At 33.1% G+C, this 68,310-nt stretch overlaps 3 protein-coding genes, 2 long non-coding RNA genes and 1 pseudogene across 16 annotated transcripts; 4 read left to right on the forward strand and 2 right to left on the reverse strand.

Moving 5' to 3' along the window:
* The first annotated feature begins 6,031 nt into the window (after nucleotides 1-6,031).
* Nucleotides 6,032-10,414, forward strand: LOC114384231. Of its 11 annotated transcripts, none has more exons than XR_003660622.1 (8): nucleotides 6,032-6,366; nucleotides 7,314-7,386; nucleotides 7,460-8,080; nucleotides 8,304-8,392; nucleotides 8,840-9,702; nucleotides 9,770-9,838; nucleotides 9,928-10,001; nucleotides 10,122-10,414. It is a non-coding gene; the product is annotated as an uncharacterized LOC114384231 (long non-coding RNA). The 11 variants fall into 11 exon arrangements; XR_003660619.1 differs by having other exon boundaries at nucleotides 9,770-9,811; XR_003660621.1 differs by having other exon boundaries at nucleotides 7,460-7,780; nucleotides 8,003-8,080; nucleotides 8,840-9,811.
* Nucleotides 10,415-15,077: 4,663 nt separating this feature from the next.
* LOC114383686 (7-deoxyloganetin glucosyltransferase-like) lies at nucleotides 15,078-17,805 on the reverse strand. Its single transcript, XM_028343410.1, has 2 exons — nucleotides 17,207-17,805; nucleotides 15,078-16,116 (listed from the first exon to the last, which is right to left on the reverse strand). Exons 1-2 carry the CDS (start codon nucleotides 17,715-17,717, stop codon nucleotides 15,188-15,190), a joined length of 1,440 nt encoding a protein of 479 aa, XP_028199211.1. The 5' UTR covers nucleotides 17,718-17,805; the 3' UTR covers nucleotides 15,078-15,187.
* A 9,666-nt stretch (nucleotides 17,806-27,471) lies between these two features.
* LOC114384133 lies at nucleotides 27,472-28,485 on the forward strand. The gene is made up of 3 exons (XM_028343797.1): nucleotides 27,472-27,842; nucleotides 27,936-28,023; nucleotides 28,294-28,485. Exons 1-3 carry the CDS (start codon nucleotides 27,472-27,474, stop codon nucleotides 28,483-28,485), a joined length of 651 nt encoding a protein of 216 aa, XP_028199598.1.
* A 225-nt stretch (nucleotides 28,486-28,710) lies between these two features.
* Nucleotides 28,711-29,595, forward strand: LOC114384134. The gene has a single exon (XM_028343798.1). The coding sequence runs from the start codon at nucleotides 28,711-28,713 to the stop codon at nucleotides 29,593-29,595; it is 885 nt and encodes a 294-aa protein (XP_028199599.1).
* Nucleotides 29,596-37,536: 7,941 nt separating this feature from the next.
* On the forward strand, nucleotides 37,537-42,002 carry LOC114384135 (annotated as a pseudogene).
* Nucleotides 42,003-48,165: 6,163 nt separating this feature from the next.
* On the reverse strand, nucleotides 48,166-50,508 carry LOC114383077. 2 transcript variants are annotated; one of them, XR_003660395.1, is made up of 4 exons: nucleotides 50,328-50,508; nucleotides 49,901-50,009; nucleotides 49,443-49,575; nucleotides 48,166-48,660 (listed from the first exon to the last, which is right to left on the reverse strand). It is a non-coding gene; the product is annotated as an uncharacterized LOC114383077 (long non-coding RNA). The 2 variants fall into 2 exon arrangements; XR_003660396.1 differs by lacking the exon at nucleotides 49,443-49,575 and having other exon boundaries at nucleotides 50,328-50,502.
* Between the last annotated feature and the right edge of the window lie 17,802 nt (nucleotides 50,509-68,310).

Here is a 68,310-nt window from a genome sequence, read left to right on the forward strand (position 1 = left end):
TTGGGAGGATATTGTTAATCCTTATATGTTTTAATTACATAATCTACTTATGCACATCAATTATCAATGATCCGGATTTCTTCTTAAAGATCCACTTGCACCCCACTACTCGTATGCTTGTAGGTACATAAACTAAATCCAAAGTTTGGTTCTTCTGAAGGGATTCCATCTCTTTATTTATAGCCATCATCCACTATTCAACTTCATAACAAGAAATTGCTTACTAATAAGTGGTTGGTTCGAATGAATTGATTTATTTTGCTACCTAAAATGCATAAGACACTATATCAAAGCCATATCTTTCAAGAGCTTTGATTTTCTTTTGTGACTTTCTGGATGTTGTGGTTTTAGGCTGCTTCGGATGATTTTGACTTGTCTAGTTAGTCCCCTTAATTGGTGTTGAATTCTAATGTTAAGGGTGCATTTGAAGATCATTATTAGTCTCGTTAGGTGCTTTAAACTGCTTCTGATCACTAATGTTTTTTATTGTAGAGCTCTCAATCTCCACATGCTTAGTAACATCCTTAGCCTTCCCCAAATTTTCATTAGATTTAGAATGCAGCATAGACCAACCACTTTCCACGTTGTTGGCCTCTAGCATATCTCATTTGTCTATATATTTGCGCCAACAGCCTTCTCCATCTGATCCCATTCTTAATAGCCATGACCAATTATGGCATTGTTGGCCATTGATGACAACAACACCAACCAAATCATCACCACTTGACACCATCAACAACCTAAAGAAGGACTTCAACCAAAATGTTAGTGTGTCTCTCTCACTCTATTAACACGATTAGGTTTTGAGGTATCTTAATTAGTGCTAGAGCAAGACTTCCTCATTTAGGTTTTGAATCTTCAAGAGGTATGGAAGGAGTCTCTTTGCCCTTGTTATGGTCTAATCTTGTTTTTCCTCTCTTTTAAATTTTGTACACCGTTGTTGCAACAAATAGTGGTTTGTTGTGACTTTAATGTGTTGAAATGTTGATTTTTTTTTATGTTTGTCCTTTATTTCTATAAGCTTCGAGCTTGTTTTGAACACTCAAGATATGTTTTTCTGGTATTGTGTTGTTACCCAAGAATACGGTTAACCAAGAAATGAAAAGCATAGTGGAATCATAAGCTTTTTTATTTTCCTAAAACATTTGTTTCCTCGCATGTTTATAACTCTAAAATCTATAATGCAATTCACATGATTATTTGTTTATGTTAGAGATATGGATGGATATTAGAGGATGGAAGGTTTAGGTCAGCAAATAGAAAAAAGCCTATATGGATTTTTCCCAGGTAAGTAGTTTACAAATTGAAAATCAATTAAAAATTATAATAGTTACTTAAATAAATTTGATATTCACACTACTATAAAAAAAAGCTTTCTACATCGGTTCTTTAACACTTTTCACAATGGTTTTCAACCGTCTTTGAAACTGTTGTCATGGAAAATATTGACTTTCCATGACGATTTTTAAATCGTCTTAAAATTTCTTTTTCTTGTTTTACAAATTAAAAAAAATAAAGATTCTAAGATGGTTCTTTGGAAAAATTGTATTCTTGGAAAGTGTTATTTTTTTGTTAAAAATATGACAATTTAAAGACGATTGAGAAGTTGTCTTTCAACCTTCCCTCAAATTTACAGGCAATATGCCTTAATTCTTCTCCATCTCAACCAAATAAACTAACAAATATCAACAACTAAGTCACTAACTTTCTCACTACCTAACATTAACAACTAAGAAAACTAACATAGTCCTAGCTTTGAAATTCATTTAATTTGAGCAGTTAACAATTAGATATTAGGAATTGAAAACTAAGAAGCTTATCAATATGCACATATGAAGCTAATGGATAAGTCACTGGAAATGAAATGACCAAATATCAGTCTTAAAAATATAAGAGACATACCCTTTTAATTGCATGTTGCTCCGCTGGCGTCACATTGATGGAATGAGGCATATCTTGCTCAGGTTGATCAAATATATCACAAGTAAAAGAAAGAGGGTTATGTTTCTAAATAAAAATTTCTCTAAGATAAGGCATCAAGTTGATAGTCAAAAGGTTATTTTCATGTTACAACCATGGCCAAAGACTAAAAACCAATTGAAATAGCAAATGATGAAACAGATACATGATCAATGTTAGTAAAACACAATGATATAATAAAATTGTCTAGCATATAACATATATGGCAAGCAGTACACTCACCCTTCAGAACCTTCAACAGGTTCGTTAGTCAACTAAAGAAATTCAACATGATGCTCTGAAATAAGTCTTAAGAGACTAAGATTTTGCTTTCCAAGTTCCAAAAGTACGGGCTGCAATAGAAATGTCCACAAGACATTGACAAGTTGCCATATGTCAGGTATTGGGTGATCAAGAATATTAAAGCAGTTAAAAATAGTTACTTAAAAACTATTAAAGTTTGAAGCAAGAGAAGAATAAAAAATCAATTGCATTACTAAATTGTCAATTGTTTTATGTGCTAACCTTGCAGTATATTGACTAGGCAAAGCAAATTCATCATACATTTCTAAATAGCTCAAAACAGTCATATAAACCATAAATTAATTGTAAGAGATGAGAATGCACTAACAAAAAATATTTTTTCTTTATATCTTGGCATTTCTTATAAGCTAAAATGAAGAAATAAAATAGAAAAATAACATTAAAATTATTGTTTACTTTCAGAAATTTCATTCTACTTCATATTTTCTTTTCAACATATTATGATGATATTACCAATTGGGGATAGGGGATAAGCTCACCTGATGGTCCAAATTTATATTTCAATATTCACTTGACTTATTATTCATGGTGTAAACAAATTGCCAATAACCTATAAAATTCAATGGTAGATGAGAACCACATCTCAGGTTTTATTAATATAAAAAGTGCAAGATACTAAAATTGTTTCTTGTAACAAGGATATGAAAAACACGAATGCTTTCTAACATTGAGAGCATAGAAATTTATGGAACAAAAACCCACCTGGAGATTATTTCTAAGAAAGTCAAGCAATCCAATTCCAGCTCCAACACCACAAATTATTTCCTGAAAGAGTTTCAAATTGAAATAAAGCTAAAAAAACTAATAGCAAAAAGTTGTAAATGACAAGGTACAAAAACTTTTGATGATCCATTTGAACTATAAGTATTACCTTTGGAAACATATTCAAGGGAGATGAGTTATGGACCCCAAAAACAGCCCTGGCAGTGGCCCCACCTATTTTTGTCGTCTGATTGATTGGGTAAGGACCAATTGACATAAAAATTTCTACTACTTCAGGAATTCCCTACAAAAAAAATTACATAAATAATTGATAAATTGCAAAAGATACAGTTGAAAATTTAAGCAGTTAGATTCTACAATGAGCACTTAAGGCTTATAGAATACAAGTAATCTACAACATGCTCTGGGTTATTCTAAGCTGCTCGAAGAGCATGACTAACTGTATCTCTGTCCCAACTACCACCACCCATGTCCATAATTTGTTGAATAGTCTTCTCAAGATTACTACCAACAACTAATTTGAAGCAGTCAGACCATAAGTATTTGTAGTCACACTGCAAAAATGATACCAAAATGGCAAACAACTAAGGAATCCAAGAGGTTTCTTTACCTCATGCACCCTTAATTCACTAATTATTTCTCAATATAATTTTTCTAATGAATCTTATTCATGAATTTATTTCACCTCCATTTTTAAGAGGATACCAAACTAAATTATGAGGTGACATTCCATCGCAGGAAGATATTGAGTGTTGAATCCTTTCAAAAACTTGTTTTTCATATCTATCATGTTCTTGTATAATGTTACCTTGTCTCTTCCATTTAATGATTGACTAATTGTAATAAAATAATACAATTCTAGATAATTGGGCGTTGAAACCAAAAAAGCATAGACTGGCTCAAATTCTCTCATCTGAAAAGGTTTGCAATTCCAAAAACTGAACCAACCGCTAATTTAATAAAGGAACATGCAAAGTCATATACCATCTCCGAGAATCAAATTAAACTGATTGCCATTAGTAAAAAGATCACAAAAAAAAACCAGAGCTTGATGAAAGAAACAAAGGCATGCATGAGAAGTTGACTTCATTTATAAGACAAGAAAAGCAAATTTCAATCGAATCTTATTCAACAAAGAATTACAATACACCTTTGACCTTTTGTTTTTTGGCATCTATGTATCGCTTCACACCTGGGACCAATTTGAGAATCGAAACAAGGATCACAAATTAATTAAGAAATGATACTGAAAAGAGCAATTGGCATATAATAACATTGCATGGAGTGATGTGTTGTACTTGACGAAGTTAATGAGAAACCCTAGGAGCATGGCTTTCAGTCCGTTCTCGGAGAGGAGGTGGAAGAAGAAGCGGAGAGCATGGGCGAAGACGAGAGATAAGAGAGGAGTGAGAAGCAGCAGGAGAGGTTCGTCTTGGGATAGGAACGAATTTGCGGAGGCTGTGAAGTGAGAGACCGAAGATTCCATTGGAAGGAATGAAGGAAGAGAATAACAACAATGGAGATCTGAGAAGAAGGAATAAGGATAGTACAATGTCTATATGGCCATAATGACGGCGACGACGGAGAGCAAAAACGACAACAATGAAGACTGAAAATGGAAATGGCGAGGGAGAGCAAAGAAAGAGAGCCAAAGGAAAAAGGTTCAAGAGTGAGAGGGAAGAAGGAGCGGACTTGGTTAAAAAATGAGGAACCTTTCCATGATGGTTTTATGAAAAATCATTGTAGATTCCAAGATGGTTTTTTAGATATTCGTCATAAAAACACTTCCAAGATAGTTTCTTTAAAAGATGATGTGAATTTCATGATAGTTTTTAAGAAAACCATCATTGAAACTCATATTCAACGATGGTTTTTACAAAACTGATGTTGATTTGTGCAACATATTTTCAAAATTGTCACTACGTGATCTTTGACATCGATTTTTATTTAAAACTTACGTGAATTAAGCACCATGGAAAGTTTTTGTGTAGTAGTGTCATTTGTAGTGTGAAACGCAACTTGAGAGTTATGAGTGTAGATATTATGTCAAGACACATATGCTCAAAATCATCAATATGGTTGCTTCATGGAAATATGTAATTAATGAACTTCTCAACAAATTAAGTAATTATGTTCTTGGTTTTAGTTCATGAAATAATATTTTATCATATGTTTTTGAAATTGTAGATCATCGACAATTCGGGTCCAATGCATGATGAGGATATTGCTAATATTGGACAATTTTTAGACTTATTTCTTAGGAATTTTTTGTATGTTACACACTCTTTTAATATTACACCCAAGTATTCATTTGAATATTTTGTACAAAATATAGTATTAATATAAGTTTTAAAAAAAATAGTTCAAAATTCAAACTTTATTCTTTTTTAATTTATTATATTTTTATATCTTATTATTATCTTTTAAAATGTAATATATAAGATTAAATTTTATTTTTACATAAATTAGAATATGTATACTTATATAAGTTTTATTTTTATTTTTATATTATATATTTATAATCTTATATATTTTTTCATCACATTATTCAAAACTTATTTTATACAGTAAAAATATAATATAAATTTTATCTTTAATGTGTATTTTTATATAAATTATAATTTCATAAAATGATGGTATTTTTTATCTTTTAAAATATTTATGTATGTGATTTAATGACAATATTTTTTTACCTATATTAAGATATTTTTGTTATCTATTATAATAGTATTTTTATTTATATTTAAATTTATTTAATTAGGTATGTAATTAAATAAAATGACAATAATTTCTATTTTTAAAAATATTTATGTGTGTGATTTATTGCCCGTATTTGTTTATCTATATTACAATAGATAACATCACTACTACAAAGTCATTTATTACAACACACCAACAAGGACGATCAGCAGACCCTCTTAGAATATATAATACGGTGATAAAATTGTAATTAAGTTCATTAATAGCGAAATAACCGTCTTAAAATTGTAGGTTCAAGGAAGTTTATTTAAAAACCCATCTTTGAATTGTTATGCTTTTTTCTCTCTCTTATCTTCTTAGATATTACACTGACCCTTCATTTCTCTCTCATTGTTGCCTTCTGCATCTCCCTTTCTCTTTGTCGCTTTCCTCTCTCTAGCGGATGGGTGGATGTGGACGCCCTCAACGGGGTCGACGAGGAGGAAGGCAGTGGCGACCCTTCAGTGGTGCCTTCTCGGTCCACGGTCGTAGCATCGCAGGTGGTGTGAAGGGTGGGAACAGCGGCTCATGGATGGCGGTCGGCTTCACCTTCGACGTCTTAGAGTAGCTGAACTGGAACTCGAATGGCGCTATGGAAGAGGAAGAAGTGTGGCAGCCATGGTAGAAATTTTTTGTAAGAATTTTTTATTTAAGTTAAAATACTTCTAATCCCTAAATCCTAGTACTATGCTTCTTAATAAATTTTTTCTTATAAAATAGGTCTACACCAATAGAAGAACAACATATTTGAGATCTGCACTTTGTTTCAGTTCAGGAACCTCTCTCATTTTACATCTTCATTGGACTCTACAATTTTTTAACTTCATCTTTCTTCTATTTATTATATGATATCCTATCTCACACTGTCACTCATTCTTTTTTCTCTGGAATTCGCTCTTTTATCCTCTTGAGTTACCTCTTCAATTTCTTATCTTTTTTTTTTTCATTTGGTTGTAACTTCAACTTTGGCTAAAAGTCTTGTTCCAACGATTAAACCACTTGAATATGAATTTTCGTGTGTCAATTCTATGTGCAAATGCAAAGGGGGAAATTATTTCACTGTGTTTGTTTTTCCGAAACGTGATTTACTTTCATTTACGAGGTACCCATATAGAATTAATGCAGAGGTGATATACAACTAGGATTATTAGGGACTTGAATGGATTTTTAGCATAAAACTTTTTCTTTTTTACCTCTATTTCCTTATTATGTTCACGGAAAATTTGTCTTGCAAAAGCCTATTGTTCTTTTCCACTTTATATTTCTTTAAAAGAAGGAATAATTATGTTGTATTACATAATTATTGAGACTCTTCCCTTTTCGCTATCAAATTTGGTAGTGCTAATTATGAAATTTTATAAATAATAAAAAATAAAATGATGACATTTAATAATATCACCCGATGCCATTGGATTTTTGTTAGAAAATTAAATTGTTTTGGTCTGTGAGGTTTTAGATCTTCAAAGTTTCCTTCGTTGTTGTGAAGAAAGCTCTCAGCCCTGACTCAAAGGAGAAGAAAGAACAGGTTTTTGTGTTGTTTCTTATAGTTTTATCATTTGTTTTTGCAGAAATCAAGTCAATCTAAGAAGAAATGGTTTGGGAAGCAAAAATTGGAGACCTCAGTCTCATGCTCAGAAGCTGGTAAAGCACCACCACCACCATGACCTATTCCTCCACCAGAATAGATTAAATTAACTGATATTTTCATTGGTAGACGATGTAACAGGGGAGAAAGTGAAGGATATATAATGTAAGGAAGAGAAGTTGCTTGGTCAGGTATTATTGTTCTGATTCTAGCTGGTGTGCTCTCCATTATCGGGTAGTATGAAGTTTCATGCATTGGAGTTATTTAATATTTTATCCTCATTGGTATAAATATATATCATAACCATTGCAGTGAATACTACATGAAGGTGAAATAGTTGTTGGGAAATGGATACTACATGAAGGTGAAATAATTGTTGGGAAATCTAACCCACATAGTAGCAACAATTGTGGAGCTATATGTATGCATTTACATGCAGTTTTTCAGCAAGTAATGTATCATTGATGTTGGTTAACATGTTGTGATTGTTTATTTAGTATTTAATGTAGCTTGTACATTTAATCCTTAGTAACCAATTTGTGGATATTTATTTTTTCTTATCAGAGAGTTTGTAAGTGGTTGGGTATCCTTTATACCCATTGCTTATTAATAATATTTCTTTTTTTTTTCTCTTTTTTTGTTGAGAGGCTTTCAGTTCTTTGTCTGATGCAGATAGGTTATTTTCGACCGATGTGGCGACTTAGAGAACATATGGCATTCTTGGTCAGAAATCTCCAATTTTATAGTCAGGTTGTCATTTCATTCATATCTTGTCTTTGATTTTAAATTTATTATACTGTTATTATAAATTATCATCATCAATATTTTTAGCAAAAAAAATAATTCAATTTGAGTTTGGTTTGAGCAAAAGCACAATAATGGTATCCTAATTACAATTTTTTGGTGTGTACTGTACCTTTTCATGATGAATAAAATTCATGTTTAACATTTAAAATTGTGCTTTCCTTTGCAGATTTATGTGATAGAGTTTCAATGGAATATTTTGCAATCTCATATTCAAGAGTCTCATGATTTTACAGAACTTGTGGGCTTTAATCAAGAGTAATAATTTCTCTATTGCATGTTTAGTTTTTACATTTTATAGTGGCGTAAAATTGTTTTTCTTGCTAAACTATTTCACATGCATACTATCAATACCAGCATGATCATATTTATCCAAATTAAATTCAGCTCTTAGTGACCAGTGACTCAATAGGCCAACTTTTATCCTATTGCTATCACCTACAAGTATCCTATTTTTACTTTTGTGGTCAATAACTTAGTTTTTCACTTTTTTGTTATTGAGTATGGATAGTAACAGTAAATCAAGAAGTAGCAGTTTAATGAGAAATAGGGAAGCATTTGTCAGGTGCCACATTGTTTAAACTGTTTATTGCTTAGTGAATTAAAAACTAGTTAGTGTGGTTTGTTGTATGCCTTTTGGTGGCTATTTTACCTAAATATTGCTAATTAGTACACCATACTATTTGACTTTAATGTCTCCTACAGGTATCAGTCAGCCTTGATTTCACAAACTTTCTTGGACATTGGTTCTGTGTCGAGGATACTGGAAAGTATCATGAAGCTTTGCTTGCAATTTTGCTGGAATATTGAGAACCAAGATAATTTTTCAAATACTTATGAACTGAAGCATATAGTTGACGTGATATGCATTGTTGGTTTTGTTTGCCAAATTATTGTACACGAATAAGTATCTCAATAAAGCCAATATTTTCCTCATACAACTTCATATATTAAAATTAGTCTAGTAGTAGTCAGAAAAAAGTACAATATAGTTGCTTCTTTATGGTTTTGTTTCCCACAAGCCTCCTTTTTTAGTGGAAGTTGGCATAAATTTATATGGAAATATATGCTTGAGAGTTTCTATTTCCCTTCAAGTATCAAAAGTAGTACCTCCTTTGACTCAATGAACAAGAAATGAAAAAAAATACAAGTTATGTCATTTATTCTTAAATCTATATTGCCAAAAGTTGAACTTTCTCTCTTCACTTTAGATGTATTCATAGAAATTAACTTTACCTGGGGCAAATTTATATTTAAATGCAATATGTGTGTCTAATGAATAAAGGCACGTATTTTTTCCTCTTTGTCTCACCTGATTGGACCTTTTCAAATTACTCGTTACATCTCTATATTTTAGATTTAGATAAGATCTTTGTCCTTTACTGAAATCTCTTGTTTTGACTTTTCATTTATTATGTTTGTTTTCTCTAACCAAGCATCTATAGGAATTCAACAAGAAATCAAATTTCTTGTCCACTATACTGCGTAGTAGTAGGCTTGCTGGAAGTCAGCGGGCACCCTTTTTGAGACGTTTTCTCTTGCGGTTAAATCTGAATTCCTTCTTTGAGGTAATGTGTATATGTGTTGTTTATATTGTCTTCCAATTGGGTGAAGTTTGATTGAATAGCAATGCAGAAGGATACCAGTACCACTGCCCCATCAACTACAAGTGGTCAGGTTAGGCACCAAAAACACTTAAATGAGGTTATTTTTTAAAAGGTTAATTTATCGGTTGATCATCTTTTGCTCTTGTCTATTAAAAGAAAAATAGTAATAGTCATAATTTCATGTAGGAATTGATCTTGAAATTTGAAGAGAACATGAAAAAACTATCAAAACTATCGGACAACAGATAATTGGAAGCATGGTTAAATTCTATTTTTTCCTTTTCTTTTTTAATCTAAGATTGTCTTTTTATTTTTATTACTATTAGGTTCCTTCTTGATGCTCGTGTCTTCATAAATGAATTTGACATATATCATTTCAGGCCTTTTTTCTTCACGACAATGTCATTTGTTTATGGATGGATTTTGATTCAACGCCTAGTTAACACAATAACTTCAGACATGGTTTTATATCGGCTAGTGAGCAATCTTATTAAGTATCATATGGTTATCTGCTACTCCCTGTACATTGTAGGTAACTTGTGCTTATCTATTTTGTCCTTATAATGTTCATTAGCCAGTGTTTGTTAAGGGTGTTATTTTAATTCTTCTCAATAAAAAAAATTGTATCATATGTATATTTGCTTTCATAGAATCATTTTGTTCATATATTTAATTTAATGGTCACATAACAATGCTTGAAAAACTACAATTTCTCTCATTTATTCATTATTTATGCTTCCCTTTTTACACTAGAATGTTTTTACATAGAGGCCCCCACATAAATTTTAAAAATTTCCCCAATACTTATTCGCTATCAAAATGGCGAAATTAATGATGTTTAAAAAAATACATATTTCTTTAAAAGGTAATATTATTTAAAAAATATATATTTATTTAAAAATAATATTTATATTAATGATGTTTCCAATTTGAACCTCTTGTTATTTTGTTTATTGTCTGATGTAGGAGTAGTTGTTTTTTTTTGTAATTATTGATTTAGAAAAATAAAATTGTTATTTCTATATATACTAGCTTGTTTTAATTTATTTAGTTATTTTTAATTTGTGCTTAAGCTTGAAATGGAATGGTTCTTTCGTGCCTTAAGCCTGATTAATTGATTGTGTTAATCTTATTAGTGGTTTCGTTTTTTTGTTGTTAGCATATATTTATGCCTGATTAATTGATTGTGTTAACCTTATTAGTGGTTCCACTTTTTTGTTGTTAGCCTATGTTTATGCGCGATTTGGTGCATTAATTAACCTTTAATTAGGCTTTAAGGTCTTTGCTGGTGTTATGAATAAAAGTAAGATGCTCAATTTTTTAATGATAATATTTTTATTATTTTAAATTTTTATTTTTAAAAAAATACATTTCAAGACGGTTCTTAGAAAAATCATCTTAGAATGATACCCTTCTAAAACGGTTTTTGAGAAAATTGTTTTAGAATCTTCAAATGTTTTATTTTTTAAAAAAAAAAGACATTCTTAGGAAGTTTTCTAAGATGGTTTTACAGAGAACCATCTTAGAATTCTCACTAATTTTTAAATTTATTTTTTTTAAAAAAATAATTTTAAAACGGCTGTTTTAAAACCGTCTTAGAAATAAGAATATTCTTCTAAGACGATTTTTCTAAGAACCATCTTAGAAAGTCAAGACTTTCAACGACGTTGGCTTCAAAGACGGTTCAAAATCGTCTTTGAATGTATGTTACAACCGTCGTAAAAGACCTTTTTCAGTAGTGCATGAATATCTTAATATAGATAAAAAAAAAATGTTGTCACAAATTCACAAGCATTATTGTAAAAGATAAATTTAATATATAAAAAATGAAACTTATATGAATATACATATTCTAATTTATGTGAAAATAGAATTTAATCTTATATATTATATTTTAAAAAATAATGTATGAGATTATAAAAATATAATAAATTAAAAAAGAATAAAATTTGAATTTTGAACTATTTTCGCATAACATTAAACTTATATTAATACTATATTTTTCACCAAATATTCAAATGAGCATTTGGGTGTAGTGGTAAATGATTGTGTTCCTCACTCCAAGGATTATGGTTCTAGTACTTCTTCAAACATTCTTAAAGTTCTTATTTTTTAAGAACATGTTAGTTAACTTTTTAGTTTAGTCAAAGTAGGGAGATGAATTTACAATTTAAGTCCTTTTTATTTTAATATGTTAAGACATATATAAGGTTGTGATGAACTTAGTTGTGTTGTTTATATTATATAAGGTTCAATGAGTAGTACATTTTTAAAATATTTAACTATAATTTGTTTAGAATGTATTTAATGTTTTTATTGTTAAGAAAATACATTATAATTTATAACTTGTGATCAACTTGTTTGTTTGTGTTGTGGTATATATACATGTGGTCGTCAGGATTATTTACAGGAGAAAATAAATAAAAATGTAGCTCATATAAGAGAATACTTTTAAGATTGGTTATGATTATAACAGATATAAAAAGTTTACTTTTGTGCAAAGACCGATTTAAAAAAAAACTTTTTACATTAGTTAATGTAATTGCCGATGAAAAAAGTAAACATTTTACATTTGTTATAAGATAAACTTGATCTAAAAGGTGTGACTTTAAAATTGATCTTGACTTTTTAAATCAATTTTTAGGTTGGTTGTATGCAAACGTATCTTAAAAGCTCATTTTAAAATACTTTTTCTTAAAAAATAGTTTTTTGATTTTTTAATAAACAAATCATATTAATTGCTTCTTAAAAATACTTTTTGATAAACACTTCCTTCTTAATTTTAAACAAATTTACGTTCAATCAACAAATGTATTAAAAAAATGTGTTAAACAACACTAATTGAAAGTTGGGATGCAATAATTCACTCAAATTGGCATTATTTAATTTAGTAACAAATCATTAGGCACTTACCCTGTGTTTGGATGGGGCAATTTAGCAGGGGAATTTATTTTTTCAAGAAATTTAAAATGATTTATAATAAAATAGCTTGTTTGGATAGAGTATTTGAAAGAAGATTAAATTTTTGGTATTTTTATGAATCATTTTGATTGACTAAAATAGTGGGATTTTAAATTCTCTCAAAAAATATAGAATTTGAAATTCTTTTTTCGGAAATGCTCACTCTAACTCACGTTCTTGCTCGCGACTCTTTTTCGCTCAACACTCACAACTACGGATGACCAAAGTTTTTACGGCCGATATCGACATAAGTTGTTTTTTATTGACGTTAGTCGAGGTTTTTTCGGTCATAATTTTTTTGTAGGATGTCAACCAAAGCTATTTTTTTGGTTAGGATTATTTTCTCACTGACGTCACTCATGGGAAATTTTTACAAATGTCGGCCAAGGATTTTTTTTTGCCTTTGTCATCCAGGTTTTTTTAGTTGATGTTGACCAATGATTTTTTTTGTCAACGTTGGCTAGATTTTTTCTACTGACATCGGTCATGACTAACTTTTGAGTAAACACTTGTTAGGATTTTTTAGCTGACGTCAGCTAGATTTTCCAGCCAACATCAACCAAAGCTATTTTTAGCCAATATCGGTTAAAGTTATTTTTTAGCCGATGTTAGCCAGGGTGTTTTGGCTGATGTCAACTAAATTTTCTTACCTGACGTCGGTTAGGATTTTTTTGCTGACATCGACTACGGTTTTCTGCCTGACATCAGCCAAAGCTATTTTTTAACCACATTAGCTAGGTTTTTTGGTTGATGTTGGCTAGGGTTTTTTCTGCTAACACTAGCTAAGTATTTTTGACCATCATCGGACATGACTATTTATAGTCGACATCAACTAGGTTCTTACAGTCGACATCCACTAGAGTTTTTTCGGTCGACATCGATCAGAGCTATTTTTTAGTCAACATCAACCAAGGCTATTTTATATCCGATGTTGGGTAGGTTTTTTGTCCGACATTGGTCAGGGCTATTTTTTTAGCCAACTTAGACTAGGGATTTTTCGGCCGACATAGGATAGGTTCTATTGGTCAGCATCGACCAAGCTATTTTTTAGCCGATATTGGATAGATTTTTTTGTCAACACCTACTAGGATTTTTTAGGCCAACGTTGGCTAAAAATAACCTTGGTCAATGTCGTTCGAAAAGACCCTAGCCAGTGTCGACAAAAAAAATCCTAGTCGACGTTGGTAAAAAAATCTAGCCAACATCGACTGAAAAATAGACTCAACCAATGTTAACCAAAAAATAGCTCCGGTTGACGTCAACTAACAAATATTCCCGGCATACTTTGACAAAAAAAAATCTTATTTGATATCGACCAAAAAATAGTATTGGTTGATGTCGATTTAAAAATATCACCGGTTGTGGTCAGGAAAAACAACTCTAGTTAAAATTATCAATATTTTGTATTTATATATTATTAAAAATTGAAAATATTTTTTGATTAATATTTCAAAATTAGATTGTGTTTATTTTCTATAAAGTTTAATATTAAAATTTCATCTATTTAAAATATAAAATTGAAATTTTGCATATGGAGAAAATTGAATTGTCCTATCCAAACAAAGAATTTAAAATGAAAAAAATTTAAATTGATTTATCCAAACAAAGCATTTGAAAAATAAAGGAAATTAAAATCAAAGCAATTCAAATTCCTTAAAATTTTAAAATTCGAAATCCATACATAAAGTATCTGCAAAATTACTAAAATGTATCTCCAATGAGAAATTGGTTAACAAATATCGCCAATTTCTAAATGTTGATATGAGTTGCGTGGACAAAGTTGATTTCTTTAATTATGGACAGATTTGATGTCTGTAATCTTGGACAGTATGATCTTTGGAAAATCTTAGAAGAATATTAAGAAAGATGTTCTTTAAGTGGGGAAATTACCTTAATTTGTCAATAGCCGGAAATAGGTGGTTTTACATGTATATATTTCTCTACTCTCGCTGTAAAACATATGCTCAAAAATAAATAAAAAAATTATATTCTACCATGCCAATTTTACACTAAACACTAATTTTAGTACATTATTTTATTTTTTTGATATACAAGGTTTATTTGCTTATAAAAAATATATCATCCATTTTTAAACATTAATCCTAACAAGTTTGCTCATTAGAGCATTTTTAATGAAAAAAATTTAAGTTTTTTAAATTATTTTTTGTGATGTCTATAATATTTTTTGTAATCTGCATAATGTCATGTTATGACAAAAAATTCATATATAATTTTACTTCAATGATAAAAAACTTTAAAAAAATTTTAAGAAACTTACATTTTTATATTTTTTTATTTTTACTTAATTATAGTCCTGTTATGTGTCACATAAATATTATTTTATATTGTTAAGAAACAGTTTCTTACCAAAGATATAAATTTTATTTTTAAGAAATTTTTCTTTATCACATAGATATGTTTCAATGGGAAAAAAAAACCTAAAAAGAAACATTTTTTTTCTTAAGAAATCCTTGGAAAAACCCGTTCAAAATGCTATAAGAACTTCACGAATCATTTTCTCAAATTGAACCAACGAGTACCCACTTGGACTAGAAGCTGCCACTTTTGCCAATCTTTTCCACTCCAAAGCTTTCTTTTTCATCTCTTTACCCTTTTCACCATCCATCAACTCCCTCACAAGGCTCTCTATTTTGCCCCTCTCAATATCCTCAATCTCCAACCCAATCCCCCACTCCTTGCAACAGAACCGACAATTGGTATGTTGCTCTGCAAAAAAAGGCCAACATATCATTGGAACACCTCCACACACACTTTCCAACGTTGAATTCCAGCCGTTGTGTGTCAAAAACCCCCCAATTGCTGGATGAGCCAACACTTGCTCTTGGGGACACCAACTAGACAATAGGCCTCTATTTTTCGTTTGTGCCACAAACTCTTTAGGTAAAATAGCGTTTTCACCAATCACAAGATCTGGTCTTATAACCCACATGAAGGTTTTGTTGCTGGCGGCAAGTCCCCATGCAAACTCAATCAATTGGTCATTTGTCATAACCGTGACGCTTCCAAAGTTCACATAAACCACTGTGTTGACTTCTTTTGTGTCGAGCCATTCCAAACACCCTGGCTCCTCCTTCCATAAGTTGGACCCGATTGCATTCAAGTCCTTATCCTTGACCTCATTCAAGAGAAAATTTAAAGGGCCGATGGAATACACAGGTGGCAAAATGGTTGAGAAAGCTTCCAAGATATCGTGCTCTAAGGCATCAAATGTGTTCAAAATTATTGCAGAAGCTTTCTGAGCTCTTATGCACTCGCCACGTGCGAAATTAAGCATGATATCATCTGGATCTGTGGTTCTAATGAAGGTAGGGATATCCTTCAGTCGAATTTCCTTGATGCCGGGTATCCAATCAATGCTAGTCTCCAAATACCCATTTGTGAGATAACTAGCATCTGCATGTCAAACACAACAATCAATTAACTAAGAAAACTTTCATAAATTCCGCTCTAAGTGAACGATCCTTATATATGAATCTAAGAATAATCTAATTAGTTATATAATTATTATCATATGATACAAAAAAAAAAAAAAAAACTGATCATCATCATGGTACGTTCATTTTCTTTGTCTTATTTATTTTTCTTCCCATTTTTTATGTTATTATTTATTTTTCTCTCTGTTCCCTAGACCCAAATCTTCTTCGGCTAGCACTCTCTAGTCGCAATAGCTCCCTCTATTCTCTTTACTTTTTATTTATTTTTCTCTCTCCACTATATTTGTTTATTGTTTTAGATTAGAGATTGAGAAAGTATCTAGTTTGCTATCTCTCTCTTTTTTTTTATTCTAGAATACCCAAAAATCCAAAGTTAAGTGTACGGTTATTTTTTATAAAACTAGTTAAAAAATTAACTAGAAATCCAAAAGTTAATTAAAAGTTAAAAAATTAATTGGTAATTGAAAAGTTAGTTTATTAAATTATAAATGTTCCGTAAATTAATTATTGAAATAATTGGAAAGTGTAAAATGATAAAAAAAAATAAAACCATAATTTATTTTAAAATGACAACTAGTAAATTGAATAAATATATTAAAAATAAGAAAGACTATGTTGAGTAAGGCATTCCGACTAACTTTTAATTTTTTTTACTAGTTAAAAAGCTTGTTTCACGGTTTGTTAAATAAAATTTTTTAGAACCACATATCCAGATTTTGAAACGTACACTACTTTTGAAGTAATATTTTTAAAATCATCAGCTAGTTTTATGTAATACTTTTAATAAGTTAGATTTTCAGTTTTTTTTAAAAAAAATACTTAAACAGAACAAACACCGTGATTTTCTGTGAGTATTTTTTTTTAAAGTTATTAATTGACCAATCAAGTATGATAATAGACGTGATGAAAAAAATTAAAAGATAAAAAAGTGAAAATAATCACATTACATATAAAAAAAATATTCGTCAATAATTACTCTCAAATGTAAAAAACTACATTGTAAAATAATATTAACCTCCTATACATTGTAAAAGAAAATAATCACTAACCTTTGAGCGGTGTAAGGTCCCTTTCAACAAGTTGCTGGTATTGTACGTAGCACATGAATCCACAAGCACTGGTGGTCCAAAACAAGACGTTTGGTACGCCAAGTTCTTGGGCAGCATCCAAAGTGAAGCTCATGATGCCATCAGAAACAACACAACTCACAGAAGGGACATCCGGGGAATCATTGAGCTTGGAAAGGAGGTTCCTGAAGTGCGGCAAGCAAGTTCTTTTGGTGTAGTCACAGAGCGAAGGCACGTGCTGTGTGCCTTCAATGTCAGGCTGGGGAAGCCCGTCGGCGAGGGTCTCAAAACGAAATGAAGAGAGACCATTAAGGGAATCAGGGCCTCTCGCTTTGAGAAGGCGTTTGTGGTTGTACTCAGTGTTGACAAAGGTTATGTGAAAGCCTTTGAAGTGAAGGAGTTTTGCTAGTTTCAGCATTGGGTTTATATGGCCTTGTGCAGGGAATGGAACGCACACGGCATGGGGCTTCTTGATTGCTTCCAGAGAACCCATTTCCTTTTTCTTTCTCAAGGGTGTGGAAGGAATTGATAGGTGTGGTTGATGGTGCTATCTTCTTCCTGACACCATAATTTATAAGGGACTTGAGAGAGAGGACAAACCTTTATTTTCATTCAACATTTAATATATTTTTTTGGTGAAAAATGTCTATCTCTTAGTCGGGGAGCGAAACTATTTGTATAAATTTTTCCACACTTATAACATGAATCGAACCCTGTTTAAGTAACAATATTTGTTATAGAAACATTGTTGGGACTTTATTTTTTGTATGATATTTTTAGAAATTTAATATTACAATGTAAATACCTATCGATTATTTTGAAATTTCAAAAGATTTTTCCTAATTTGTGTTTGGTGGTAAAGAAATAGGAGAGGAAAAGATAAATTTTTAAACTATTTATGGATTCCACACCTTTATTATATTATTTTAATTTAAATATTTTGGTAAATTATATATAAATGTTTTTAAAATAATTTTGTCATTATCTATGTCATCTTATATATAATAATTGTTAAATTAATATTATTAAATATATACCATGTTATTTCTAAGCAATAATATAAATTATGTTAAGAAAATTAAAATTTGAAAATTAAAGTAAAAAATATTTTATAAAACCAAAAAAATACATGAAGATATATTTATAAGAACTAAAAATATTTAAACTTAATAAAATAAGTGGGGGTCTTTGATTAAGATTATTATAAAACCTTAATTAACAAGAATTCAAATATAATACTTATTATAAAACATTGGGTCTAACTTAATTTCATGATTTATTAAATAAATTATATTAATATATTTTTAAAATCTATTTAATTTAATTTTTATGTAAAAATGATTATGGATAAGATTTAGTATAATATTGCATAACTCATTTTAAATAGAATAAATAAAGTATCATTTTTTAAAATAGAATAAATAAAATATGTCATAATTAGTTGGGTTCATATTATATTTTAGGCTTTTTACCTTCATAAAATTGGAATTGCACGCTTTTCATCCATGCAAATTGTTTGGTTTTCATTATTATTAGGATAATTTTATACTTCAAAACTTTGTTAATATTTTAATTCAAACAATTAACCCTTTTTTTATGAATATCTTTTTGGCACCCTTTACAGTTTGCTGGCCACTTCTACACTATTAGAAAATACACTTTCAACATCGGTTATTTAGAACATTCTACATCAGTTCTAAAACTGATGTTGAAAGTGCCGATGTTGAATATATATATGTTAACATCGGTTTTACAAAACCGATGTTAACATATATATGACAACATCGGTTCTCTGAATATCCGATGTTAAACACAATGAACAACAGTAAAAAAAGTGTAGGCATGATGAACGTTGACATCGGTTTTGTAGTACAATCGATGTTAATATGTTATATTAACATCGATTTTCTAGAAAAACCGATGTCAATGTAATATATTAACATCGGTTTCCTACGATAACCGATGTTAATATTCAAATGTTCACATCGGTTATTTATAAATAACCGATGTTAATATACAAGAGTTGACATCGGTTATCTACAGATGACCGATGTTAAAATACAAACGCTGACATCGGTTATATACAAATAACCGATGTTAATATACAAACGTTAACATCAGTTGTCTATTACAACCGATGTTAAGGTTCATGTCGACATCGGTTTTTGTAAATAGCCGATGTTGTTTATCATATTAACATCGGTTTTTGTTAATAACTGATGTTATTTTCAAGTATTTTTTTTATATATACTTTTTGTTTTTACAGTAAACCCAAAATTGTACCTGCCAAATGCAATTTCAAGGCCAATTCACAACAAATAAACATTTTATTCTGCTTTCAAGCAGTTTTAATGATAATAAACATCAAATAATTGATTTATCATAAAGAACAATCATCAAATGAATTAAATGTTCATATTACATAGAAAATGTCAAGAATGTTAAACCAAAGTAAACTAAGGAAAAAACCAATGTCCCTAAATCCTAGGTCTGATCTCTAACTCAGAGATAAAACTGTACCCACTGGATCCGCAATGCCTTTAATCTCTCTGGCTCCAATGGTCTACGATAGTTAAAATACTGCATGATGAAATAAATCATAATAAATTAATAATGTAATACAAATTATAAATAAATCGATTTTTTTTGAAATAAACTTATCGCTTCCCAATTATTCCTAAAAGTTTCTAAAATGATGGTGGACATTCAGTGCATCACATAGTAGCCGCACTCAATACTTCCTTTTTGTCTATTACGCTAAATACATAATGAAATTTGGATATTAATTAAACAACTAGTGTACAGACACATAAAGAAATATATCAATATATATATATATATATATATATATATATATATATACGTGGAAGTTTTATGTAAATAACGTACCTTGACGACAATCCACCTAGTAGAAGTCTTTGATTTAGGCTGTGGAGCATCATCAAGACCTTTTAAAGCACTGTTCTAGATGAGTAACAATTAACAACTGGTGTTATACGTTGAGGTATTACAATGCAAATGTATTGAAAAGAACACTAACCTATTAATAATCCCCTTAAGGTAGTTCTCTGGCCTATTATGCAATGAACAAAACCAGACAACTAGGTGTTCCTTGGGCAGGATGACCACCATCTGCTAGTGTCCGCTGCAGTGGAACCTAAAATGGGTTAGTACATTAGTAAACATTAATTAAATTTAGTTATTTTGTGACTTACCCATTTAGGTAGGCTCCAAAATAGACATCGCGTTGTGAACTCTACATCCAACTCTTTATGTAACTTTCAGACTCAAATTGCGATTGCCCAGACCTCTGAATGGACTGTGGCTCGCATACATGTTTCAGTGAGATGCCTGTTTATGTTAATTCAAAGTTAAATATTTATGAATTGAAAGCAATAACTTAGGTAATTAAAAGTAATATAAAATGACTTACAGAATCTACAACTGTAACATTGATATGCTGAGACATTGACCACCGTGTGCGATTTCGGAGAGGTCTTCGTGCTTTATGTAGAGGGGGAAATCTAGATTAAAGACCCCGAACACGGTGGCATCCCATCTAACCTGATAAGGCCTCAAGAAAAGCTCTGGGATGGTCAATGTCATTAGATAAAACGGATCATCGACCTCCGGATCGGGCTTTGGAGGTGGTTTTGCCAGAGACACAGCTACCTGTTCATGAAACAAAGTTAAATAGCCTAATTTGAGGCACGCTTAATGAATTAATTTAAAAAGAAGAAACATATAGTAAGGACAATAAGTACCTGCTGTGATAAAGACTTGATCAGATGTGTCGACCAAGCAAGGAAGGTGTGAAGTGTTTGCCCCACTAAGGAAACCTCATCACTGGGTACAGGAATAGGAGCATCTGTATCTGTAACCTCCTCCACACTCACCTTTACTTGACTAGGCAACAAATGAGTGTTATGAACAACAATGGATCCCTCATAAACTCTCCCCATGGAAACCAAGCGGGCAGGATCAGCTTCTATGTACAAGCCGCACCTGTCAAAGTCACCCGTCTCAGGATCGTTTCTTGAGGGATCAACACAACTCCCCTTTGTGCTCACTCGAGGACCGGAGGGACCAACCAGAGGGTCAGGAGGCACTGCAATTCCCTGAAATTGCATCTGTGACTGAAGCTGAGACTGCATGTGGCTGAAGGATACCATGACCTGCCGCGTCACTTTCTCTGTGATGGACTCCTCTAGCTTGTCCCTAATTTGCTGCGTCAGCTGCTGCAATTCGTCAAGAGGCAGGGAATAAGCATTGCGGGATGTCTGTGGAGCCGATCCAAAGTATTGCTTGATGGTGACACCGGCTCTAGCAGCACGGACACATCCAGGGTGCTCTGGACATCCAATAGCAGCGGCGAGAACATCCTGACGTACATGGGGGACGAAGGATCCCTGTGTGGCCTGGTCCTCAAAGGAATCCTGCACAGAAAACACACAGTGGTACATGGCATTCACAAAATATTGAAATATAATTGTAATGGTTAGTTGAAAATGACTTACAATCTTCTCAGTGATTTCCTTTGCGGCCTCAGTCGTCATCTCCCCTGTTTTCTTCGTGCGGGCCATCTTCCACTTCACATGGCGTCTGACCGGGGATGGAGGGTCGATGACGCCATCAACGCTTCCTGACTGTGCAGCTTCCTCCATCTTCTTCTTCATCTTCTTAGCCAGGAGCTTCTGCTCCAAATAATCATAACCCCCACGAGACAAAACGTGGGGGGCAGTATTCTGCTTCTGGATGGTCTGTGCCTTCTTGCACATATCCTGAAAAATTAAACAATAATGTTTGAAATTGGTAAAATGAAGTATAACAACATCATGTTTTTTTAAAAACAACTTAAATGACAAGGAACATACCTCCCAAGAAGGGTCTCTACGAGATTGGCAAAACTGGGCCCACTTTTCCTTGCTGATGCCATATTTCTCACAGACAGTGTCCTCGACACCGTCCTGATCGGCTGCAAGGGCGCATTTCCTCGTGAGGTCTGATTTAAACTGCCTCCATCTCTTCCCCACGGTCTGCGGTAACTTCCTTTTCGTCCTACTGTCAAAAGCCTCTGGGATATCAAATTTCGCCTGACAACATGAAATAAAGTTTATTTGTTACAATAATGTATTTTTTGGCTATAAATTAAACAAAATCAAATAAGCAAAGAAAAATACCTGAATATCCTCCCAAATCAGGTCCTTCTAAGCAGTAGGGACCTCCTTCCAGTACTTGTAGGTGACGTCCATCTTATCACGCGCCACAATCCCCAAATATGTTCTTAATTTCTTCCTGTGGGGACTGTCGGCCTTCCCGGTAGCAGGATCAACATGCACCACTGGTCTCTCAGCACCAGGTGGTCTAGTGGAAAGGAAAGATATTGAGTTGGTAGACGAGGAAGAAGCACAGATTGGTGCTGATCGTTCTAGTGCAACCTCTAATAAATCTGAGATTTATAAGGAGGAAGCACAGAATGCAGCACAGAAGCATAAACCAAAGAGGGTGGAGAGTGTCAATGCTGATGCAGAAGCCTTTGGTGTTCACTGGAAAATTTAGATTGCTTTATGCATTCTGAAGTTGAAGCACTAGAACATACGAAGAAAAGAGATACAGGACATCAAAGTGTGTCATTGGAGAATAAGACAGGAGATTCAACTGTGCTGAAGATAGGAGATTCGGCTCAAGTTGTGATAAAACAAGACATGAAGGGAAGAAAGCATAAATATGGGTTTAACAACAATAAACGTGAGAAGACAGAGAAGAAAAGGGTGGTGGATGATGAAACTGGCGACAAACATGAGCTGTACGAAGTCCTAAGGATACCATCTAAAACAAAATATCGATGCCTCAATCAGAGAAAAATGTAGTTGTCACTTACTTGCTTTGGTGGCCTCTGTCTCTGCAGAAAATTACATTAGACGATGTTAATCAATTCTCCTTCATCATGATCATTTCGATTAGCATGAACGTCGTCAGCTTCTTCTTCTCCGACAACGTTAGGAGTGATTTGAGTGGTCAAAGGACTAACATAGGTGTCCATGTATGAATCATCATCTTCTACATTAACACCAATTGTTTTGCCCTGCAGAACCACGCACCAACTTTCATCAGAAGTGTCTTGCACGTAAAATACTTGTCTAGCTTGTTCTGCCATGATGAAAGGGTCATTGTGGTAACCAAGTTTCTTTAAGTCTACCAACGTAAATCCTATATCATCGGTGCGCACACCGGTGTTGCTGTCAACCCATTTACATTTGAAAACACATATCGTAAATTTCACATAGTTAAGCTCCCAAATTTCATCAATGAACCCAAAGTAAGGGATGGAAGCTACACAGGGATTGGCGTCATTGACACTTGCAAAGTGTTGAGATTCAGCCCTTAGGGTGACCCCGCTGTTCTGCATTGTACTTTTGTCATCTTGTGCTTTTGTGTAAAATGAATACCTGTTTATGTCGTATCCTTGCCAGGTTATAACATTTCTTTTAGGCCCATCTGCTAGCTTTCTTAATGTTTCTGAAGCATTCTCATCTGCAAAGATTGTATCTTTAAACCAATCACAAAAAGTCTTGTTATGCTTTTTCAACACCCAATTCTTTGACATTTTCGGATTATTCTGTTTTACTAAAGCTTCATGCTTAACTATGTATGGAAAAACTTCATTACTGTTGTTCTAGACATACAAGTGAACATGTAACAAATCTTCTACACTTGGAGTAATCACATGCAGTCCTCTTGAACCCTTACCACCCACTCTGTCATCATGCCGACACTCAGGAAGCCCAACAGGTTTAGCCTTCTCTAAGTATTCTAAACAAAATTCAATGGCTTCTTCTGCAATGTACCTCTCAACAATAGATGCTTCTGGATGATATAGATTCTTTGTATACCCTTTTAAGATCTTCATGTATCGCTCAACCGGGTACATCCACCGTAGATAAACAGGACCACATCATTTGATTTCTCTAACCAGATGCACAATCAAGTGAATCATGATGTCAAAGAAAGCAGGGGGAAAATACATCTCCAACTGGCACAGTATAATTGCGGCCTCATTTTTCAACTCATCAAATTTGACTAGATCAATGACTTTGCTACATATAACATGGAAGAAAAAGCACAGGCGAGTTATCGCTAACCTGACTTTGTTTGGCAAGATGTCTCGTATAGTCACGGCTAACAATTGTTGCAAGAGCACGTGACAATCGTGAGACTTTAACCCTACAAGCTTAAGCTCCTTCAACTGCACAAGGCTCTTAATATTTGAAGAGTATCCTTGTGGAACCTTCACCCGACGAAGACACTGACAAAAACTTATCTTCTCCTTCTTGGACAAAGTATGACAGGCTGGGGGCAAGTAAATTTTCTTCCCATCAGACCTTGGATGCAACTGTGATCGTATACCCATATCAGCTAGATCTTGACGGGTATTCAAGCCATCTTTCGTCTTGCCTTGAATGTTAAGGAGCGTCTCAATCACACTGTCACAAACATTTTTCTCCACATGCATAACATCAATACAATGTCTAACGTCAAGATCACACCAGTACGGAAGATCAAAGAAAATGGACCTCTTATTCCATATGCAACTCTGACTTTTATCCTTCATTTGGGTCTTCCCAAATACAGTATTCAAGTGTTGAATCCGCTGATATACCTGCTCACCAGTCAACGGTATCGTCGCAATATCATGCTCTTGACTTCTATTAAAAGCTTTTTTCAATCGTCTGTAAGGATGATTGGGTGTTAGAAAGCGGTGTTGCCTACTGTAGACAGTTTTTCTCCCATGTTTAAGTTGTATGTAACTTGTATCTTCTTCATAGATGGGGCATGCATGATGACCCTTAACATTGTAACCGCTGAGATTCCCATATGCTGGAAAGTCATTAATGGTACAAAAAAGCATTGCACGCATTTCAAAGGTCTCCTTGCGAAATGCATCAAACACTACAACCCCCTCGTCCCACAACTTTCTCAGATCTTCAACCAACGAACTTAGATAAACATCAATGTCATTTCCTGGCTGTCTTGGGCCCGATATCATCATAGACAACATCATGTATTTTCGCTTCATGCACAACCAAGGAGGCAAATTGTAAATTACTAGCAGAACTGGCCATGAACTGTGTTGAGTGCTTAAGGTGCCATATGGATCCATTCCATCACTAGCTAGTCCAAGTCTAAGATTTCTGGGCTCTTTCCTGAAATCCGAATACAAACCATCAATCTTCTTCCACTGTGAGCAATCAACCGGATGACGGACCAGTCCATAAAAAATCCTTCCATTTGCATGCCATGTAAGGTCTTTTGCGTCGTCCTCGTTAGCAAAAAAATGCTTAAACCTTGGAATGATTGGAAGATACCACAAAACCTTTGCTGGCGGGCCCTTCTTTGACTTTTCATCATAATTGTTTTCCTCTTCATCCTTCACTTTGTACCATGAAGTCCCACACATAGGGCATTTGGACATTTCTTAGAATTCATGCCTGTAGAGTATGCAATCATTGGGGCAAGCATGAATCTTCTGATACTCCATACCCATGGGACACAGTATCTTCTTTGCCTTATAGTAACTTTTAGGCAGCATGTTGTCCTCTGGAAGCAGATTGTGCACTACCTCTAGCAGTGAGGTGCAACTTTTGTCACTCCACCCATACCTGGCCTTCACATTAACCAAACTTAACACCACAGACAACAGGGTTAAGGAATTCTTGCACCCTGTATACAAAGGCTTCTTTGAATCACTCTGCAATCCTTCATACACAGGGGCGTGTGCTTCCTGAAAAGACTCTTGTCCAAGGTCACAAATCATGTCCTCCAAGCGATCCCTCATTTCTACATCAAACGGTTCAGATTGGGACCCACTCTGCATGTCAGTCACTTCACCATGCCATATCCACGTCGTGTAATTCTTCTTCATCCCATCACACAATAGATGGTCCCGTATGTCGTCAAGTAGTTGTCGTCTTCCATTCAAACAGTTGATGCAAGGACAATAATATTTTCCTTCTTCATTCGGTCGACCTCTTTCTAAAGAAAATTGCAAGAACTGCTCCACACCATCCTCATATTCTGGGCTCATGCGACTTTGATTGATCCAACTTTGATCCATCCAAGCAAATCCATGCATGCAAATCTCACATTTTTATTTATAGGTGTGGCCCTATCCCATTTAGGAAGACTGTCTTTTATGTTAGCCTCAAACGTCATGCTTAGCATTATTTTGAACAATTTGAGTAAATTTCGGCAGCATTTCGCATTGGTCTCCAAGTACACGACATGACATCGGTGAAATGAATTTCACGATAATCAAGTATGCACTTAGAGAACAACTTGAAATGCATTCAACCGAAATTTCATCAAATTAATCAAAATAATAATAACCTGAACGAATGAGTCTAACATAAAAATACCAGTCTCCCCAAACTGTCCAAACGGACAATTCAAGACTAAATACAATGACTAATGCAAACTATCCGCAAGAATCATTGCATTTAGTCTCAAACGGGAATCTACGGTTCACTCAGAATGAACAACATTTATTTATATAGCAAATTACATTCAGCACGTATAACAACATTCATGACATACAAGAACATTCATGGCGTACAAGAACATACAAGGACATCAACAGTTGTGTGTGTGTGTGTGTGTGTGTGTGTGTGTGTGTGTGTGTGTGTGTGTTTGTGTTTGTCTCTTTATCTGTGTGTGTGTGTGTGTGTGTGTGTGTGTGTGTGTGTGTGTGTGTTTGTCTATGTGTGTGAGTATGTTTGTGTATGTGTGTGTCTGTGACTCAGTGTGTGTGTGTCTTTGTGTGTGTGTCTGTGGCTCAGTGTGTTTGTCTGTGTCTTTATGTGTGTGTGACTCTGTGTGTGTGTGTGTGTGTGTGTTTGTGTTTGTCTCTTTATCTGTGTGTGTGTGTGTTTGTCTCTTTATGTGTGTGTGTGTGTGTCTGTCTGTCTATGTGTGTGAGTGTGTTTGTGTATGTGTGTGTCTGTGACTCAGTGTGTGTGTCTTTGTGTGTGTGTCCGTGGCTCAGTGTGTTTGTGTGTTTGTCTGTCTCTTTATGTGTGTGTGACTCTGTGTGTGTGTGTGTGTGTGTCTGTATCTTTATGTGTGTGTGTGTGTTTGTGTTTGTGTTTGTGTCTGCGTGTGTTTGTCTCTATGTGTGTGTGTTTGTGTATCTGTTTGTGTCTCATTGCAAGGTAGCAAAGGATCGTTAAATTGTAAACATCATCAGCCACATGATGAGGGAAGCAGTATCAAATCAATGCTTTACAAGCTTTTTGGTGGGGAGCAATAAGGTGCCTATAGATGTTCTTCAATACGCTGACGATACGATATTCTTTGGAGAAACATCTATGGCAAATGTAAAAACTGTGAAGGTTATTCTCAGAAGTTTTGAGTTGGTTTCTAGATTGAGAATTAATTTTGCTAAGAGCAAATTTGGAGCTATTGGTCAATCTGAGGAGTGGTGTCTTCATGCTGCAAACTACCTCAATTATGCTTTGCTCCAATTTCCTTTCTGCTATTTAGGTATTCCGATTGGTGTCAATCCCAAAAGAAAAGTGGTGTGGAATCCTATACTTAGGAAATTTGAGGATAGGCTGAACAGGTGGAATCAGAGAAATATATCCATGGCTGGTAGACTCACTCTTATTAATGCTGTCTTAACAACATTACCTTTGTTCTACTTGTCTTTTTTCAGGGCCCCTAAAGCAGTGATCAATAGGTTATTTGCCATTCAAAGACAATTTCTTTGGGGAGGTAACCAAGAAGGGAAGAAGATTGCATGGGTATCTTGGACACAATGTTGTGCTTCTAGAGATGTGGGAGGCCTGGGGATCAAAGACCTTAGAATTCTAAATAATTCTCTACTAATCAAGTGGAAATGGTTGATGTTTCACCAACCACACCAGCTGTGGAATAGGATTTTGATCTCTAAATATAAAGGGTGGAGAGGATTGGATCAGGGGCCTCAAAAACATTATTTCTCTACCTGGTGACCTAAAGGCAATTAATCAACACCAAAGTATGACTACTGCTTCTAAACAATTCTGTGGAAGATGGGTAGGGGTAACCAAATCCTGTTCTGGGAAGATGCATGGGCTGAGGATGGGATTCCCCTCAAAGACCAATTTCCAGATTTATATCGAATTTCCAGATTTACAAGCACTGCAGCTTTTAGAAAAATAAGCACTGCAGCTTATTTAAGGAAGAAATTCTGCAGCATTTGCAGTATGTGGGTGGAAAAATAAGCACTGCAGCTTTTAAAATTAAATTAATTGAACTTATGTACAAGCATGAGTTCAAATTAATAAGCTTTGACAGGAGGTTTTATGTTTTTTTTTAAAATTTCACTACAGCTTTTAAAGAAGTTAAAATGGAAGCATCTTTATTAATTACAATTGAAGTATATAAGTTGGTTTTAACATATAGGAGATAAGATTTAATTACAACAGGGAGTGGTTATTCAAAATAACATGAGGTGGAAGGTGGGGGATAGAGAGAAAATTAGATTCTGGAAAGACAAATGGATTAATCAACATGAATCACTAGCAAAAAGGTACCCCAGGCTGTTTATCATATCCTCACAGCAGAATCACACCATTAGGCAGATGGGAATTCACAATGACAAGGGCTGGGAATGGAAATTTTCATGGAGAAGACTGCTTTTTGACAATGAAATTGATACAACCATCAATTTTCTTAGGGAGGTAGAAGGACAAAGCATACAGCAACAGCAAACTGACATTTGGGAGTGGCTAGGAGATCCATCAGGGAATTACTCAACTCCCAGCGCTTACAATCTGATATGGGAGGAAATTGTTGGTGGTCAGAAGGAGGATTGGAGTATGGAACTATGGAAGACAAAGATACCTAGCAAAATTGCGGTATTCACTTGGAGATTATGCAGGGGCAGATTGCCCACAAAAGAGAATCTGCGCAAAAGGCACATGCAGATCAACAATATGCTTTGCCCTTTCTACAGTGGAGCTATGGAAGATGAATCTCACCTATTTATTCATTGCATCAAAATCCAACCAATTTGGTGGGAATCGATGTCATGGATGAATATCAAAGGCACTTTCCCTTTCAGCCCGAAACAGCACTTCATGCAGCATAGCTCTATCCAGATCGAAGGATTAAGGGCTAAGCGATGGAGGTATTGGTGGTTGGCAGTAACATGGTCTATATGGAAGCTTAGAAACAGAATTTTGTTTGCAAATGCAGAATTTGATACTAATCGGCTTTTTGAAGATGCTATCTTTATAGTTTGGACTTGGCTTAGACAATTTGAGAAAGACTTCACAGTCCACTATAATCAGTGGTCAAGCAATATTAGACAAGGTTTTTTGTTTATGTAGAGGGAGTGCACATAATTCAGCAATACTTGTACACCACACAAGTAGACCTATTTGACTACTTATGTACTACATATAATAGTCCATACCTTTGTAATTAGTACCTCTGGTACTTTATTTCAATATAATATATTTATCTTTGCTAATAAAAAAAAGTGTTTAATAAGCATTTTTGGAAGGAGCTGAAACCTGAGTTTCTAAGGTTTGTTGCAGAATTTCATGTGAATGCTTCATTTCCTAAGGGACTCAATTCCTCATTCATTGAAACCAGTATGCAACATTTTACATGAAACACCAGTATATAACATTTTAAAGCAAACACCAGTATATAATATTTTAAATGAAAGAGCAGTATATACATACTAGTTCCTACGTACGTACCTGGAGTTGCTATAACCCGAACGACCTTCAACAACAATGTCAATTACAAGTAGTATATGATAACCTGGAAAAAAAAACATAGTCCATGTCATACATAACACTGAATTAATTTGTTCTGAAAAATAAAATCAGCAGTGAGGAGGAGCAGAAGCTAAATGATATTGAAGACAAGAAATGACATGATAGTCTAAAAAGTTTTATGTATCAGCAGGGAGTTGCATTGACTTGGACCATTTCGAAGCAAAGAAATGACATCATATTCTCCAATGGGAGTTTCAACGCTAACAGAATATTAGATGATGCAATTTTCTTGTTATGGACATGGCTCACACATTTGGAGAAGGATTTTGGTATTCATTTCAACCAATGGTCATCCAATATCAGAGCAGGATTTTCTAATAGTATAGGATAGCAAAATCAAGCAAATAATTGTATTATCTTTACTTTCTCAGCATTGGTTCAAATACTGCATGTGTGTGTAAATGTGTAACGATCACTTCTATTAGTGGGAGTTGTGTCATTTGCTTGAGAAACCTACAGTTGCACACTGAATTTTCAATTTTTTTGTAATTGTTCTGTTTAGTTTTATGATTAGTTACAATGAAGATAACTCGGTCTTCTCTACAAACTCCACAATTTAAGTACATATCCAATTGGTAATGGTCTTTTATGCAAGTTAATTATTTTTTGAGGCATATAAAGCTCTTTTCCAATCAGTGATTTTTCCTCTAATTCGGGCACTGTATCTGGACTAATTTCATTTTGGAAAGCCAAACTTTACAGCCATATCCTTTAATTCGAAAGTCTTTAATTTGCTCCTACTTAATTTGGCTTTTTCTTGCTTAAACGTTGTGTACTGTATTCTTCACATTCAGAAATAAGCAGAGCTAACACTAACTAAAAAATGGATTAAAGAGGGGGACAACAACAACTTGTATTTCCATAAACTAATCAATTACAGCGGGAGGAGAAATGCTTTAAGGGGATTGCTGATTGATGGAACTTAGGTTGAAGACCCTTTCTTGGAGAAATCCAGAGTGAAGTGGTTAAGAGAAGGAGATAGAAACTCAACTTATTTCCACCGATTGATCAATCATAGAAGGAGGGTCAATGCTTTTCAAGGTCTGATCATTGAGGGTGTGTGGGTCCACGAGCCTAGCAGTGTTAAGATTGCAGTCTTAAATCATTTCAAAGATAGATTCTCATAGCAGAACCCCAATAGGCCAACCCTAGATGGGGTTCAGTTTCCTTCCCTTGGCCAAGGAGAGAAGGAAAGCCTTGTTGCTAGATTCGCTGAAGTGGAAATTAAATCAGATCCAACCTTCAAGTAGGGATCTTCTCCTCTGGAGGGCTGATCCAAGAGACAAAAATGGAATCTATTGATAGAAGGTTATGTCAGTATTTATGGGCTAACTATAATGCTTCTTCGGAATGTGCCCCTTCAATTAATGGTGCTGGTGGCCTCCTTTGCATATGGAATAATGATTCTTTTTCAGTTGATAGAAAGGTAGTGGGGAGAGGATTTATTTTGTTGGAAGGGATGTGGATTAAAGAGAATAAGAGGGTCTCCATAATTAATGTTTATGCTCCCTGTGATCTCCAAGGGAAGAGACAGCAATGGGATGAGATTCTGCAGTTGAAGACATCTTCTCAAGAAGGCCTTTGGTGTGTTTTAGGTGACTTCAACTCTATAAGGCACCAAGATGAGAGAGTGAGTTCAGCTCAGTCAGTGGGTCCTGACCCTAGCATCTCTGAATTCAATTCTTGGATTTCATATATGGCTTTAGAGGAGGTTAGGTCTGTTGGGAGAAGATTCACTTGGTGTAGACTTAATGGCAGTGCTATGAGTAGATTGGATAGGTTCCTTTTATCTGATGAGTGGTTGGTGCAATGGCCAGGTTCCACTCAGTTTGTGCTGGACAGGGACTACTCTGATCACTGCCCTATCCTCTTGAAGTCAAAGACCATTGATTGGCGGCCAAAACCTTTCAAGGTTATGGACTGGTGGTTGAAGGACAAGGGGTTCCAACAACTAGTGGAGCAGCAATGGGGAATTTATCACCCTCCTGGATGGGGAGGTTTTGTTCTGAATCACAAAATAAAATTCCTTAAATAGTGTATAAAGCATTGGAGTTTTTCAAATGGTGAAGCTAATGCTAGAAAAGTCCAGAATATTAAAATGGAGCTGAATGCTTTGGAGGCTGGCTTAAATGATAGAGCTCTATCTCAAGAGGAAGTGATCCTTAAGAAATCCCTTCAAGTCCAATTGTGGGATACAACTTATGCATATGGATCTATGTTGAGACAAAAGGCTAGAGTAAAGTGGTTAAAAGAAGGGGACAACAACTCTACCTATTTCCATAGATTGATCAACCATAGAAGAAGAAAAAAATGCTATTCAAGGTATCTCCATAGATGGTGTGTGGGTGCATGAACCTTGCAGTGTTAAAAATGCAGCTATCCTCTACTTCAAGGACAGATTTTCGGAGGAATGTTGTAGTAGACCAACCTTGGATGGTGTCCAATTTTCTTCTCTTGACCTAAGAGATAAAGAAAGCCTTGTGTCTAGATTTTCTGAATTGGAGATCAAATCAGCAGTTTGGGATTGTGGGGGGGACAAAAGTCTTGGCCCGGATGGATTAAATTTCAATTTCATTAACCATTTTTGTGAGATTTTGAAACCAGATTTCATCAGGTTCATGGATGAATTTTACATCAATGGCTCCTTCCCCAAAGGAACCAATGCTTCATTCATAGCCTTCATCCCAAAGCTTAATGACCATCAATCTTTCAATGATTATAGACCCATCTCCCTTATAGGGTGTGTCTATAAAATCGTGGCTAAAGTTCTGGCCAAGAGGCTAGCCCTTGTGTTACCTCATCTTATAGATGAAAGACAAACGACTCTTATGAAGGGGAGGCACATTCTTCATGGTGTTTTGATTGCCAATGAGGTTATAGCTGAGGCTAAGGCTAGAAATAAACCTTGCATGGTCTTCAAAGCAGATTTTGAAAAGGCGTATGATTCGGTTTCTTGGGGTTTTCTTGACTACGTTTTGATGAGGATGGGCTTTTGTGAAAGATGGAGGAAATGGATTAATGGTTTCCTGTCCACTGCAACCATATCCATTTTAATTAATGGATGTCTGTTTTTTGGAGATGCCACTCAGCATAATGTTAGAACCTTAAAATGTATTCTGAGGTGTTTTGAAAAGGCTTCTGGCCTCAAGATAAATTTTTCTAATAGCCATTTTGGTTGTCTGGGAAAATCTGGAAGTTGGTGTAGGGATGCAGCTCAATTCCTCAATTGCAGTCATATGGATTTTCCTTTTTCTTACCTTGGAATTCCAATAAGGGTGTCTTCTAAGAGCTGGATTGTGTGGCAGCCTATTATAAGGAAGTTTTAAGCCAAACTTGCAAAATGGAAGCAAAGAAGCATATCTATGGGGGGCAGAATCACTCTCATTAATTCAATTTTATCAGCCTTACCTATCTATTTACTATCTTTTTTTAAGATTCCCAAAAAAGTGGTGGCACAACATTGTTTCCATTGAGAGAAACTTTCTTTGGGGAGGTCATCAAGAGGCCAGCAAGATTCCTTGGGTGAAGTGGGACACAGTTTGCCTTCCTAAAAACAAAGGGGGCCTAGGGATTAAAGATTTATCTAATTTTAATGAGGCTTTACTTGGCAAATGGGGGTGGGAGCTGGCTAATAATCAGAACCAACCTTGGGTTAGAATTTTACTCTCCAAATATGGCGGGTGGAAGGAGCTGATCTTTGATGGAAAGAGTAAATTCTCATCTCAATGGTGGCAAGACTTAAAGGCTGTCTTCCAGCAGTAGCACAACAATTGCTTTATCGATAACCTCAAGTGGAGGGTGGGCTGTGGTACCAAAATCAGTTTGTGGAAGGACAAGTGGCTGGGGGATAATTTAAATCTTCAAGAAAAATATCTTACTTTGTATTTAATAAGCAATCAGCAGACCTCTTCAATCAATTCCATGAGGGATTTCGTGGAGGATAGATGGGAATGGAAGCTAATTTGGAGAAGGAATTTTTTTTACCATGAAATTGACATGGTAGCTGCTTTTCTGGCAGAGATTGAGTCCGGACACATCCATCAATCCAGCAGGGATTTCCTTTGTTGGAAGGCTGACCCTAATGGTCTGTATTCCACAAAGTCTGCCTACAAAGTGTTGCAGGAGGCTCATAATAATGCTAATGAGGACAGGGCTTCCAAGATCATCTGGAGCCTGAAAATTCCCCCAAGAGAAAGTGCTTTTTCTTGGAGATTATTCAACAACATGCTAGTACTGAATCATTTATAATATTATCAGATTTTGCTGTGCAAAAAAAAAAAAGTCATCAACGCATGATACACATGATGTTGAAATGCTGCTAGAGCTGGTTTTGATTTATTCATCGTACACACCTTATGCTTATAAAGTAATCATTTCTAGAACATTTCTGTTAAGTTTTCTATTTTTCTTAATCCTATTTAGGTATTCAAATACTGCATGTATAAAATAATAGCTACATCATGGGAATGGAATTTTCGATGGAGAAGGCCTTTATTTGATTGTGAAATTGAGGCAGCTACCAGATTTTTAGAAGATACAACAAAGATTCATATTCATCCACATTCAGTAGATTGCTGGAAACGGAGAGCAGAACCTAATGGATAGTACACAACAAGGAGCGCATACCTTTTGATGCAAGGAGAAGCAACTGAGGAAAATAGTGATGGAGTGTTTACGGAGTTATGGAAATTACAAATCCCAGCAAAAGCAGATATCTTTGCATGGAGATTGGTTAAAGACAAACTGCCAACCAAGCTTAATCTAAGAAGAAGACAAATACAGCTCAAGGGTTAATGTGATTGCAAAAAAACTAGTAGTTATGCTTTAGAAGACTAGTTCAAGAAAAAAAAATCTAGAAGGAAATCAAGAAAATACAAAATAAAACTATATCTTTTTGGTAAAATACATAATTAAATATAAAAAAACATGCATTGGATAGTTGACCCTCAATCAATCACACCAAATTCTGTTCCTTCAAGCTCCTATCCCACCAAATACTACGAATCAATGGGGATATTAAAAACATCAGGTATAAGTTAAACATCAGCCAGAAGGCTATGAACAATAAGGCCAAACAACTTGAACAACCACTATCCCAAAAAGCTATAAGATATGAAGCATGGAAACAAAAACTAGAGCATGAAAGAAACGACTACACAACAACAGTGAAGGAAGAAAGTAGATGCTTCCAAGCAACAACTCAACAAAATAAGGCAATATTTTTACACAGCTTTCCAAGCAACACTACCTGCATTCCAAATCCTAGCTAGTAGTAGTAACTAACTAAGAAACTAACTAACAATCTATAAGAACAAAGAGCACAAACACCACGTACGCGGAAGCACAAACTTACAATGAAGACATGAAGCTTACCTCAAACACAACAGTGACAATGCCGGCGAGATTGTACCTCAGGTGAAATGTACCTCAGCTAACCACAAGGACCACGTACTACCAGTCAAATGTACCTCAGGTGACCACCACTTCGCCAATCCTTGCACCAAAAACCAAAAAAAGGTCCTTAGCTTAACCACGAGTTCCAGAAACAGACCTAGCACAGTCACGGTCTTCAATTCAATAGAACAACACAGGTAGACGAAGCGTACTTGTCACGGTCTTCAGTGCAATGGAGAACAACAACCTTTGATGTTAACAGTGCAATGGAGAAGAGAGCGCGAAAGGGTACACAAAGAAGAAGAAAGCGCGAGAGGGTAAACGGAGAAGAAGGGAGCGCGAGCGAAATAGGTCGCGTCTAATATAATTTAAAATGTATGTTTAACATCGGTTTTCAATAAAACACCGATGTTAACAAATTGATGTCAACGTTAACATCGGTTTAATTCAAAAAACCGATGTTAACTGATGATATGTTAACATCGGTTTTCTGAAAACCGATGTTAACGAAGCAACGTTAACATCGGTTATTTAAAACCGATGTTAACGTCGCTTCGTTAACATCAGTTTTCTTAAAAACTGATGTTAGAGTCGTTTCGTTAACATTGGTTTTCATAAAATCGATGTTAAGAAATACACATTATTTACAATTATGCCACCGCGTTTACGTTAACATCGGTTTTTGACAAAACCGATGTTAATCCGCCGATGTTAAATCAGCTTTTTCTAGTAGTGCTACCAACGGAAGTTATTAGTTTTTTCAGCCCTTTTAGCCTTTAACTACACAACGTAACCCTCCACTCCACATTCCCATTTTGCATTCAACCACTTTATTTCTATCTTCCTTTTATTTTAACCTCCCATTCTTCCCATTTTCTTCCCGTGAAAACATCCAGATAAACAATGGGTTTGTGCAGTTTTTACATGCGTGAAGGAATTACTTTATGCTTCAATCAAATTATTTATTTGCATTGTTTTACTTTTCTCTCTAATTCACTTTTCCAATTTTGTCTCTTCTTTTGGCCTGATTTACCTTCTATGATGGATATTCTTTTTTTTTCTTTTTAATTTCATATTTTAGGAATAATTTTGTTTTTGTTTTTTTGCAATTATGCAATTCTCATGTATCTCGCTTCTGCATTTCCCAGTTGGATGAAGACCATTAGCTAGTTAGTATTATGCCTCTTTACAGCTTTAATTAAGATCTTCTTTAGGAAATCAAGATATGTGACTCATCAGAGGAGGCAAGGGGAGTTGGTTTGTGCATGGGTACATATCATTAGCTACTAATGTTATGTTTTTTCTATGTGTAGATAATATAGTTTGATTGATCGAGAAAAGGGTTCAACATTCAGGGGTTGCTCTTTCTCTACATATGTACCATGATTCTTCTTTATCTATAGCAATAGGTGGAGTTCTTCGACTACTAATATTGATACTTTATTTGTGCAATTGTGTCATACCATGAGATTTCTCTTATCATAGTGATAGGTGTGGATGGGATGTGATGAAAGGAATGTTGCGCATAGCTTCATCTTGAGAAAATATCATGTGCAAATTGAGGGAAGTGTACAATCATAAGGTTATTAGGAGAAAATCATCCAAGTGAAGTTACATGTTAACTCTTACATTTCTACTTATATATATATATATATATATATATATATATATATATATATATATTATAAATTGTTATAGATTTTTCTATTTTTAAAATCACTACTAGAAAAAGCATTTTTTACAACAGCTAAACGACAACGGTTCATCAAGAACCGTCTTAGTATATAAGGCGGTGACACTTTTGTAAATACGGGTTTTTCAACGAAGACGTTCTAAGACGATTTTCACAAAACCGTTTTAGAATGTTTTTCTCTTGTTTTAATATATAGCTCCCACTTTATTTATATTCTTTTTTTTTAATAGGTTTTTTTTTTGTATTCGTAGCTATAGGGTTCCCAAAACGTTGCGCGAGTTCTTTCTTGCCGCACCTCTCTGAGCCAAAACCATGATCTTCGCGCAGGGCGACCACCACCGCCACCACCCTGACTTCCACCATCTACAGCAGCTTCCCAGCTCTGCTGACACAAAATGGGGAAAATGACTTACAAGAGGCTAAAGGGAAGCCAGAGCTTCAGTCAACTCCTTCTCTCTACTCTCTCCTCCACTCCCATTCTCATCGAGGACATTCACGCCGATGAGACATGGCCCGGCCTCCACAAACATGACATTTCTCTCCTCTGACTCTTCGAAACCGTCTGCGACGATTGCCACGTCAAAATCAACGAAACCAGTAACCATTTTCTTAATTATTAATCAATTTTATCTCCAAATCTTATGTTTCTTGTTACTCAGTTTTATATTAGAATGTTAGCGAGGGGATTCGAACCAACTACCGTTTGATTATTCATTTTGTTTGGGTTGGCCAGGTACCAAATTAAAGTACAAACCGGGAACTATCATGGGTGGCAGACAACACAGTGCACACGATTGTGGCGTCTCATGGTCCATTGGTTATTTTTTGGAGCCACGCATTATGTTGTGTTTGTTTGCCAAACAGCCCCTTACTATCAGGCTCAAAGGTATAATAGTAATTGTTTTCTACTTCCTATTTATATAGAAAAACGAAGATATTGTGGTGGTTTAAATTTTAAATCTAAAAAAACTATTTGCACAGGAATTACAAATGATTCTAAAGATCCATCTGTTGATACCTTCAAGTCAACAACTTTACCTATATTAAAGCGCTTTGGAGTTCCATCTGAAGGCTTGGAGATTAAAGTAGAGAGTCATGGATTACCTCCCAATGGTGGTAGTGAAGTTCTTTTGTTTGTTCCTGTTGTTCAGAGTCTAACGGTAAGTTTATGAATTTTTGATAATTTGATTTGATGGTTAATTGAATTTTTTTTAATGCCTTATATATGTATGTTCTTTCTAACAGGCAGTTAGTTGGAATGATGAGGGTTTTGTGAGGAAAATTAGGGGAACTTCTTTTTCAACAAGAATGTATGTTCAGTTTGAATATGGCATGATTAAAGCTGCTCGTGGAATCATAAATCCGCTAGTTTCTTATGTGCACATTTTCTCTGATCACAGATCAGGTCTTGAGGCTGGAAAGTAAGTATGATTCCTTTCATTCAGTGGAAAATGTTGAATATTTAAATTTGAATTTTGGAATTATAGTTGGTAGAAAAGTGAAGCCATATTGTATTGTATTACAATGTAATTCCTTTTATTCGTCATTTGTTGTTGCAACTCTCCTGGATATGGGATTTCACTGGTTGTGGAAACTACGTCTGGTTGTTTCATTTTTATAGACACTGTTGTTTCTCAAGTAAGGGATAACGATACTTGTGGCCTTGCAGATGATGCGAGAAGAGACTTGATGCCTCCAAATGATAATGGTGTGGGGATTGCTAGTGCATTACTAGGGGAGATAGCTCAAAGTGGAGTGTAGATTCGACGCATCAAGTTAGTTTATTAGCAATTTCATCCCCTTTAATTGTTCTTTACCAAATGATTGATATTGGTATTAAACTCATAATTATGGATGAAAACTTCTTACAAAACAGAAAACTATTACCCTGGTTGGTTTTATTTTTCACCCTAAATTTAGCTTCTCTTTTCTTTTTTCACTTTTTATTATTGACACGTGAGTGTTATTCAAGCACTTATTTCGATTAATGTGGAAGTGTTTAAGCTTTTTCCTGCAAAGTATACTAACTTTGACACTTAAAGGGAAAGATAGAAGCTTAACTATGATGGTAACTTACCTTGAATTCTATTTTGGCACTTATGAGATAGAGGGAGTAAGTGGTGATAAACGCATCAGCTAGAAATCCACCAAGAATATCAAGGAGGAAGGTAGTTCCCATGAAGTTAGTGACAATGTTGGCATATATGGATGGTGAAAAGTGCATAAACTTGGACAGATATAAAACAAGGTTGCTTGCATTGGCAAGAAATGCAAGGTTCTCCAATACCTCAGCGGCTGTGATTAATTTGCCATGTGGGGAAAATTAGAAACATGTTATGCATGCATACCAAAAATAATCTAGTAATTAATTTTGTGAAAGATAAAAAATATAGTTAAAAGAATTATATGTAGCTAAAAGATTTCTTGGTTTCCAATTACCTATATATATGTCATAACATTGTGATCAACAACTCAGAGAAACAAGAAAAGTTTGGTCAGATAGTACTTACCCAAAACAAAGGAGGCAGCAAGCATGCCACCATGACGTCCTTTTATGGCTGGCCTATTCCTCCAATCTACATACCCTTCCCATACCTGCACATGTGCTTCTTACTATAGCAGTTTTCTCAGTGGTGTTAAAACCAACTAATGAAAGTAGTGCTATACTAAAAACTAAGATAATAATAAAGAGTAAAAGAAAGAAAAGTGAAAATTATGGAGTGAAGTTTTAATTATACCATCTCTAGGTTTTGTTGTATTTATCTTATTCTTCAATATGGTTATGGAGGAGGGATTGGGATGTTGGTGGAAGAATACTTGATCAAGAACACTTTGTATAATGTGGAAAGTGGTGAACAAAGAATCGCATTTATAGTAGGAGAAATGATAATTTTAGGCCCAAATGATAATTCTTCCCTCAAAGTCCTTTCTACACTTAGCTCCACTACTTCCATGGCATTGAAGTGACCACAACATATTGGGGAATACATATTTCTAATTCCAAATATATATAAAAAAATTGAGTAAGGTAAATATAAGTGATGTTAAATCCATGCCTACCCCTAAAGGCAGTAATTTGTCAGGAAGACCCAACTCTTTATTGATTTGTTAGGATCGTTAGTTTGCTCACTAACTTGTAGGACCCTACAAGTTTTGGGCATTGGGCAAGCTAACTTGCACACACACACACATACATGCATATATATATATATATATATATATATATATATATATATATACACGAGTTTTTTTTTAATCAAGATGAGGTCTAGAGTGTGTAATCCAAACTCGTCACCCATCATGCGAAACAAAAAAATAGGAGGACTACCGTGAAAGTGTATCGTGCTTTATATATAGGTGTGTTGTGCTTTATATATACCTGGAAATTTGGTCTTCCTATTGTATTGAACTATTCCTATTTCAAGTTAAGAATCTATGTAGCATTGAATTTTGACATATTCTTGGTCACCCAGTTGCATATCATTTCAATCTTATTTATAATGGAGCTAAAATAATTTTACCAGGTGGGTACCTTTGGCTTGAAAGGGAATGACAAGGAATGTGCGATCCTAGGTTTATTAAATTTTACTCCAGTATATGAAGGTGTTTCTAAGGATCTTCACCCAACCACTAAAGCATCATTACATGAATACCCCAGGCTCAGTAAAGATTCAGTTGTAGTACTAGAAGCTTCCAACAAAGAGATAGAGATCATTGTAAAAGGAAGTTCTGGGGTAAAAAGTAACTATAGGCAATCTACACTGAGCTCATCCAGTCAATCAAAACAGGAACAAGAGCAAGTAAAAATTAAAGTTGAAAATCAGGGTGCTAGTAATATTGTATCGTGATGAATGGCATGGATCAGTAAGTTTTGAATTAGTACTTGTTTGCTGCATTCTATGCCCATACAAGTTCATGAATATTGCTTTGTATTGTCTTCATTGTTCCAAGTTCATGGACATATCTTGTATTATCTCCTTGAATAAATATTTTTAATATAGACTATTATTTTTCTATTCTAATATTCACTCATCACTTATTCCAAACTTACTCTACATGCATATTTGTAATTGGATGACAATGTAAAATCCAAAATTGTTTTCTCTTATGTTTATCATGATCATACTACGGTAAGTTTTGTGCAAAAATTAGATCCGGTAATACACTACTTCAATTCTTAATCTATCGGTGTAATATAAGGGTCGTTTGTCATTGACCGTTGTTGGTTCTCTAGATTAGACTTAGAGGATATGAGCTTTTGATAATTTAATTTATGATATTGTTTAATGTTTTATAAAATAATAAGATTACAGAGGTGATTATTGCATAATTCAGGATTTTGCTGAAACTGGATTCTTGTGATGTATTTTTGCCTTGAAAATTGTATTTATAGAAAAATTTATCCAAATAGGACCTAAATATGGTGTTACTATGTACGGTACAACATTGAAAGGTTATATTTTGGTGTGGCATTTTTAGTAATGTTATTTGTTAATAGCTTGTTATGTCTAATTTTACACCTTTTTTTTTGTAAAATCTAATTCTTATTAGTTCATTTAATAGTCCTGCAAAATTTGTTATTTTTTAGCTAAACATGTGACCTTTTTTTGAACACTGCAATTGTTGGATTTGGATCTTATAGCAAATATATGTTTTGGAAAGTGACCATCCAGCTCAAGCTTGTGGAGGTTGACTCTCTTGGAATTGTCATTGCTTTCTATGTAAGTGGAAATTTTATCATATCATTCACAACTTTCACATTGTAAGTTATTGTTGAATTCAATAAATAACACTTGTTCACTTGTTTATGATATGTTTCTACATGTAAATTTAATGGACTTGTGAATGCTTGCAGGTTTAGAAACCTATATATTTAATTCATAATTTTTCTTTAGTTACTAATTGGTTTTGCTTAGTCAAAATTCATTACCAAAATTAATTTTATAATATTTTATAACTATTGATTAATTCATAACTTTTCTTTAGTTACTATTGGTTTTGCTTAGTCGAAATTTATTATCAAAATTAATTTTATAATATTTTATAACAATCATCTATTTGGGTTTGCATGACTGAAATTGTAGGTTTAATTTAGTTTGATATAAAAACAAAACAAACATGTAAAAAAAATCAACATTGGTTATCAATTAAAATCGTCTTAAAATTGTAATATTTTAAGACAATTTTAGGGTAAAACTGTCTTAGAATATCACAATTTTAAGACAATTTTTGGATGAAAACTGTCGTCAAATACTGATGTTTTTAATATTTTTAAACAAGTAAACCTATCTAAAACGTTTTACAAAACCGATGTAGAAACGAATAGCCTAGCATGGTTCGATAACCATCATAAAAATTGAACTCTTTTCATGATGGAGCTTTAAAGATAATTTGTCAATTATCATTAAAGCGTTAAATAACCATTGTTAAAACACAGTTTTTTAATAGTGTTTGTTTGATGCATTTTAAAAATTGGTGGATAAATTTCAATCTTTTTTATCCTGTGTTAGTGTAAATATAATAATAGAAATACGGATACACAATTGTGTTTCCGCTAGAAATAGATTATGGAAATTGATTTAATTCAAGAGTTTTATTCATCTCTTTCGCCTGGAAAGGACAGGAGTATAAGCCTTTGGAAACTGTTGCCTTCGATCACCCATCTTTGTGTGATAAAAGATATATGAGATCAAGATATTAATAATATATTTGGCATAAGATAGAATAGACTAGAAAAGGAAAAGTAAATTAAAGTAAATAAAATATATAGAAAGTGAGTTAAGTTTTTAAAATGTGCAGGAAGGAAAGGAATAAAGAAAGTGAATGAAATATATATGAAAAAATACAGGGTGAGATAAAATTTAATTTAGATATTTTAAAAAAAAATCTCATAAATTTATAAATATGAATTTATATTTTTGTTAAAAACTTACACCATCGTCTTATTTCTAGAACAGACGAATTTATCGTACAAAGTTACCTATGATTTGATGACAAATTACAATTGTTTTTTCCTCTTAAAAATATGTAGATAAACCACGTGATTCTCGCGGCCAATAAAATAATCTATACACGTTATCTTGCCATGAAAACAAATTTCAAAAGTTTTTTAAAGATTGTGTGTCGGTCATGGACAAAAGCTTCAGATCTAATAATAGAGAAAACGGAAAAGCTTTGTTTCTGAAAATGAAAGCTCGGGTATATATATATATATATATAATGTTTCAAATAAAAATAAATTTAAAATGAAAAATAAGAATAATTTTATAATTAAAAAAATGATGATTGAGATTAAAATTTCATTATTTAATACAACACATTTCTTTTTTTTCAATTGATTTAAATAGTTACTTTTTAGATCGATCACTTAAAGAATTGATTTAAAAAATTAACTTTTAAGTTAGATTACTTGAAAAATTGATCTAAAGGTTAACTTTTAATGTTGGTTAACTACTAATTCAAAAAATTTGACTTTCTATGTCGTTTATAGGGATGGGAATAGGTCAGGCCGGCTTAGAGGGACCTACGACTTGACCTACATAAAGTCTGGCCTGAACTGACCTATTTAATTAAAAGGTTAGGCTTAGGCTTTTTTAAAAGCCTATTAAATTAAATAAATCAGGCTTAGGCTTATTAAAAAGTCTTATAAACCTAATAGATCGACCTATATACATATATTTATATACTTATATTATTTTTTGGATACCAATATATACTTATATTATTTTTTTGGTACAATTTTTTTTTAAACTAGCAGACTTTGATTACATATTACTGCTCCATAACTTCCATTTCTATAATCAAGTAAGACTTTAATTATTATAATTTATGTGTGAGTTATGTGCCCTTTTATATTCCTAATTATTTTATTTTTATTGGCTTTCTTATTCTTGTTAACGTTTCCTTTTCCTTTAACTTTCTTATTATATTCCTACTCCATAGCAAATGAATATTAAAATTTAATGTGAAGAAGGCTTTTAAAAAGGCTATCAGGCCAGACTAGGTTTTTAAAAAGGCCAGACCGAGCCAAAATAAAAGCCTTTGATAGGCTATAGGCCAGGCTCAGGCCTCAGAAATTCATCGTAGACTAGACTCAGGCACTTTAAAACCTGGTCTGACCTGACCTATTCCCACCCCTAGTCGTTTATATAAACATCAGTCATATAACTGATGTAAAAGATCTTTTTTAAACCAATCTAAGGAGGGTTCTCTTAGCTAGGTAAACTAAATTATAATCTAATGGTTAAAATTAATTCTTCTCATTTCTCATTTTAAATTTCTTCTCATTTGAGATATTATATATATATATGTGTGTGATTTTTATTTAGTACCAAGCTAATTTTTTCTTATATGATTGATTTTGTTTTATTTATTTAGTACCAAGCTAACCATGAACATGAAGTAAACCATGCAATTCGCCTCTATTTTTGCATGGTGTCCCCCGACAATCGTGTCCACATGTCTTGGTTCCATTAGTTCCTCATCACCATGCCATTGTGTGGGCTTAGTGTTGTCTCTTCTACAGAGTATGGGGTGCATGGTAATTGTGTGCATCTAATATGCCAAGATGCGATGCCACTCTAATCTTGTCAATGCATCCCAACAATATAAGCCTCGTACATGTTGGTACATGTAGACTTCTTAGGGAATGGAAGTCGAAAATACAATGAAGCAACTTCGATGGTGCTCTCCGGTCTTGGCTACTTGTAACCTATGACACGCGACCAAGAGTGAGTTGGTCAACAAATGAGTCGGCAGGGTGGGTCCACAATTGTCTAAGCAAAAAGCCCTTTATGGCTTAAATGCTTTATGGGTGAGTTGATCTCTTTCGAGGAGTAGGCCAAGACGATCCACAACCCTCTAAGTATTGAGCCTTGTGACATAAATGCTTTATGGGTGAGTCAACATCTTCATTAATATTAATATTATTTGCAAGCATATTCACTAATATATCTAAGAAAGCTAAGAAAAACAAAGGAAAATAATTAGACAAAAGATAAATTATGAATATTACTCATTGATTAAGATTTATTTATTACAATGATATATGGGTATTATTTCTCTTACTGGCATGTTCTTAACCATTTTTGTATCAAAACATTACTTCTTGTAACACTCACATCGGCCCCAAGACCACCAGCATCTAACAAATGTAGTAAATTAACAAAAACAAGTAAATATATAATTAATTCAATTATAAAGAATAGGTGGAATTACTAGGTATTTTTTACATTTATTCTTGCATCTAAATTGACAAATGGGTCCATCACACACATGGTTTTCCCCAAATTTCACAAATGAATGATTGTGATTAGCTTGTGAAATACCCAGCAAAATCATGATCATAATCACCACATCTCATTCTTTGTCATAACTCTTCTTTAAATCTATAAATTCATTTCAAAATTTTCTAAGATGTTAAATTCTTGCTATAATGTTTGAAGGCAGAAACATTTATTTATAGGCACAAAATTAGGAATGGCAAAGATATTAGCACCCGCAAATATCGACAAGTAAAATCCATATCAAATAGAAAATGAATGATGCTATATTTTTTTTTCTTAGTTCAACTATAAAATAATACTATATTTACTTCTAAGTTCAATTATAATTTTGTTACTCAACTTGAGTGCATGATTTTAATATTGTTCTTTAAACCATATCACTTTTATAAATAAAAGTTGAGATATTTTCACCAAACAATGCCACCTGCTACAAATAAAAATCTCTTGCTCTGTCACGTCATTTTCCTTTTAGTCAAGTAGGTTTTTTATACTTCCTTTATCTTTAATGATAAGAATCTTTCAATTAATTCACCCTTCATAAAAGTAATTAATTTTATTAAATTTGTCAATTAATTATATTGTCATTATAAAATTATCTTTTTTTTATCTCTCTATTTATTTAATTGTTTTTTATTAATTTTTTTCGGATAGAATAATTTAAAGTATGTGGGAACAAAAATAATTAATATATTTAAAAATTAAAAAATAATCTTATAAAAAAGGAAAAAAAAAATAAAGATTCTTATAATTAAAAACTGAGGGAGTATTGTTTTTAAGTTATTTTTCTTTTTAAGTATATCCACACATATCCACAAATATTTATAAAACTTGTGAGTACTCGCTGAAAAAGTATCTATATAGATATGAAGGTGGACACGAAATAAACATTTATCCACATGGGACGAGAGGCTACTACTTATACCCATCCTGCCATGTTTCCATCCATACACAAAAGAGTGCTTGTTAATGTTTTTTATTCATAAGAATCGATAGGTATCAGGATTTTATAACATGCTTGTTAAATATATTGTATTTTATAAATATAATGTTTAATAATTTTATTAAATTTAAATATTTATAATGTATAAAAAATATTATAAATCAAATGCTGTATTAAATATTATAACAAATATTGTATTAAATATATTTTTTTGTAAATACTACATTAAATGATGCATTAAATATATATTATATGTCAAATACTAAATTAAATGTCGCATTAAATTCATATAATAGTATGTCAGATACTATATTAAATGCTACATTAAATATTAAATAACTAACATATTAAATATTATATTTAGACATGGTAAAAAAACTTATACCCGTGGGTACCCGCCCGAATCCGTCTCGACTTTCACGGGTAATACCCGAGTTGACCGGGTATGGGTTCGGGTTCGGGTTTTCCCCGATAACCAAAAGTCGGGTACGGGTATGGGATTATTAGACTCGTTCCAACCCCGAACCCGAACACGCCCCGCCACTTAAAATCTTTAGAATTTTTGCATAATTTAATCAAAAGACATATAATTTTTATTACTAGTTAATTTTATTTTAGAATTTTTACATAATTTAATATTATTTTCTTAACTATTTATGTAGACTCACACGTTATAATAAATTTATTGATATATAAGTAGTTAAAAATAAATGTTTAACAATTAATTTATTTTTTTTCTAAAATCAAATTTTTAATATTTTTTTTTGAAAAAAAATATTTTTCTAAATGGTGTGTGAAACGGGGTTGGGGATACCCAATACCCGACGGGTACGGGGATGGGACAATAAACTCAAACCCGTCGGATATCGGGTACGGGTATGAGAATATGTTGAAGAGTCGGAGTAAGGGATTGGAGAGACAATACCCGTACCCGACCCGCCCCATTGTCATGTCTAATTATATTAAATGCTACATTAAATATATTATTATTATTGGAATTTTTTTTAATATATGCGTATAAATACTACATTAATAACTTTTCTATAGAAAATAAATTTAAGGTGGTATTAATATAGGTTTACATATGTCATTATTTGGTGTAAGAGGAATGCTAATTAATGAGACTCTCTATCTCTTACACTATTTTTTAACACTTAACATGATTTACTAAAATTTATTTAAAATCACTAATTTTGATAGGTTTTATATCTAAATCAAGAGAGAAAATTATTATATGAAAAGTGAAACTTACCAAAACTAGTGTTTTTATTAAATTTTATTTAATTGTACTAAAAGTGTTAGAGTGTGTCTTTAGCATTTTTTTTTTGGTGTAATAGCTTCCTTAATACTCTTTCAAAATTCTTTTTATTCCTTTAAATTTTTAAAGTTTGAAAAAACAGTATTATGATTAACATTTTATTTTAAAATCATTGTGAAGTAGAAAAGCTCACTTCTCACACAAAACAATGGTATTTTAAATTTTTTTTTGACAAATTTTAAATGCTAATTACCCTATTAAATACTCTCATAAAAACTCATTTTGATTATGTGTTTGGTGGGGAAGTTCCAAATTAAAATTGAAGAGTATATTCATTTTGAGGATATGTTTGGTTACATCTAGAAGTATGTTTATGCATGAAAACTCAGTTTTAAATAAATAAGACTTAAGTTATTTTTGCAAACTCAATTATGATAGTGATTTCTATGTGAGTTTTTATGTCATAGTCATTTATTATGGCAAGGACAATAAACATGCATATGGATAATCAAACCATAGCAGGACAATAATAAAGAAAGTGTGCAATAAAACTGAAAATAATATTGAATAGATAATAAAGATAATTACATCATAGTGTTTAGTGCACCAAGCCTCCAACAATGAGTGATTTAGCCTCTCATTGTCATGAGAGGTCTTACAAAATGAAGAAATACAAGAGTGGAAGGAGAGAAAATGATGAGAAACAAGGAAGAAGAAGCCTAGAGTGCTCTCTGTCTTCATTCTTCATTGTGCCCTAAGTTGATTCCCTTTGATCTCAAGGGAGTGTCCCCCTTATAATGGGTTCAAGGCCTTTGTTTCTTTGAGAATTCCAAAGGTCACTCTTCAGTTTGTTCTACTCAGTAGGCAAGCTGTGAAAATGATCTAGACCATCTTCCTTCATTTCTAAGATATCACGTGTCCTCTTCAAAACAACCTCCCTCGCTAGGCAAGCATAACTCGCTGAGCAAGTCTTCTTTGTTGTGACAACTTCCTCTTTCTCTTTTAGTGTTCCAAAAACCCTACAAAAGGCACAAAACTAAAAGAAAAATCTTAAGTTTTATTTAGAGGCCTAAAGTTCTATAAGACACTAAATTCTGACTAATTGAAACTAAACTAGGCAAAAATTAAGGAAAAAGCATATAATTCTTGTGTTAAATATAATTCAAATGAAACTATGCACACCAATTATCAAGGTAATCAAGTGAATTAAAGTGAAAAGGGACTAAGTTGTGCAATTTTAAAAAAAGATTTTTGACACCGCGTAAATATCCACAGCCATGCATGTCAATCATGACCCTGGGAAATAACCGTGGCCACTGGGAGAAAAGAAAATTTCTGAAGATCAGTGTCAACTTTTCGATAATGGCTATGGATAATCAGCGCCATTAGTCACTTTAGTCACTACGCCAAAATTCATTATAGATAGTGCTTATTTTCCCTACAAGATAGTGCTTTTGAAGAGCTATGTACGTATATTGCCGATATCTATTTATAGATAACGCTTCTTTGAATAAATGATATCTATCTATGTGATTATTATTCTTTATATATCACAAACCTGATTCACTCATTTACATGAATTTCTGTAAGTAATTTAGCACAGTCAAATCCATTTTCAGTCCAAGCATAGAGAGAGAGAAAGAGAGCGAGAGATTTAGCTCAAAGAGTTATGTAAGCATTTATACATCACAAATACAGCAAACCAATTCGTCAAATAACTCAAATCTAAATTTCAAATACAAAATAACTAGATATCAGTACTAAACTTTTGGGATGCAAGTACATGGAAACACAACGTGATGACTATCAAGATGATACCATGTGAATAAGCAGCACAATAAATTGTGATTTATTTCTTGTAGTATCAAAACCATGGGAAGCAACTAAAGTTAAGAATCCAGCTGTAAGAGTAGCCGTCAAAGGAAACAATGGACTGACTTCTTCATTTAACCTAAGTCAGGACAAGCACACTTAGATCAAAAAGTGATAATTAAACTCACTTGCAATTAAATTAATTAATCTAAAAAGACTTAGTAGATGATAAAATATAGAATTTAATGCATCAAGTTGAGTATTAGGATAGTTAAAACTTGTCCCCCAGACTATAATGATTACTAGAAATCTGATTACATGCTCAGTTAAATCTTAAGAGGGAATTTGAGAGCAAATTTGACTGGCTTAGGAATTATAAGCCTAAGTGGCATAATTGTTTTTATCTAAAATGTTGGTCCAATAGTTGGTTCTAAGTGACCAAAGCACCAATAGTTCAAACTCACCTGGAAGTCTGCAAAACTTTGTTGTTCTTGTAATTTCTGGATCATGTCATCCCGCTATGCACCATGTCATCCTCTCATGAAGAAAAGTTAAAGATGCATAACACCGACCCTGAAACCTCATTTAAAAATTTGTTTAGTAAATAAAATGATGACAACAAATATAATACTGATAAGAGTCAATACGTACACAAATGACAAAGCAATTTTGAAAAATAGCTTAAAAGCAAAACTTCTAATTAGTCTAGTCAATAAAATATTTGGTTAATTCTTTAATTTACCGTTGAAGAAACACCCATACCCTTTACCGGAAGTGTGTTTTCGTTGTGTTACTTATACAAACATACAACAAAAACGTGATTCCGTTGCAGTAAAAATCTCAACGGAATCATAATTCTGTTTGAGAATTGGATGCAGAGAAAACCCTCACCTTGGTCTAGCGAGCTTCAAATGACAAAGGAGAATAAAAAAAGGAGGAGTCATGTAAGCAAAAAGGAGAAGGAGCGGATGAGAGAAAAGAGCATGAGGAAAGAGAGGTGAGGTGGGGTGGGTGAGAACTGGAGGAAGTGGGAAAGAGAAGGGAGCGGGTGGAGTGGGAAGAACTCCCACAGGAGGCAGTTTTGTCTTTTTGCTTCAAACTCAAAAAAGGGTACTGTCAATAGCAATCCCCTTGGTTGATTTAGGTTAAAGTTTTTACCTCTTTTTTTAGTCCTGGGTTTTCCGTGCAAATGAGGTCCAGTCCAGTCCAATTCTAAGCTATGTGTATCATTGTAGAGGCACGCAACTTTACTCCTCATACCATCAATTCATGACATTTTTTCGTGTGTCTCGTACAGCCCTTAGCATGCAATGTTTTGTGTTTACATATTGTAGAAGAAAAAAGAGAGGAGAAAATGAAAATGTTGAGTTAAGAATATTCAAGGAAACAGATTTTGATGCAAATATCCATGCATCACACTGCACAACATGTCTTCCATAAAGCTTAGTGAGAGACATGATGTTGTCCTCACTCAATTACATATCAACCGGTGGAATTCAACATGTACTAAGTCCTTGGATGGCACTTCGTCATTGTGGATGTTTTTGGGCCCAAACCGAGAAGGCCCAAGAGGAGAGATTAAGAGATGCAAGGGGGTTGCTATTGGTCCCAACCAAATTGTTATTGGTCCCTACCATCATTCAAAAATTCCAAATTTACTCACGCCCACGATATACAATGGAATCATGTATCCACTGCATCATGGAGGTGCGAAAACTGTTGTTTAACGGAATATCAATTCCATTGTATAGTAAGCAGCAGAATCTTGATTTTGTTGTATTTTTTTTTTTTGCAACCCCTTGCACAACATGATTTAGTTGTGCATCATGATTTATGGAAAAATTGTATATCAGAATCACAATTTTATTATGATACTCACTAAGACATACTACAGAATCATATTTCCATTGTGTATTTTTTTGTTTTAAAAAATACACAATAGAAATACGATTTTATTGTGCATCTCGATAAAGCATATAATGGAATCATATATACCCCATTTTGTTTTTTCATAATTGTTCTGTCCAAAATTAGTTTTTTCTTTTTTAGAAATAAGATTCTTGAATGAAATTGAGTTCAAAAAGTAGTAAAATTTTAACATATTTCGGAGACTAATTTTCAGAAACGTTCAACTTTAATATTTTTGAAACTGATTTTTCAAAAACCTAATTTAAAAAAAAAAGGTTTACTCTTTTGTTGGAACACAATCCTCTGTTTTTCTTTAATCCATTTGTTTATCGGTCATTGCTTTGGGCACCTAACGTTTTTGCTGGGACACCCAACAACGAAGGTTAAAGGACTAAAATGCCCTACCCTTCACCTTTTGCTTATAAAAAACAAAACTTTTCTTCTTCCTCTTGGCCACGCCGTTTCCCTCTGTTCGTGCTTCTTCTTTTTCCTTCGTGGGTGCTGCTCCTCCATTCCTAGTTCTTCTTCTTGGTGGCTTCTGCTCCTTCGTTGTTGTTTCTTCTACCTTTCGTCTTCTTCATTCTCCTTCGAGGTAAGTATTCTCTTGGCCGTATGATGATTGTTTGTGCATTGTTGCCCCTTCGTTTGTGTTGTTTATGCCGGTATTCATGGCCATTTTTTGTGAAAAAGTCATACGAATTGGCAATCTGTATGATTTTTTTAACTTTTAATTTATTTTCTGATATAGTTTTAAAACAATTAATTCTAAATTTATTTTGTGATTTATTTGTTGCTTGTTATGTTTTAGTAATTTTTTATATATTAGCAATAGTTTTATAAGGATTGATTGGTGATATTATTTTATAGTGGTATAGAAATAAAAAAAAATTAGATTAAAAATTAGATTGGTGAAAAAAATTATAAAAAAATAAAATAATTTTTAGTTAGCTTAAAAAATTTTAAAAATTGATTGAAACAAAAACTTAAAATATTTTAAAATTGTTAGTTAGTTAAAAAAAAGATTAAAACCATATTTTAAACAATTTTAAAATTGTTAGTTATTTTTATAAAATGATGGAAATCAAAAATTAAATTTTTTTTTTAAATTTTTTAGTTAGTTAAAAAAATGATTGAAACCATATTTTAAAATTGTTAGTTATTTTCAATAAATGATTGAAAACAAAATTTAAAATATTTTAAAAATGTTAGTTTTAAAAAATGATTGAAAGGGAAATTTAAAATATACTAAAATTATTAGTTAGTTTTAAAAAATGATTGAAACCAAAATTTAAATTATGTTAAAATTGTTTTTTAGTTTTAAAAATTGATTGAAACCAAAATTAAAAATCTGTTAAAAATTTTGGTTAGTTTTAAAAAAATGATTGAAACCAAAATTTAAAATATGTTAAAATTGTTAGTTAGTTTTAAAAAAAATGATTGAAACCAAAATTTAAAATATGTTAAAATTGTTTTATATTTTTAAAAAGTGATTGAAACAAAAATTCAAAATATTTTAACATTGTTAGTTAGTTTTAAAAAATGATTGAAACAAAAATTCAAAATATTTTAACATTATTATTCAGTTTTAGAAAATGATTGAAACAAAAATTTAAAATATTTAAAAAAACTATTGTGCAGATAATGGTTAGAACTAGAGGTCTTGGTGGGCTTTTGGCCGAGCAATAGGAAAATCCCTGGGGAGGAGAGAGGCTAATGACAATGATAATGATGCACCCAGTGGCGAAGGCCTACCACATCTACCCGTAGACAGTGACAACAAACTCGTATTGTTGAGAATCCTCCGACGGCTGCAGAGGAATTGAAGGAAGAGCAACAACAACCACCTGTTGAAGGTGTTATTGATGTTGAGGGTTTTCCAAAAAGACCCCATGACACATCAGTTCTGAGAGATTTTCAAAATCACATTGCTTTGAGAGTGTAGAATGGAAAGGTATGTAATTCTTAAAAAATATAAAACACGTAGTTTACAACTTATTTTTTTTTTGTTACAAGATTGATATTATTGTTTGCAGGAACGTCCTGAGTTGAAGCTATCTTCCCATGAAAGGAAGATGGCTAAGTTCAGGAGGCCTGCTCTAGAGATTGAAGGCCTTGTGATTGGCAGGAGACTAAGTCCTTCGATCGCATGTTCCCTACATACGGGCGATTGAGGACTAATGTTTGCTTTTGTGGAACATTGGCATAAGGAAACTAGTAGTTTCCATTTGCCCATCGGAGAGGTGACTATCACCTTGGATGACGTCGCTTCGTTGCTACATTTGCCTATCGTAGGGACGTTCCATAGCTTCGAGCAACTTCATGTCGACAACATTGTCGATATGTTGGTGGAATTACTCGAGGTCAGCGCTGCAAAGGCGAGAGCTGAGACGATTCAATGTCATGACTTTTATGTTCAACTATCGTGGCTGCGAGACTTGTATCAGATGAAAATCGAGGCATGTCACTAGATTGTAGGAATGCGAGCATATTTTTTGTATTTGCTTGGATGCACACTCTTTGCTAACAAGAGTGTCACATATGTGCACGTGATATTCTTGGATACATTGCGTGACTTGACCCAAATTGGGACTTACGCTTGGGGTACTGTTGCACTTATGCATATGTATGATAATTTAAATAAGGCATCAAAGAGCACGACAAGGTAGCTTGCAGGAGATATCACTCTATTACATGTTAGTTCAAATGTTAATAAAACATTTTGTCATTGGCATTGGTTATTATATGTTGTCGTTTGTTTTAATGAATATGTTTGAGAAATATATGTAGTGTTGGATCTACGAGCATTTCTCATCTGTTGGTTCCGCCCTAGATGCCGAGGATTATGACGAGAGGAGACCGCGTGCATGCCGATGGACCTCTAGCAGGGCACTGCCCGTGTCGACGTATCACAAGGGTCTGGACAGACTGACCCCTGACGTTGTGTGTTGGATTTCTTGTGGTGACCACTATTCATTTAGAGAATTTGAGATCATCTCCTTGTTTTTCGACCATCTCAGATGGGGTTCCTTGACGGTCATTCACCGACCAAATAGGGTTGTACGACAGTTTGGGTAGATCCAGACTATTCCGCCATATCCTATTGCGCCTTCGGTTTCTGTTTAAGAAATGGATGCTAGATGGATGTAGTTCAGTGACTACGTTGCACCTGTAGGGCAAATCTGTGTAGTGCCTAGCCTGTGTTTGTCAGATTACATGGAGTGATTCTACATGATTTCACATCCATTTATGACTCCGGCAAAACCATAGGATCCTTCTAGAGTTCCATCGGTTCAACAATATGACACATTTGTTGAACCAGATGTGTATCAGCAACCGATGGCGGCAGCGGCACCTGATGAAGCAGACGTTGATGTGCATCGTCCTGGACATGCAGTGGTAATATATTTTTTTGGTATTACTAACAATTGTTATGTTTTTTTTTCACATACTAGGATGGTTATGTAGCAATTGCTGATAAGTTGGAGAGACTACTGAACCTGAGGATCCTGATCGAAGGAACATAAGTCTATAATGTTGTTGAAGAATGTTTGAGCATCGCAAAAAGCTACATTGGCCAACCAACTGTAGGTCACAGATCGAGGCATAGGCAGCATACAGACAGAGTTGTTGTTTTTTTGCCTTATATATGTCAATTTTAATTTTTGGATAATTTATTTATTTGGTACATTTATGTATTGACACTTACATTTGATTAATTTATAATTTTGGTGCGTTACTTACAGACATGTTTTTTAATTATTTTATACAAATTTTTGTTATTCATTTATCGTTAATTAGTCGTTAATGTTGATTTGAGGAATAAATTAATTTGTCCATAACAAATTACGAATGCATGTTTTTTGTAACATTTAAGCATCATAAATCATTTTCAAAGTTGACAACACACTCTAAATTGCATGCATCTATTTAAAAAAAAAAAAAAAGAATACTACACCTACATATTGACATAGAAATGACTACTTAGTTGTTTTAGTTCTAATAGTAACAATGCATGTCTGATGCAAAATTAAAGCATGGCACAACATTGTTGTACTTGACAACACATAGGAAATGGCACGCGTCTATTTAAAAAAAATAACACAAGCAGTCTCATTGAACAACATCAATATATACCACACCAACACTCTCAACAATCACACATTCTCGCCCAATCTACCTTTAGAAACCAAATTTTACAAGAAACTATGGCATTTTTGGGAGAAATAAGCATTCAAACCATTGTCAACTCCATATAAGCTTTTATTTTTCCAAATGGATCGATTATTCACACAATGAATTTAGTGTTTATTTCCAAAGTTTCACTCCGATACCCATTCGATTACCTAATGATTGTGGTTTTGAAACGGTACAAAGTAGAATGCACAATATCCTTCAACTAGCCAACGATCAACATTTAGATGAAATTTACTATTGGCCGTCATTCATAGATGCAGGTAACCAATTTGTCTTTCAACCTACGCAATTGAAAAATGATGATGATGTTAACACAATGTTAATGTGTAATGATCAATACTTGTGTGTTGGCCCAATTGAGATATTATGTACCATTGGTAGAACATCAGATGGTATATTAAACTTACTTCAAACCACTATGACTCCTACTCATAATGCCCTGCTATATTATAACAGGAGGTGGAACATGCCAAGCCAACATGACTTTGTGGGGGTTACTCGTTCACATGAAAAAATCCAAAAAGATTTTATATTCCTTCAGGATGTAGCATCGATGGGTTGAAGGATGTGATCAAATAAGTTGCACCTCTAGGGATTCCCCCTTATGGTATTCATGAATCACAAACAATAAGGCGATTGTTTTTTTGACAACCAGATCATTCTGAGTATTCAGAAAAAGTTATCAAATTTGAAATTGTTGAGTTAAAAACTGACGATGACATACCGAAGGTCTTAGTACAGTCTAACTACTGGAAACAATTTGATCCAATAGAAATTTTAGTTGTTTTTAGTAAACCGATAATCAAAATGGAAGACGACATGTCTCAGTTGCAATACAATTCAATGCGAAATTAGTATTAGTTAATTGTAATTTTTGATGCATTTTCTGTTTGTTTCAACTATGTTGTAAGTTAATGTAATGTTTAAATTGGTGTCCATTAACTAATGAAACTGTATGTTTATTATTTTCAAAGTACTTAATTATGTCCTAACTTTTTAAAATAATTAGTGGAAATAAATTATTATTTACAGAAATGTCAACAAAATTACGAATGTCAACAAAATAATTATTTACAAAAACATCAATGGAAATAACATATTTTATGTTCATTCATCACCTAAATCAACAAACTTGGTTTTCAGCCTAGACAAATTTGTGTAACACTGTATTCTACCTATGTATGGGGTGGGCCACTGCTTTGCCTGATAATGACAATGTTTCACAACAACGCCAATAGTGGTAGAGGACAATGGTCTCGTAAAAAAAATATGTTACATAACGACAAACATATTCAATGTAAGATAACCAACAAAAATGTCAACATTTATACTAACATAATAATTATGCAATTACATGTACAAAATAATTCATATACACATGACCTATGCATATTAGGCGATGCACATAAGAATCTGGTGGTGGTTGACTTCTAAGAGAAAAAAATGTCATGCTTTGTTGTCATGAAAGAGAAACGATGATCATGTTGTATCGTGAAGCAATGACATATCCCATATCCATAATATTCATCCACTTGTCTATGATAACCTACATGTAACAGACAACAAATAGCGGTTACTTAAATGTTATTTTAAGAAACAATGACATAACTTATGCACCATAGATAATCCGTCAATAAGTATGGAATACTTTAATTCCTCAAATCTCTCTATGCCACTAAGCAGGTTGATATATTCTTCCTACCAGCTTGTCAGTTCTTTATGCAAATGGTTTTGCACCAATGATCATGACTCTTCACCCATACCCAATAAGGCAGCTATTGCATGATAACCACAGTTACCATCCGTTTTGACATCAATAATGTTTTCAATAGAATCCTGAAAGCACGGATGAAATTAATCCAACATTAGAATATTCCATCTTTATATTGGTTGCTCAGATGATGATGTACTACGTTTCACTGAAGAATTACTATTTTGCACAAAGTATAACGCATCAACATACTCTCAATAAGATGGATCACATTTTGTTGACTTTTGTTGTTTGGTCAATGGCTTTTTTGGAGCACCATTGGTCTTCACCTTTTCTGGAGGATGACACATAGAATTCAAATTAGGATAAGCAATTTCTCGCAGCTTTGTCTTCAAATGTACTTTGCCACAAACATCGAACTGCTTAAATCATTTTGATATGGTTTTCATCTCCTCAATTATGGTCACCTCTGCTTCACATAACCCTTGATTTGAAAAACTAAGTCTCCACCAAAAAATGTAGATTGTCTCTAGTGGTATGGAGCCAACAACATATTTAGATAACTCACATGCACATAGAAGATCGTGGGTGGTCTCGTGACACATCCATAACGTGAAGGGTTTTTGTCTGCATAAGACACTCATACTCAACAAAAATTTCATTTAAACCGTAGATTGATATCATACCAAGTAGTTTTTTGTACAAGGTAACATTAAACACATGCCCAACCATGTGCATGCTTATCTCAAAAGATGCTTTAATTTGGGTGTGTTGATGTATCATCATGTTGTTCATTGCTTCTCAAATACTGCATATGTCACCAAGGGAGTTTTATAGGAGTCTCTTTAATGACTAATAAGCACTCTTAACCCTACAAATGAAATATACAACAACGTATAAACAATTGAAATATTTTCATTTAAGTCAAAACTTAAACAAATCAACACAAACAAAAAATAATATTCATACCTATTAATAGTTGTGTTTCCTAGATGCATCACTTTGTTGGTCCATGCTTTCACAAATTTTTCTTTGTGCAGAATCACCCATGTTTAACACACATAGTCCAAAAACATAGGCCACGAAAAGTAAGCCATTTCAAAGTTTTTAAGGTACTCATCAAAAGAACTCTCACATGGACAGTCAACCAAACTCCCCCAAGCCTCCATCACATAATCTCATGCATTCTTTTGAGCAACCAGGGTTTTGCACTTTGCCTTCACATTCTTGTCAATGTGAAACCGACACAACAAGTTCATAGCATCTGGGAATATAGTTTTCACTGCATTCATCAAAGACAAATCTTTGTCAATAACAATAACCACAGGGAATGCATCAACTTTCATGAAAACACCCCAAAACCGTTGTAGAGCCCAAACAACATTATTAAGACATTCTCCTTCCAAGTAAGCAAAAACAGTAAAAAAAAAAAAAAACAAATTACAAGAATTGGTTAATTTGACTGCATCAGAATGACTCTAGAACAAGTCACGTACAACATTCTCATCCTTCATCCTATGTCAGTGAATATATTGATCTCGGTCAAGCAGCATCATGAGTTATTGCATTTCAGTGTTAGTCCCTCTTATAGAAGAACGGTAAGCATGTTTGGCATTCTAAATTTGTTTGATTGTTGTATAATTGTTGGCATTGTGCTCCTTCAACGTCAAAAGAATATTTCTTGGCTTCACCGTGGACTTCATCATATCAGCAACAACAATCTTCTCATCTTTAGTTAATCGACCTGCATATGGTGCTCAACAAATGACTTTGTCATTTCATGATTGTGAACCATACAAATTAACTTCACCATCCATCCTTCTCCCAAATCATTCTTCTTAAGCCTATACTCACCACTCCTTTTGCAAGCTGTTAATAGAAATAAGGCTCTTCCTCTAACACCAGCATTTGTGTCTGACCTCATTATCACCGCAACAAATCCAATTTCATGAGTCACCGATCAAGCTCAATGTAAAACTTCATCAGGGTAGTAAACAACTATAACACAATTCAAAGAAGTCTGAGATCAATGAACATTTATGTAATATAATTACTGTACCAACAACAAATTAGACAAATACCTGAGAAGTATTAAAGGCATCACAACAATCAATGTGTTCTACTTTCACATCAGCATCTTCCTCATTTTCAACATTCATATCAACTTCTTCAAATATAATATTATCATACATTCACTGTTCTTCGTCAACCTTAATAAAACATTTAACAAATTCAATGATAAACAAAATACAACTTAAAAAAATTATACAATCCTCTCATTTGTTATCAACACAAATCTCTATACAAAATATAAAAAAATATATTGTACATCATATAGTCACAGACTACATTTTCACTACATATTTTCATTAAAATATCATATAAATTCTAATAAATACATCATTCAATAAATATCATATAAATTCTAATAAATACATCATTCAATAAAATACCAAATTTGTTTAATTATCGATTGTTGTAATAAACATGTAAATACATCACACTTAAATGTCATATTTGTTTAATTTTCAATCATTGTAATAAACATCTAAATACATAATTCAATTAAATATCAAAATTGTTTAATTATCAATTTTAGTAAATATTTTAAATGTATACAAAAAATTGTTTTAGCAATCTAATGTTACTTTTACCAATCTAACTACTAAATTATTTTTAATTAATTACTAAATTAATTTTTAAGCAATCTAATGTTAGTTTTAGCAAATTTTAAAAGTTTATATATATATATATATAATCATTTTTTTACCAATCTAATTAATAAATACATTTTTTATTGTTTTTATACCACTATAAAATAATATCACCAAATAAATATTTCTAAAATTGCTAAAACTATTACAAAAAAATTACATTACAAAACAAATTAAATAAATAAATCAAAAAATTTTATTTACAATTTAAAAAAAGCATACATATCAACAATCTGTATGGACATATGGATCAGTAATCCGTATAAGCCATACGGATTGCCAATCTGTATGTTTTTTAAAAAAATTTACGTACTTCTTCTTCTCCGACGACGAATAACTATCCAACTTCACTGTATACTTGTGAACAACGCACATGCACTACTGGAGACAAAAAACGCTCAGAAAAGGAGGCTAACAAAAGCTAATGGAAGCAACTTACACTAAGGGAGTGGAATTTTGAGGAAAAAAAAGACGTTGTAGAAATGAAAAACAGAACATGCTATATATTTATAACCAAAAATACTCGTAAAGGTATTTTCGACATTTTCAAAAACTACTGAGTGTCCCAATAAAAATACAAGATGTCCCAAGAAGTTGTCTTTTTTATCTTTGACAAAGAGCTTGCTCTTGACCAAATCTCACTGAAAGTTGGCATTTTCTCATTGTAACATTACCCAATACCCATATCCTATTGCGTTCTCTCACTCTTTTTTGTGGCAATAATATTGGGTTCTCAAGTGCAACATAGGCATACCACTTTTCTTTTTTCTTCAATTCTCTTGCTTCAGACACCTCTACTACTCGACGATTAAAATTCCTTCACTATACTTTAATTGGGAAATTCTTCCACTTTGTCTTTTCAAAGCTGGCATGTGGGAAATGGATTGCCAACTACTTGTTTTGGTTTATTCTAATCGACTGGAATAAAAAATATGGGCCTCGACTTGAGATATATCATCTCTGAGCTTTTTAGTGAATATGTTTTTTAAATGTGAATTTAGACATGGTTACATGGAAAAGATGAAGAATGCCTGAGCAATGAGCATGATGTTACTATAATGGCAAAAAGGATGATGTACAATGTATTTGTACCAAAGAAGAGGCAGAAAGAGATGAGATAGTTTTAGATAGATTTTTAAATAAATAAAAATGCAATGGGGTTGTCTAACGAATGGGTTAGTCTCGTGAATGAAGAATGCCCTAAACATATTGATTAATTAAGAAGTGTTGATGGAGAATTTTGGTATTAGATTTAAAATATTATAAATCAACAAATAACAATTTGATAATAGCTAGGACTAATTATAATAAACTAAAACATTTTATTGGATTCTTTATTTTTAAACTAGCAATCTTATATTTTTAATTTAACAAAGTATATCTTAAAAATTATTGCAAGAATAAATTTTATGATAAGTATAAAACGAGTATTTAGATTATAATAATTTATACTTATGAATGTAAATATTTTTAATAAATAAGTGTAAAATAATACTTGGATTGACAATATTTAGGAACACATTAGTATATTTGTTACAAAACTAAACAAAACATATATAATTGAATGTAATAAACAAAGTGTTATATAAAGAAGAATGAGTTATAAATAAAAGAAGTGTTATCAAGAGAAGAGTTATAGAATTCCAAATAAAATAAATGGACAAGAACAAACATATTTTCCTAGAACCAAAATATCATAAGTGTGGCGGAGTTGTTATACAAGTATGTAAATATCTCTAACCAAACAAACATAATACATTTTTGCTTATTTATAGAAAATAAAAATAACCTGTCTTCCTAATTGATTGTGACATGGGTCCTAAAACTCTATTCCTTCGTTTTAGAAGGTGATACCTGTTCGACATTTTTTTAAAAAAAATTGTATCATTGTTAATTCTTCCAATAATTATTGCTTTGTTCGATTCAATTTTCTCGATAATCTTTCTTATGAATCACCTTAATCAGTAGTAAGATGTTGATCAGTCCATCTTATCAAATATTTTCTTTTCGACAATTATTCTTATTTCTCCTATTCATCTTTCTTTTTGTCAATTTTATACTTTCAACATCATCAAATGAGTCATTCCTAATGTATTAGGATACTTAATTGAAAGAAAAAAAAAATCAAACATCATTTTAAGATTTTCATTCGATCAACCCTAATAAGAAGTTAAACTTAATAAGAGTATTAAATGTCATGTCTGTTCAAGTTTGAAATAGAGCAGTCACAGTCCAGAGGTACATGCACCATAAGCGGGTAAGAAGCGCTGGTGTTGTCTTTCTGATTATCGAGAATTTCGCCCATTGTAAGTGAATAAGAAGCATGTGGTTTCTTATTACGGCAATTACAATAGTATTTGCTTTTTTTTAATAACACGTGTTTCTGATTATCGAAAGTTTTCTATTATCTTTCAATTTATGTAAATTATTGAAAGTTTTCTTATACCTTAATTTTTCTCCTATATGTTGATATTATAAAGGTAAATTTATTGATATATTATTATTATTATTATTATTATTATTATTATTATTATTATATAAAAACCAAATTTGGGGGATGAATGTTTTATTTATGAATCGTATAAGGGGATTTATACTTAACTTATATGAAGGAAGAATCTACCTAAAGTTACATTAATATTTAAATTATTAGAATGAAATTAAATTTATTTAATTTATTGTTATAATATTTTTAATACAAATTGATAATGTATATAATAATTAACTTATTGAATATGTTATTTTATCTATCGTTGGACACTACTAAAAAAAATGCCTTCTACATCGGTTCTAACGACCTTTCTACATCGGTTATGACGCGTGGTGGTAACCCGGGGTCGTTGAATCACAACATCGGTTTTATGACCGTCTTTGAAGGCCGGCTTTTCTAAAACGGTTGTCTAGCTACAATCGATGTAGAATGGGTAGCTTTCTACAGCAGGTCTAAGGCTGAAACGATGTTGAATGGGTAGATTTCTACATCGGTTATCAGTCAACCGATGTAGAAAATGAAAGGTTTCTACATCGGTTATAATTCAACCGATGTAGAATGACTAGATATGGTAACGTTGCTACATCGGTTATCAATCAACCGATGTAGAAAATGAAAACTTTTTACATCGTTTATTGTAAAACCGATGTAGTATGAGGAGATTTTCTACATCGTTTATCACCAAAACTGATGTAGAATGGGCACGAATGGAAAGGTTTCTACATCGGTCTACAATCAACCGATGTAGAATTTGAAGAGTTTTTACATCGTTTATCGCGTAACCGATGTAGAATGAAGATATTTTCTACATCGTTTATAATTGAACCGATGTAGAATATGCTGATTTTTTTTTTTAATTTTTGGAAATTTATAAACTCAGGTTAAATTAGTACAAGAAAAGCTATGAATTGAAATACAGTACAAATAATGAAATTCAACAAAATATTGAAAAGCTATGAATTGATCTATCTTGCTCACTCCTTTTAAGAATGTTTGTACCAATGATGTAAAAAAAATAAAATAAAAAAGACTGAATTTCTTTTTGACAAGGCTCTAATTTAAATCATGCTCCAAAGTTCAGACAAAAGTTTGATCTGCTCAAACCTACTTCTCATGGAGATCTTTGATTTGTCTTTCCAAATCACCATCAAGAACAAGTTTCTTCCTTCTCCTTAGAGCAATTTGAGATTCATCTTCCATCAATTGCTCCCCACTGTTATGTCCAAGTAAACCAAGTATCAGAAACTATAAAATCTCAAGTAAAATTTGATGTCAAGTTGTAAACGTACTTATGATCATCTTTGTCACTGTTACTGCCAGAGGTAGGTGCAAAGCCTTTAATAACATCAAGCTTGTCTCTACAGAAGAAAGAAACAAAAATAAGAGTAGATTCATTGCAGATAATTCTTTGCAGTGATCAAGAATAATTATGAACCAATCAATCAAGAAGCATAAATAGAAAATTGGTCCCACATTCTAAAAATGGTCATCTCAGTGCTTCAAAAAAATTTCCCAAAAGAAATAGAAAGTACAAAATCATACATAAAAGCTTAGAAGCAAAGTTTAAGGGTTTTATCTTACTTTTGATATCCTATGTCCACACCTTTGCTGGGGATGAACCAATTTCTTCATCTCCCTGAGTGTTATTCCAATTGGCACTTTCTTTCTTCAAATGACCAAGCTCGCTCAACAAATATTCAGCATTGATGTAATGGCATTCCATCCGAGTCTTCCAGAAAAGGAGTTCCACAAACAAGAGGGGTTGCTTTTTCATTTTCTTTAGCATCTTTTTGACCAAACAAGTAGAGAAAAGGATCAAAATGTAGGGACATCAATGCTGAATTTATAGACACCTTGAATTTATAAGATATAAAGTAGAGAAAAGGATCAAAATGTAGTAAAATCTTAGTTGGTATACTCATATTTACATCTAAATAACTATACCTGCATAGTCCTTGCAGGGACATCAATGTCGATTGCTGTGTTAGTTAAGGAGAAGCACCCCTTGGGCAGTAGTGAATTTACCATCCTTGGGCAGAGGAAGATACAAACCAAGCTGCTTAAGTTTTTGAGAGACTTGGGCAGTAGTGAATTTACCATCCTTATCCAGTGCATTGGCTATCATGTAACTACATCTTCTGTGGTCCTTGAATCTGCAGAAATAACAACCTAGCTATTAATAGCAAAATCAAAAGCTAAATTGAAATGCTATTTGTCATCCTGAGCAAAATAATATAGAAAATTCAAAAAACATTGAATTTTCTTATTTAACTATCCATTCAGCAGTCATCAAGCAAAGAGCAGAAAGAGATCAAATGCAAGGCAACCAAGTGGTACTCACTGCTCATATAGAACTTTGGTTAGAGCTTCTTGATCTTTATTGAAAGCCTAGACTCTTTTTTTTTTTTTTTGCCTATAAATATGAAATTGAACACAAACTTAGAGAAGACTTAAACACATTCAATGCATCAAAATGTATATAAAAAAATTGTCAAATTAAGATGAACAATAATGACAACATTTCATTTCCTAGAGGAAACATAAATTTAATAGAAGAAAAAAATACCAGTAATAATTAATAAGCATAAGAGTTCAGTATAAACTTACAGGTGCTGAACCAACAGGCTTCCCTCCAAATTCACGGATTTATGATTGGTAGCTCCTGTTATTTTGTCACCGTCTAACTGATTAGGGCTAGTAGACAAAGGTCCTTCAGCATCAGCATCAAAGTAAATTTGTGAACATCATTATTGATCCTATCGTTGATCAGTAAAGTGGTGATCCTATAAACGAGAAGGTAAAGGAACATTACTTGAGAACAGAGCTGAGCATTTCATCATCAGAATCGCCTTTTGACAATTTATCCTCACTGGTTTGCCCATGTAACATCACGTAAATTTATATATTTCATAGAATTATATAATTTTTTTTGTCTCTATCAATTATATGAAGCTCTATAAGCTTGTTCAATGGTAATAGAGGCAATTAGAAGGTAAGACATGCATGTGTACTTTGTGAGAAGTTAACCAACTAATTCATTTGCTGTGACTGTTAAAAAAAATAAAAATTGTGAAGAACGGCTTCTCTGCCAACACAACCAACTTTAGTCAATTAGGGTGTGTTGTTTGGAGAAAAAGAGGATAAAAGAAAGTAGAAATCAACAAAGTGAGATTCACATTTCTACACTTTAGTTTTAAATTTTTATCTCACTTTAATTTTTTGACTTTTAATGCTTCTTTTTCCTGTTATTAACATTGCTTGTTACATGTTTTTTGAGTTAAGGGTAGTGGATTGATTAATAAGTTAAATAGTTGAATAGTTACTAAAAAGTTGTATAGATAGAACATGTATCTTTGGGCTCATTTTAACTAATTACATTTAGTTGATTTTTTTCTTCTCATTTATTATTGTCTTTTTTGGCTTAATCGTGTCTGTTAACAGTTGTGGTGTGAAGTATTAATGAGGATGGGATTTGAAGCTTCTTTACACGGTTTGGTTTTGTATTTTGCAGAAAAATCCATTACCAAGGCAAGGACCAAACACGGGTCTTGCACTCCAGCTACCAAACAATGCACCTGCCTGGCAAGGTCCTAACACAGGACTTGCAATTCAGCCCTCAATCTGGTGTACAAAAACTTGTAATACATTTTTGTTTCCAGGGCGTATTTCAATCTGTTTGTAAGATTTTTAAGATACTCATATCTGTCATACACAAATTCTCGTGTAGTTGTTTGAGTATATAATGAAAGTGTTAAAAAGTTTCATCTATTACATATTTGTATTAATGGAGGGAAGAAGAGAATTAGATTTGATGTATAGGATAGGATAGGATAGAAGTATATGTAGAAGTTCTTTTTGGTTTTACTATATCAAATTAGATGTTTTTTGTGAATTGTGATGAATGTTGTCATGACTTAAGGCTAAGCACAGTAGGATTGGTCAATAACAGTAGTTCATTATGTGGAAAAACCCCGAGGCTTAATTACCACATTAACATCTTATTTTACTCAATGTAAGATTCACAACATTGCTACTCCCTTTAGGAAACATGTCCATGGTGGCTTCGCTCTATTTCCCCTTACATTGGCAGACTCTCAAATAATAATTCAATACATTACATCTTACTTTAGCCTATAATTAGGTATTTCAGCAGCTAAACTCTGAATTACCACCCATGGTGCCTTCACTATGGTTCCCCTTACATTGGTGGGTTGACACACCAATGTATGCAGTAGATTGCATATCATAACAGCAGACCAATAAGTTGATTCTCATTCATTCTCTATTGTCATCATACTGTCAATTTGGGTCTGCAAAAAATGTCTACCCAAATACACAAAATCTTACACAATTACAAGCTTCCAACAGCCACAAAACCTAACAAGGTTTCACAGTTATACAATAGGCACATCTGCTGGCTAGCCAAATCAATTATTCTAACAAATACACACCAAACAAACAAAAAAATAAACCCATCTTGCAGAAATTCACATTACTAACTAAACCCTAAAATTTTAAGAAATTAAAAGAAGCTAATTCAGTAAAAATAAAGATAATATTGTTACCTCTACAGTTCTTCAAAAAATTATATGCTTTCTCGGTCACCAAATTAACCTTCCCAGCAATGTAGCTATAACACTAAAAGACTAGAAGCTCACAATGCAAGTCTTCTGCTTTATGCCACATGCAAATTAACCCCGTCAAATTTGGAAGAGTGGAAGCTCAAAATTATATGGGGGAAAAGAAGCAATTATCGTACGTCAAAGAATCAAAATGACGCGTCAATGCGCACGAGAGGCGATAGCGGCGATGTCAGGGCAACACGGCGGCAAGGCATGGGAGTGTGACTTATGGAGGCGATGCTAGCTTGCAAGGTAGGGTTAATGCACAAAAGAGACTAGCTACGACTGAATATGAACTGCGATTCCGTGCACACCCCATGCACGTGACTATCAAGTGCCTGAACAATGACGGTCCTTTGGAGAAACCGCCTTTGAAGTTGACCAACCAATTTACGAGATTGCCATTATGTGCACGACTCGTGCTCGTGACTGTATGAAATGCACATTCAACGACGATCCTCTGGATGAACCGCTTTTGAATATAACAACCAATTTACCAAATTGTCACTCCGTATTTACCTATAAAGACAGTCTGCCATAAACGTCGTCGTCATCTTCGCAATAATTACAGGACTGCCACTGCTAACCAATTTACATCGGGTCAATAGAACTGTAGTAGATTGAACGTCGTTAAAAATGGTTTTTTTAGTAGTGGGATGACTATTTTCTTATAAAATGAATCAAGAAAAATTATGAATACATAGGTTTCGTGTATAATTTATTGTAAAATTTTACATTATTTTATAAAGAAGCTTTTACATTAAGTAACTAAATTGTTTTGGAATTTAAAAAACATTTTTTATTACTATTACAATTTTATAAATTTTAACTTAATAAAAATTATTTTTTAAATCAAACTCTTAGGATGAACATTTTTATTAAATCAAGTAGGAAAATTTACATTTAAATCATCACGGAAAGGAAAATTTTATCTAAAACTACTTTAACAATTAAATTATCGGGTGAAAATATTTTTTAATTTACTTTTATTGTTTTTAATATAAATAAAATTTCCCTACTTACTAACGTGAGACTTAGTTAATTTATTAAATGTGTTATTTTATCTAACATGAGATAAAAAATTTCTTATGAGATGAAACAAAAAAATTATAAAAATATAGACTTGATGTATGATTTATTATAATTTTAAGATAAAATAATTACTACAAGTAATATTATATAAGTACGTATTATTTAAAAAAATTAAATTTTTTTAATTATATATATTATTAAA

The sequence above is a fragment of the Glycine soja genome, chromosome 14 (genome assembly GCF_004193775.1).
Source record: "Glycine soja cultivar W05 chromosome 14, ASM419377v2, whole genome shotgun sequence".
Lineage (NCBI taxonomy): Eukaryota > Viridiplantae > Streptophyta > Magnoliopsida > Fabales > Fabaceae > Glycine > Glycine soja.

Excerpts from the sequence above, each read along its gene's own strand:
- LOC114383686 (XM_028343410.1), bottom strand. The coding sequence starts at position 17,717 with ATGGGTTCTCTGGAAGCAATCAAGAAGCCCCATGCCGTGTGCGTTCCA. Across the intron at positions 16,117-17,206 it reads GGACCTTACACCGCTCAAAG|ATGCTAGTTATCTCACAAAT; the intron begins GTTAGTGATTAT and ends TTTGACATGCAG.
- LOC114384133 (XM_028343797.1), top strand. The coding sequence starts at position 27,472 with ATGATGAGGGAAGCAGTATCAAATCAATGCTTTACAAGCTTTTTGGTG. Across the intron at positions 27,843-27,935 it reads TTTGAGGATAGGCTGAACAG|GGCCCCTAAAGCAGTGATCA; the intron begins GTGGAATCAGAG and ends GTCTTTTTTCAG. Across the intron at positions 28,024-28,293 it reads AAGGGAAGAAGATTGCATGG|ATGGGTAGGGGTAACCAAAT; the intron begins GTATCTTGGACA and ends ATTCTGTGGAAG.
- LOC114384134 (XM_028343798.1), top strand. The coding sequence starts at position 28,711 with ATGAGGTGGAAGGTGGGGGATAGAGAGAAAATTAGATTCTGGAAAGAC.